Genomic DNA, 72,089 nt, shown 5'->3' on the forward strand with positions numbered 1-72,089 from the left:
AAACCAAGCAAAAAAAAATCATCTGTACACAGCATTAGCACCTGCCACAAACTCTCCCCACAACTTTACATTAAAGGTCTCTTCTTTACACCTTGTCTTTAACAATGTGTTTTAACAGCATGGCCATCGAACATGTACCAGGAAGCCTTGTAACATAAAGCCCACACTGTTCAGAAGCCTTGAAACATGTTTTTAGTAACTAGTATAGCGGGCTCTGTGGGACTGGTGTTGACTGGGGCTGGGAACTCAGTTTTCCTTTGTCTTGATCTAACATAGAATTTTCTTGCCTGGCTGGGTTTTCTCTTCTTAGAAATTTTGGAAAGAGAGTACCTCTCAAAACATTTCCTTAAAATTTTTTTGTTCCAAACACTTCTTAAAAATTCTTTTCTATCTGATACTTTGTTGATATAATGATGTTGTATATAAATAGCATGACAACTATACTTTCAAACTTGGAAGGATCTGAGAAAGCTTTGGAGCAAGGCTCCTCACCCAACCCACAGATGTACATACAAAACTGGACACATGGAAGATACTGGCTAAATATTCATCAAATTTATTAAGGCTCTTTCCTTAGAATCAGAGAAGGAGAAAGCAAAAGTCTTGATGCCCTATTGCCAGAAGGAAACTGAATTTGAAACCCTTTAACACACAAGACTTTAAAAGAGTGATAACACTATTGTATCTGATGAAAATGAATCTTTGAGTATATGTTTCTAAAATACATGATGTATGAGTTTCATTGGAGAGCTCTTACCTGCCAGAGAAATAAGAATTTTTATATCATGGTTATTTATTCAGTTATTGGTTCCTTTATTCATGTTTACTGAGGTCAATGTGCCAACCTGGTGTACATGTAAGCAATGGGACCCCGTGGGAAATGAGGACCTGCCCTGTGGGGCTTCCAGTCTATGGGAAAGACAGTCACTGAAACAGGAAATTAACAGTGAAGTGTTAGAGGCTGTCAAAGTCACACTAGATAAATTCAGAGCACGTAGCAGGGTAACAGAACCACATGGGGGTGAGGGGCAGAAAAGCCATAATGAGAAACAGGAGACTGGAATCCTTGGAACTTGGAGGTTTCCTCAAAGCAAGGTGGATAAAACCACCCAAACTGCACCGGGCATGGGACAGAAAGGGGTGAGTGGGGGAAGCATCTGTGTGGTCAGCAGGCACGTCACTGCCTTGACTTTGAGATCATGGAGATGATGGCGAAGGTCAAGAAGATCACGCCGGCAGTGCCTCCGATCACCAGGCCCAGGATGCTGCCGTGCACTTGCACGGCCTGGCAGCGCTCGCCCGTGTAGAAGAAGGCATGGCTGGAGACGCACCTGGGGAAAGACACAGGGGGAGGTGGAAGTCACCTGAGCCTCGAGGAGTTTCTAATGACAAATACCCACATGGCAGTAATGGCAGCTGATACTTCCTGAGCAGGTCCACGTGCCTGGCCCCATGGGAAGTGCTTTGTATGAGTCCATTCATTTAATAATCCTGTAACAACCCATGAGCTGGTGCTCATTCTCATCATCCTCACTTTACTGGAAGGCTGAATAACTACCTTGCTCAAGGTCACATGGATAGTGTTTCACACTTGAGGTCTAACACTGGGTGCTCTCTCTCCAAACCCGGGTCTCTTGATCACCATAAGCAAAGTTCGGGGGTGGGGGGGAAGGTATGGGAACAATTAAGGAATATGTTGCTGAGAATGTAAGCCAGATAGAGTCTGGCTTAAAAGTTTCTAGACAATGTCAATTCAAATGTTTCTGTAGGGCACATATAGCACCACCTAGCTCTAAGGTTGCCCTGAAGTTCACATAAGGTAGCAAGCACTTGTGTCTATCACTCTAGGGTAAGCACACAGCAGGCACATCATGGCCACACTTTGTTCTTGTTCCTTTTTTTTTTTTTTTTTTTTTTTTAGCGATTTCTTTATTTATTTATACAAGCACTGGGTACAGTCAGAAGCGCGGGAGGGTGAGAGGATTCACCAGAGCCAGAGCAGGGAACAGAACAGGCAGACTGACGAAATACACTGTTGAGGAGAGCAGTGGGCATGGCAGGAGAGGTCTGCGCGCCATGTGGGACCCTCTTCGGGGGCCGGGGATCTAACCAGCGCTGCAAAGGCTGCGGGCATCTTCGCAGCCCAGCGCTCAACCGCTGCGCCACCAGGGGAGGCCCAGTTCTTGTTCCTTTTAATGCTATTTGGTATAAAGATCAACTAATCTCAGAACCAGAGCCTTAAAAGCAGTGTTTAGTCCCTTCTATCAATAACAATCCTACAATCCTAGTCTTTATTTCAGAGAACATTTCTGTCACAAAGTCTACTCACAGAGCAGAACAAGGTGATGAGAAATCAAGGCCTCCTTTGATTAATCCTGGAACAATTTTACCTGTAGGGCCACATCTCTAGCCTAGGAATTAGATTAGCTGTGGTTGCTGCTACAGGACCCACTGCTGGGTGCTGTGATCAGTGGGTAAGGATTTGAGGCAAGCCGGAAGTCCCAGCAGCTCTTCACTAAAAAGGGCCGGTGGACACTGCCTTGTCTAGGACATCAGGGCTAGCGTCACCGGCAATAACTCACACTGACACCAGCTCCCCCTTCATGCTACTCTGACAAGGGCCTGTCCCTCCTTTGCTAGTCTTACCAAAAAATGCACAACCTTGACATAATCATGAGAAAACATCAGATAAACCCAAATTGAGGAACAATTTACAAAATAACTGACTCTTCAAAAGCATATAGGTAATAAAAGGCAAGAAAAGACTGAGAAATTGTCCCAGATGGAAAGCAGCTAAGAAGACACAAAAGCTAAGTATTACTGTGAGGTCCTGAATTGCATCTCGGGGCAGGAAAAAGACATTGGGCAAAACTGAAAAATATGAACAAGGTCTGCTTTTAATTAACACTAACAAAATGGTGGTTACCAAAGGGGGAAGGGGACCAATTGTATAGTGATAGATAGAAACTAGACTTTCGGGGGTGATCATAATGTAATATAGACACTTATTGAATTATAATGCTACACATCCAAAACCCATATAATATAATCTTTTAAAACTATATATACATTTATATATAAAAACTATATAAATATATATTTCAATAAAAATTTAAATAGCATTGACTTTCCTTATGTTTATTTCTTGGCTTCCCTAATTATATTATAGTTATCTAAGATTAGGGCATGGAATACTACAGAGTAGTATTCCATGCCCTAATATTACAGAGTATTCCATACCCTAATACTACAGAGTAGTATTTTTGCAATGGATCGGAAAATGCAAATTTATTTTACAATGAAAGCTAGAAAGGAAAAAAAGTGGAAATGGGAGGGGACTCAGAGGAAACAAAATAATAAATACTTTGAGGCAAGCAGACTGCTTCATACATCTGCTATTATTGTGGCAAATAAACAGAAGTCTCTGTTCTCTCATACATCCTTTAACAAAATATTTATGCAAATAACAAACATTCTAAAAAAGGAACAATTAAATATAATGAACTATGCAGATGGGCAAATCCGGATATAGGTACTATACCCTGACAGCATAAGCCCACCAATTCAGGGCACAGCTTTGTAGGGTCAAGACAGGAAGGTCCAGCTGAGAGTCTGCGGCCTCCATTGCCCTGAGAACAGGGTGACACAAACCCTTGCCTCCCTCTGACCCACCACTGCCTCCCTCTGGCCGCAGAGCCTACCTGCAACTCGCCATGCCCTTCACATTCACACAGAGGCCTTCATTTTGACAAGGGTTCGGGTCACATGGGTCTCTGAAATACTGTGGCCAGTTGTGGTCTTCCATGGGGCCTGTATTCTCCACTGACCGCTTCTTTCGGCTGGGCTGCTGTTGGTCCAGGCTTCCTGGCAGGGCTTTCCCTAACACAGCATTTTCTGGATTTTCAGAGGTCTCTTGCTCTTGGTCTTGGAGAATGAGGCCTTGTGGGGTCAACCTTGTGTTTTTAACAGGAACTTCAGTCTTGTTTAGGTGGGTGATATCTTGAGGAAATAGACAAAAGGTAGTGAGGAAAATCTACAATGAATGTTTGACTGCAATTAACTTCCATTCCCAGAGAACGTTACCTAGATGACCACTATCCTTCATGGACTTCACCTTTAGTCACTTAAAAAAGTGGCTTAGAATAAAGCATCTACAATGCTGGCCATTTCATAGTAGTTAAAATAGCCATTTTAACTACAACAATGGCTACAAAAAATAAAATAACTACAAAATAAAAATGACTACAAAAAATGGCTATTTTGACTACAATATAACTATGTGGAGAGAATAAGCTATTTTAAAGTTCATTTTTATTTATTGAACTTAAAAAAATAAGTATAAAGTTAGCATGGGCAAACCAGTTAAAACTAAATTGAAGTCAGTAAACAGCCATATTTGATAAATTATTTTAAAAAAACGCAAAAATATTAGATTTTCCTAAGGATAGTTATAACAAAAATGTGAATCCTTGATTTGTAAAGCACGTTTCTGTTAGAATACACTTTTTTAAAAAAACCTAGTCTTCAAAAAAGATTCACCATCCTCTATGAATCGCTAAAAGAGGGGGAGAGAGAGGGGTCAAAACAAGAGAAGGAAGAGCACAATGGACAGGGGAAATGGATCACAGTGGTGGTGGGAGAACTATAGGAACTACACCTGAAGGGAGCAATCAAATACTGTCCAAAAATTAACAAGGAGGTAAGAAGATAAATTTATTTGAAAAAATTAGTAGAGTAACCAGAACATAGGGTTATTTATTCAGGAAATCAGCAAAAAATACCTTCCATGTCCACAAAAAGGATGAGGTCATCATTTTTAAGGAAACTTCTCCTTTTCAACATTTCGTGGGAGATGAAATTACTCCAGCCCCAGTCGATGCTTCTAAAACAACTACAGTTCTGATCAAAGGTTCCCTTAATGGACGGCCTATCCCAGAGGAAGGAACCATCTGAAGCTGCAAAGTTAAAGGTAGCACAAAAAATTACATTGCCTTGTTATACTTCTAGTTCCAATTTGTCTTAAATGATTATAAAGAGTTTATTAACCAGAAAAAGAATTTGCTGAAAAATTAACTATTTTTTCATTATCTGTTCCTTCCAGGAGAATTAAAACTCACAACTGGGGAGAGAGGGTGGTGGGAAGCCCCAGCGCTGAATGGTTGACTGTCTACTATTGAATAACTTCCTCAATGAGGATGTAGGGACAGCTTCTTCCTTTAATGACTGAAGGCTCATCTTTTGAACAAATAGTTCGCTAATTACTGCTGCAAGTTTGTTTCATGAACACAATGACATTAGTAATATCTTAGGAGTCAGTGCATTAGCTCTATACAGAGCATAGCAAATTCTGCTTGACTAATAATTGATAGTCTTAGTTTTCTCAATTAGACTGAGCTCAAGGAGGCAGGATCTGCCTGATTTGCTAGTGTTCTAAGGATCTAGTACAGAGGTTTTCCCTGGTGGCACAGGGGTTAAAGTCCCAGCACTATCAAGCTATCACCGCTGCAGCATGAGTTCGATCCCTGGCCAGGGAGCTAACCATGGCTCAGCAGACCTCTCCTGTCTCACCCACTGCTCCCCTCAGCAATGCATTTCAGTAGCTCTACCTGTTCTCCCCACTCTGTCTCTGGTAAATCCTCTCACTCCCAGTACCTCTGGCCTACACCCCAGTTCTTGTATGCATAAATAAATAAAATAAATCTTGAAAAGACACCAAAAGAATCCAGCACAGAGTTTGGCACTTTGAAAGCCCTCAATAGAATTTTGATGAATGGCTTTAGAAAAGAGAAGAAAGATAAGAGGATTGCAATTTCAACATAGCACTCCAATGAGTTCGTCTTGTCCATAAGTTGAGAATAACATCTGTGGCCCTTCCAGGCTCAGGGACGTTCTCATAACCACCTACCTGTCTGGGAGTTAGAAGTAGTGAACACCATACTCGGGGACATTCTGTTCATGACATTGGGCTCCTGGTCCAGCATTGTCATGATCACCTGCCTGTGTTGTACTGGCCACTCCAGGATCGCGTCATTCTCCCCACTGCACAGGTGAAAAGCAACTCCTACATAGCCAGAGCCAGCAAAGCTGGCTCTGCCGTGGGGGTACAACGTCAAGCCAAAAGCATATCCCTCGGAATTGTAGAATCGAGGGCTCAGGAGGCTGTCCCCTTTATTCGTGACCTGAAGGATGTGGGAAAAATTTCGTATTGTCCAAACCCCTGTGGGACATGGGGTTTCTGTTAGTGTGATGTCATCTAGGTAAATTCCTCCATCTGAGTTTTGTGGGTCACCTTTCGTGCCCTGGAAAAGGTAGCGAAACTTCTTTTCCTCTCTGAGTGTCACATGGGCAATTTTCCAGTCTTTGACCCCGTCTCCTGAGGACAGAGAATAAGGTTGGTGACAACTGTGGCCAACATGTATTGAGCATTTGTGATGAGCCTGACTGCGCCATGTGCTTTCCATGAATTATCTCAGGTAATCCCACCACAACCCTACAACTTAGGCACTGTCATAAACGGGTTAAGAGACTTTCCAAAGTCACATATCTAATAAGGGAAACTTCTTAACAAAGAAAATACATACTATGATTTATTTTAAAAATTTACATTCAGGACCTCCCTGGTGGCACAGGGGTTAAAGACAGAGCTATCAAGCTATTGGCCCCCACAGCAGCACTTCCATTCCAGGCAGCCAGGGAGCTAATCACAGGACACAGCAGACCTCTCCTGTCTCACCTGCTGCTCCCCTCAGCAGTGTATTTCAATAGATCTGTCTGTTCTGTTCCCCACTCTGTCTCTGGTGAATCCTCTCACACCCCCACATCTCTGACCTGTACCCCAGTTCTTGTATGCATAAATAAAATAAATCTTTAAAAAATTCACATTCAAATCTTAATAATAAATTTGTTTTTCATTATTCTTATTATTCAGCTCCACAGGTTCTGGGTTTCCCCTGGGTTTGGTGGTACAACTGTACCCCAAGCCTAATGTTAGCAGTGAATAGCTAACAGCTAATTTAGAAACCAAAAGTCAAATAATACCAATTTAATATGATTCAACCTCTGATTTCAGAGAACTATAAGGTTCTAGGGGAGCTAAAAACTTCTAAGGAAGCTCCTACTCTCAAAACAGCAGCTTCTTCTAGAAGTACACAGAGAATACCTCCACATCTTGACCCATTTTAATTGAGATACTTCTGTTGAATGGAAAATAGGAAAACTTACCTCTATTCCTAATTATGAATGGACCATCACCACAACAAAAACCCTATGTATCTTGATTTACCACCCAGTTACCCTCATATCCAACTGCCTACCTTAGAATTTTAAGGTTCTAAAGTCAATGTTGACTTTCATAGAAATACATAAAGCAAATCTTAAAATATGTAAATTATTATAATGGTTTACTATATGCAAATGACTATTTCCCATCAACTTCAAATGTAGTCTTCAATTACTTCCCCATATTGAATAATGGAGAAGTTTACTGAAATAGCTGCAAAAACACTTAAGGTCCGGGCCTCCCCGGGGGCGCAGCAGTGGAGCGCTGGGTTTGCAAAGCTGCCCGCAGCCTCTGCAGCACCAGTTCTATCCCCAGCTGCTCCCCGGCCACTGGGGGAGGGTCCCACATGGCGCACAGACCTCTCCTGCCGCCCGCTGCTCCCCTCAGCAGTGTGCTTCAGTCCTTCTGCCTGCTCTGCTCCCCGCTCTGGCTCTGGTGAATTCCCTCACCCTCCCGCGCTTCTGACTGTACCCAGTGCTTGAATGAATGAATGAATAAATAAATAAATAAAAACTTAAAAAAAAACAAACACTTAAGGTCAATTATTAACCACTCATTCTCCTGCAGCATCAATTCCTGATTTCTTTTTCTCTCCTTATTTCCATCCCTGAATCACTAATTTTCTGTCCTTGTTTTCTCCAAAGTTCTAGTGATAATTGGATTTAAGCACTTTGATTGGAATCTGACAAAATTACATTTCAGTTTCACCTAAATCCTTGAGGCTGCTTCTAATATCTGATTCATTAAACCACTCATTGAGTGGTTAAAATAAGCCAAGCCTTTATTAAAATTAGTCTTTTTCCTGGTCCCTTATTTAGGTTTTCTAGATTCCTGCTATGAGTGAGACCATCCGGTATTTTTCTTTTTCTTTCTGGCTTATTTCGCTGAGCATGATCCCTTCCAGTGCCATTCATGTTGCTGCAAATTGCATGAGTTTATCGTTTTTGATTGCTGAGTAATAGACCATTGTGTATATGTACCACATCTTGGACTAATTATAATAAAGTAAAAATCAAAATCAACAAGCAACTATAAACCAGAGACACACTGCGGGGTGGGGGGAGGAGGGAGTAGGATCAAAACAAGAGGGGTGAGAATTGTATGGGGATGATACCCAAGACGAAAATGCACACATTGTGCAAAAATGAAAAATGATGTAAAAATATATAAAATAAAAAAATAAAAATAAATAAAAAATTTTTAAAAAGGCAAAAAAAAAAAAAAAAAAGCCAAGCCTTGTGTGAGGCTTTTAGAAGAAGGAGAGGAAGTGGAGAAAGAGGGAGGAAGAATGGAGGAGGATAAAAAGGAGAGGAGGAAAGAAGAGAGGGAAGGAAGTGTGAAAGGGAGAATAGGGAAGTTGGATCCCAGATTTTAAGCCAAATCAGTCCTTGCCTCTCTGTACCTTGAAATGTCTGGACCTTGAACAGCTTGCGAACATTGCCTGTGCCGTCATCCCTCCTGACCCAGACGACGAGTCTATCTGCAGGATCTCCCGTCATTTTGTAGAAAAACTGCAGGCACTGCTGCTTCCGCTTTGGGTACAGAATCCGAGACTCCAGCAGGGCTGCCTCTTCCTTGTTCCCCGGGCTGGTGCCGAAGTACATGGAGTAGCCAGATCCTAGGAAGAGAGGGTCCCAACATCTCATCTCCAGCAGCCCACACCCCAGGCCCCCCTCAGCCCAGGCAAAGTGAAACAGTGAATAGTCATCATCCAGGCAACAAGAGCTAGAACTCGTCTGGGGAAAAGAAAAAGGAGGTTCCCAGTAATTTGTCAATGTGAAGCCCACTGGCTAAAGCCACAGTTTGTCACTGCCTTTTTTGAGTGACCACGATTCCAAAGACTTAAAGAAATATAGGCTTTAAGTCAAGTTGAAGGGAAGTTAGTGTCTGTGACAGGAATTCTCTTCCTCATTGACTTTACTGTTTTAAGTTAGAGCTCATTCCCAGGGCAAGCGTTGAACAGCTAGCTGTATAAGAAATTGTCAAGTTCAAAGGTCCAAGAGTTGGATTTAAATATTCATGATAGGGCCTCCCCAGTGGCGCAGTGGTTGAGCGCTGGGCTACGAACCTGCCCGCAGCCTCTGCAGCGCCAGTTCGATCCCTAGCCGCCAGCGAGGGTCCCATATGTCGCGCAGGCCTTTCCTGGCACCCGCTGCTCCCCTCAGCAGTGTATTTCATCAGTCTGCCTGCTCTGCTCCCAGCTCTGGTTCTGGTGAATTCTCTCACCCTCTTGCACTTCTGACTGTACCCAGTGCTTGTATAAATAAATAAATAAATCTTTAAAAATAAATAAATAAATATTCGTGATAATAAGATTCAGTTTCACCTGCTTCTAGCCTGACAACTGGGTGTTTTTCAGGGGTAACAATAGTCTTTATTGTGTTATGAGAAGGGGCATTCAAGCCATAGGAAGGACTAATTAAGGGTTTCTCTGGAATAAAGGAAAGTTTTGAAAGAAAAAGAGGACCAGAGAGTCTCTCCATTTATGTGAGAGCTAGAGGTTGCTCAAAGCAGGTATCTCAAAACACTTTCCCAAACAAGCAGGTGACTGACCAAATCCCTTAGAAAATCTGTGCATTTTTCAAAGTCAAGCACAATGAACAATTTGCCTATCATGCATAATTGAAGCTAACTCAGGTATTCAGCCTCTCACCAAATGCTCTACCAAAACAGCAGCTAGTTTTGTTCTAGGTGCTTTGGCATTGATTCTGTTTTGCTTCATCCTGCCTTACACATGGAGCATGTTCCCTCTGTATTGGCAGCAAACAATAATATTTAAGTAAGCTTCCCACAAAGCTTAATAATATTGCAATGGATCTAATATCACATCAGGGAAACATATATTTTCTTGCATTTTTTTCTCAGCACTTGAACTAGTAGCCTGAGCTCTCTACATGATGAATTACTGAGTGCTTGAGTTAAAGAAAAAAAGAGCTTATGATCTCTAGGTGGTCCTTACTCAGGAATTCCCACGTAGGTATACCAAGAAGTGAGAAATGAAAGTCCAATAAATAACTCAGGCCAGGGGGTTAGGAAATCTAGCTTTTTTTGTCCCTGATTCACCACTGGGTGTTCATTCACTTCTCTGGATTTTAAATGGGAGGTGGCTTCTGCCTCCAGGGCATGCTTTGAGCTCCTAAAGCCTATGCATCTCCCCAACATTGCCTTGCTCTTGAGCAGAAGAAACACACCTCCACTCTATGCTCCCTATAATAGAAGCATAGTGGCTCTTCAAAAAAGAAAAATAGCTGACCAATAAAGATTTTCTAGAAATTTCTTCTGGGGTGTGGTCGTTTCCTTTCTTATTGAAGTGCCAGGACATTCTTGCAGTAGGCACCTCTCACATGACGAACAGCTTTCTATTTAGCTGAAAATTATATCTTAGCCTAGCTAGCAACAATCTCACAAGAGAGTTTGGATAAGAGGTTATGACAGAAATTTACTGAGAACTTCAGACTTAGATCATCCTTTGGACACTTGAGATTATATGTTTATTATTCTATTATGTGACTTTCACATTTTGCCAAGGCTGGAGGAAGAGGTTGATGACCTCCAACATTCTACCTGGCAGCCTGGAGCCTGGTTCCTTCTGGGAAGGAAATTTAACCAACTCCCACACAGCCTTGGACTGAGGAACTTCACAATAGTCCAATCTTTAAAAAACTATTAAAATCTATAATTCCATTTCCTCTAAGTAGTGTTGAGATGACTGCCATGACAGGTGCATTATAAAAGTTTGCTGAAGCATAAATAGAGAATAAAGGAAACCTCTGGCAAAAAAAGAAAGATAAATTGGAAATAAAGCTGCTGATTTGCAGTAGAAACTCTGAATTTGCTTCCTTGTTTCATCTCCACTATGACGTATCAATATTTTGATGGTCAGAAAGGCTTACAAAAGCATAAACTTAAAAAGCAACCATAAAGACAACTTCCCATGGCCAGATTTAGTAAGTGGTAGAAGCATGCTTCAAACCTAGTTCTCTTTGACTGCATAGCTTTTTGCAGGGTACAAAATACTTTCAAACTTATGATCTATCTTCAGTTTTACAGTGATTCACATTTCAAAAAAATGCAGAATTTAGTGGATTACAGCTCCCTATATAGGAACTATCTGAAGTTGTGCTATATCAATATGGCAGCTACCAAATGCAAGTGACTTCACTTGTGACTGGTCCAAACCATGACATGCTTTAAGGGTAATATATACACTGGATTTCAAATATGTAGTTTGCAAAAGTGTGGCATATTTCAGTGATCATTTTTGTATTGATTACATCTTAAAATGCTAATATTTTAGACATGTTGGGTTAAATTATTAAGGAGAATATCCCTTGTTTCCTTTTTTATGTAACTATGAAAAATTTTATACTGCATATATGGCTTGCATTCTAGTTCTATTGGAGGGCACCACTGTTGAGACTTTACCTTATTTACAAAGTCATATCTTATCAACTTTATGTCCTATCAACCATATGTCCATATAACTCTAGTTGTAGCTTAAGCGAAACTTTCTTTTGCATGCCTGGAATTTGGATGTTATTTATTGTGTTCATAAATAAGATATGAGAGATGACCTTTGCCCTTGTTCAGATTGGCACATTTGATCCCTAACATTCTGATCAAAGCAGAACATGCTGACTCTCATTTCTAATTGAACCCGGTAAATTACCTCCACATGATGACTTTCTACTTCACCAACCTGTGCACTTTCCGGATAAGGTGTGATCCTCCTGTCCCGGAACGGTGCTGTCCTTATGGACCCAGTCAGCATCATCTCTCGTACCCTGAATCATTCCACAGATGTTTGTCTTCTCAAAAGCACAGTGGTCCAAAAAGGTATGAGTTGATGCTGCAAAAAATATTTTTGCCATCTGGGTAAAATTTTAAGTCATTTCCTTTCAAATACCAAATGTCTCAGGCTACTAAAACTTTATTATTCAGAGATAGCAGGACGATGGACGTTTCATTTCCTTGACTTTTTCTCAAATACAAATCCTACTGTCATCTCTTAGATTTTAGAATTTGCCAACATAAATGCAGCCCTATCCACTTTACAGAGTCAAATGATAGAAAGTTCTATCACCATATTGTGCTATGTAAATGCAGTCATCAACTCCTTTTGATTAAGAACAACATACTGGGCCTCCCCTAGTGGCGCAGGCAGTTGAGCACCGTGCTGTGAAGCTGTCTGCAGCCTCTGCAGTACCAGTTCGATGCCAGGCAGACAGCGAGGGTCCCACATGGTGCAGCAGACCTCTCCTGCTGCTCCCCTCAGCAGTGTATTTTGTCAGTCTGCCTGTTCTATTCCCCTCTCTGTCTCTGGTGAATCCCCTCACCCTCCCGCACATCTGGCCTGTACCCCGGTTCTTGTATAAAATGAATTAAAAAAAAAGAACAATATACTTATAATACTGGACTCTGTACTTAGTTTGTCTTCTGTACATACCCTTGAACAGAGTGAAAGCAAGAGTCTCTGAAGATTAGTGGGGTCATCATAGAAAACACCCCATCCTCCCAGAGCATTAGATTATTCTAGGAACAGTTAACTTGGGTAAATAATTTTGCAGGGTACAAAATACTTTCAAGCCTATCATCTATCTTGAGTTTTACAGTGATGCACCTTTCAAAAAAAGCAGAAGTTAGACAAATACAGCTCCTTACATTGGTCCAATACTTTGACTTTACAAACACAACCACATCATTGATTTTCATAACCATCCTGTGAGACAGAACTATATTTTTTTCTAGAAATAGAGAAACTAAGATAGTTTGTGCATTTCTGTGGACTAGAACATGAAAGAGTAAAGGAAAATAAGCAGAAAATTTACAGGGTGAGAAAATGTCCCCTAGGACTCTTTCACCCAAACCTCAGCCCCAGAGGTACTCACTGCAATTGTACATTCGGTTCAGTCTCTCCAAGTCAGTAGCACTGAAGTCCAGACGCTGCCCAATGATGGAGTTAAACTCAGGGATCTTGGTCGTGATGGTAGGGGCACTGTCATTCTTATTAAATGAGAAAGGCTCATAGTGCATTACAGATTCATAATCATAGGGTGTGTTGAGGTCGGTGATGAAGTTGTCATCATAGACGTTAAAATTGTGTTCGAAACCTGTCAGGGAGAGAATCACAGACCCTGTTCAATCATATATTTTTCTCCTCTCCTACCCTCTTTGATTAGCTACTCAAGCAGAAACCAAAAAAGTGGAGAGAATTATGTGTGTATATATAATTAGTAAACTATATGTAAGATTAACATATCATGAATACTAATATTTCATTATCAATATGACATTAATATAACGAATAATTCTGTATAAACTTATAAGGAATATAAAAAGCATGTTCAATACATATACATATAATATGTAAAGATATACATAGCACAAATTATAATTTATTGAATGAAAGATTCATTATACATTAGTTTGAATGTATATGTATGAGGCTTTAAGAAAAAAAAGATTAAGTATGAAAGTAGATGGAGCCTCCCTAGTGGCGTAAGGGTAAGTCTCAGAGCTATCACTGCTACTGCTTGAGTTCAATCCCTGGCCAGGGAGCTAACTCACATATGGCACAGCAGACCTCTCCTGTTTTACCCGTTGCTCCCCTCAGCAGTGTATTTCAGCAGATCCTCCTGTTCTAAACAAAGATAGTAGATTCTGTCTCTGGTGAATCCTCTCACCAACCTGCACCTCTGGCCCACACCCCAGTTCTTCTATGCAAAAATATTTAAAAATATTAAAATAAATAAATATCAAAATGGAGGCCTGTATTCCAAATGGCAGAACAGGATTTTTGAAATCAGGAAAGTATTCAGTTTTGATACATCTTGCTAGTAGTCAAGTATGTCAGCCATCAAGAGATGACCTGACCAGCTCTTATACAGATTAGGGAGCAGAAATCTGAGTCTCAGAAAGAAAAGTAAGCAGTTGACAAGGGGGCCTGCCAACTAAGGCTCACATAGAAACATAAAAATAAATCACAGCAGAAAATTTATTTTTCCATCAAAATAGAAAATATTTTTATGAGGTTAGTGCAAATGAGATAATATATACTGCAAAGGGAAATCTTGAGAAATCAATCAAATGTTCTTTCAATCCACTAGGTCTCAGCAATTGTCTGTTTCCGTGACAGTAATGAGAAGGTGGCAGGAATGGTCGGAAAGCTGAATGAGAATACTCCTCAGTCTCCTAATCCCTAGTACCCATCCTTTTGTTTTCCTCAGTCTCTAGCTCCCCATCCAGTTGTTTTTAACAGTTAGAGAAAAGAAAGTATAACTGCCATTCAGAGACATCGACATGGCAACATCCAGCAGGTGTTGGGGGAGTTTCCAAATGCCTTTGGAAAAGCCAGTGAACCCCTTTGAGCAAGACCTTGTTTTAGCTATAAAATGAGAATGCAGATGTTTTATCTTCCCAACTCACAAAGATTTTAAGGACTTAAGAGAGATCAAAGCATTTTCAAAGGTAGGACAGGACTGTAAGAAATAATGACCTAAACTGGGAAGAGGGAAAGTAACTCCTTCCAGAACACTTGGGCCTATGATGGCATTTGATGGAGTGGAATTGTGAAGAGCATGTGAAGACTAGGGCTTGACCCTGGGATCTCCTGGAGTTTTTTTTTTTTTAAAGATTTATTTATTTATGCATATAAGAGCTAGGGTACAGGCCAGAGTTGCAGGAGGGTAAGGGGATTCACCAGAGTGGGCCGGCCAGGGATCAAACTCGGCTGTAGAGGCTGCGCATTGCTTCATAGTGCGGTGCTTAACCCCTTGCGCCACCAGGCAGGTCCTCTCCTGGAGATTCTTGGTGGCATTTTAAACAAGCCACCTGCAACTTACTGGATGTGTTTGCCTGAACTTTGCATAAATTCACTGTGTTATCCCCTTTTGTGTAAAGGATGAGATGGAAAATATTTTTGAGTTTGCAAGCCACATGGTCCCTGTCTCAATCACTCAACTCTCCTGCTGTAGCACAAAAGCAGCCACAGACAATATGGAAACCGATGGTCATGGTCATTCCCATAATACTTTATTTACAAAAGCAAATGGCTATGACCACTGGCTGCAGTTTTCAGACTCCTGTTAGGCCTCTAAATTTGAATTTAGAGAACAGATCCAGAACACGTAACACTTAAGATATAGAGATGGATTTGAGGAAAGAACTGTACTAATGGTACAATATATTCTTAGGTTATACAATAAATTGTTATCAACTGAAGAAGAGATGCAATAAAAGTCATAAATGCCCTTCTTTACAATCCACTGGATTTGATGTTTTATAGCAGGCAAGTTAGATATGTGAGTTATAGCAGATGAAAGTAGAGCTAGTACCAGGTTAACAAAGAGAGAGAGAGAGAGAGAGAGAGAGAGAGAGAGAGAGAGAGAATGAAAGGAAAAAGAAAAGAAAACAAAGATAGTAGATGGACAAACATACTGAATAATCTGTATTTGAGCAAGAGCTGAGCAAGTTTGCAAATTACCCTGGCAAATGTGTTGACTCCCTCAAAGAAAGGGGACCTCAATGGACCTAAAACAGTGCTCAAGACACTAAGCATTCTGTTGTTTAAGACTTAAAAATGTGGACTTCTCTCCTCTCAGGACTGCTCACGTCTCTATGTGGGCATCTCTTTTAACAAACATGTCCCTTTCAGAGGCAGCTCTCCTGCCCATCTGTGGCTTTTCCCCCCCTCCTTTTCCAAATAAATCTACCCTTTTGAATATTAAAAAAGATACTTAAATATGTGAATGTTTTCCACTTCCTCACTTCCTTTTCAGCAGAATTAAATACATGTCCAGAAAGGCAAAAGATGAAGACCTCTGGGCAAAGATAGACAAAGTCTAATAGTATACAAGTCTCACAACCAGAGATACGTTCTTTGACCTATGACCCCTCTACACAGACCCACTTCGAATGTAATTACCCCTGAAAGACAGGTATCACAAATTTGATCCTTGTTATTTCATCTCTGGGGGAATAATCTCTAACGCTTGTCTAGATGGAACCAGGAAGCAAAGAAGAATATTATCTGGCTTCTAGCTCAGTGGTTGGATGGTAGGATGGGTGACAGTGTGTGGAGGGGTGTCCAATCATGGTAAAGTATTAGACTTTTACAAACCATAATTAACCTTCTTTTCTTAGCACCTCCACCTCCATAGATATATCAGAATATGAGGTACTGGGAGGAACAGAGATTGTGAACCCCACAGTGACTTCGATGTGATTAGCCATTCCTAACCCTACCTCACATGAGTACCACTGATGTAGCTTACTCCAAAATGAGCAAGTTGAGTGTGAAGTCTTTTGGGAATTCATGGTTAATGTCAAAAGATGATTAGCTCTTTTAAGTGCCCCCCAAAGCAAAATTATTATAGATGGACTGCATTATATGAACGAAATATAAAATTGAGTTCAAACTAAAACAGATCATTATAGGCAATTATTTGCTTCATGAAACCTGTGAATAGTAAAAGCCAAGGTATTTCCAACAATTGATGGTTCTGCTGAAAAACTGCTTTTCTACTCCTTGAACTAATTCCTAATTAAAAACTAGGTATTCCAGAAACATAGCTTTATTTTATTTTTTTTGCACATCAGGAAACAGTTTGATAAATAATATTTTAGTATACGTATAAGCACTTTACTTAAGTGTCCCAAACATTAAGGATGGTAAAATCATTTTCTATTTGGATGGAAGTTTAACAAAAATAAAAACCATCAAATTTGTGAAGATAACAGACTGCATCATAACATGTGAAATAAAACTGTGGTGTCCTTTGTAGAGGATGAGCTGATGCAGAAAAGGAGAGGTACTTAGAAAGGAAAAAGACCAGTACATTTTGATTAACCAGAACTCAGACAATTAGGTAGAACTAATACAAGAGAGAGTATAATTTCAGAGTAAAGAACACACATTTTCAGTTTTCTTAAAACAACCATTATTAATTTGGTCAAGTACAAAAAAATTCTTGAGTGTATTTTAGAGTTAGTCAATTAAACTTCATGTACTCTCCTAGGATGACATGAAATAGCACATCCAGAAAAATAACTCTAATATCTTCAGACATCTATTTTAATTTACTCACTAAGATAGGAAAATAGCATTTTAGAAGGTTTTGAACAAAAGCACTGAGATAAAGCAAAAGCTTCTAATTAATTTTCAGTTAACCCCATGTTGAGCCACTCCACTTATATCACCCCTACAACCTTTTTCTGGACTAGATTATGATCACATCAGCAAAGTCCACGGTTGACCACAGGAGAGGCCAGCAAATCCTACCCTCTACATGTTTTGTGTTTCCATGGGAGTGGCTGAAGTGAACACATAGATTTGTCCTGTTCAGTCCAGAGCTGGTCTCAGCAAATGATAAAGATAATAGGATATTCCACCCAATCCCCTTGGGGACATACACACCTGGAAGAACTTCATTCCACCAAATGTTCACATAGTCGTCCCGGTCAGTCCTTGACTGCTCATGGTAAAATCCCAAGGCATGCAGGAGCTCATGTTCTACAATGGCCTTATAGTCACACCCCCGGCCAATGGACAGGTTCTGTCCTACATGGTGGTCACCAACCTCAGACCAGCACCTTTAAAGAGGAAAAGAGGGAAATTTTCTCCGAGAGAACTCTGAAATGGCTGTAATTCATAAAATTCTAGAACACAAAATAAGTTACTTAATGTTTATTTAAATAGCCATCAGCATTTTTTTTTCTTTTCACTGCTATTTTTTGTGCACTTTTTCTTAAGAGGCTTAATCATATGGCTAATCCTTTTTATTTCTGGCTGAACTCGAGGACCATCAGAACTCGAGGACTCAATCTATTCAATAGGTACCACCTGAGGTGGGACTGGGACCTCATAAGGTGAAAACCTTCAGGCAGAGCCAGAACTGGAGTCACAAACATAGTCAAGCCAGGTGGTAGCTTTAGTTTCCAGGATCTTCTAAGCAACTTAGTTAACATAAACATCCCTGAAGAAAAAAATCCTTCTTTTTTGATATACCATATGTTTCTTCTTTGGATTAGCTATAAAAGAGCAAATCTATATCTAGAGCTTTTCAAATAAATCTAGTCAACAGAGTACTACAATTTAAAACAGCACCAGAAAACAGGTTGCAATTTAAATTTAATTTAACAAATCTGAGCTTATATAAAAAAAAAAAAAGGAATCTAATTGAAAACATCCAATACTGAGGAAAAGAATTGAGATAAATCTCCTTGGGGTGCAGAGGTACCGAAACAGCTCATTCTCTACATAACTTGTTAAAAATGCTATGTGACTTAAAAATTCACAGTGAAAGATTTGATTTTTCCTTTAATTTCATTCCAATTTTTTCTTTAAGCCTTTGAAATAGATGCTACTTTTTATAAACCAAAGGATGCATGATTTTCACACTGAAAATTTCCATACTAACCCATCAAACTGCTGGAAGATGATATATGTGCGCTCTCCTTCATAGGGCTTGAAATCCACACAGGACTTAAGGCGGAACATTTCAAAGGCATAGAGAATGGCTCCTTTAGCATTCAGTGCTGCAGAAATCAGTAAAAACATCAATAAGCATTACTTGGATCTTGCATATGATACATGACTTAAAGATTAGAGAAATCCTCAGGGGTCCATTATAGATTTTTTTGGTAGTAAGCAGATTCTTTGAAAACTAAAAGTAAAAAAAAAAAAAAAATAGTTGTTGATATAAATACTAAGTGCATACTTTAAATATATAATATAAATATAACAACATAATGAGAATATACCTATGTGGCTCGACAAAATCATAACCCCCTCATTTTCTAACTTCCCCTTTCGCCCATTCAAACGGAGACTGAATGCATTGCCCAGGGAGAGTCACACAGCGAAGCAAAAGACAGAAGTGACAGCAAGTCATGGCTGTCTTCTGTGAATGAGAAAACCATGAATAAAGCAACTTGGAGAGAAGTAGTGAAAATGATGTCCCTTACCCCATCTAAACAGACACCCCCACTCATTGGAGGAAGAGAGCAGAGTTTAGGGAGCCCTCTTGGTTCTGAAAACATAAGAAGTGCATATGACATTTTATTCTCTTCCCTGTCAGACCCTTGGGTAAATGGCAAGTTAGACAGCTAGCACAGCAGACAGCTTTGGAATAGATTTCTGTAACCCAACTTTGGAACCAATGCAGCAGAAGCCTAATGAATCTGAAGGAGCAAGAAAAACAGATGCCTACTAAGGGGGCCAGGGGCCAAAGATTAAATGTCTTTCCTTCCACTCAACATGCACACACCTTGGCACTGCTTAAGATAAGTAGGGGGCAGGGAGAAAAGATACACCAGAGGAATGGAGATTATGTTTTACTGTGGGTGTGGGTGTGTGCTCACATGTATGTTTGTGGGTGCTCATGGACGCATGTGCAGAGCTTTAAGTTAAAAATTAAGCTGTCATAAAACATTAAATTACATTTCTAGTATATTTGCTTTTGTGCATTCTCTCAAAGAGTTCATAATTCTTGACAGTTTGCCAAGTACTTATCTCATGTTTTTCTGGCCCTTGTTTTTATTTAATAAACTTCCTAGTTGGAGATTCCACAGTTCAGATGTCAGAAGATCAGCAAATTAAATGTAGAAACAACACAAATGACAATGACAAGAGTGCACATTAAGCTGGCTAGAGGATTTTCATGGACTTTTACCTATTCTTACCGAGTGACGTCTCTAGCATGGAGACATGTTCCCAGCACAGCTTGGTTGTCACAAAAGCGTAAGGAAAATTATACTAACATCAAACTGTCTATAAGGTTATGTTGCTTTTGGTCTCTTTCAAGCCAAATAGTAGGAGTTATAAGAGTGGGTAATTTAAAAATCACATCTCTGCTGCCTCTCTCACAGCTGAATAATTTGTGAAAATGGAGCTAAACAACTCTAATAATTTAAGATTCTACCAATCTCATTTAAAAAGGAAAAAGGAAATGATGCATTCTTTAGTCTCCTTCTTCACCATTAAGCAACCCCTCAGTGTGTGTCCTATGTATGTGTGAGCTGTGTTGGATTCCTTTATGTTTATGCAAGTGGTTTCCACCCAGGACACCATTAGGTCCTTGAGAGGAAGAATCTCTTTTGCCTCATTTATGCTTAGTTCCTAGGTCTTTCCTATGTCCTGACATAGTAAGTACTACTTAGTTGTGTCTTGAACAATCACACTAGTTTTGAAAACCATTAGCCCTCCTTGGTCCTGGGCAAAATACTAAGAGTCATGCACAATAACTCTGCCTAGTGGATGAGCATAGGAGAGCTAACTATATTCAGTTTAAGAAACTTTGAGAGAGTTTTGATTCTGATAATGGTGCGAGAGCTTCAATCTTACTAATCCTTCCACAGATAGCAATAATAAACTTTGGGAAAAAATAAGAAAACAAACTCTTTCAGTTGCTGAAAAAATGACTAAAATGGGTAGAAACTAGGGGATCGTTTATCCTAGAAAAAAGGAAATTTCACTGATTAAAGTTTACATTTATAAACCTCTTCCATGAGGGTTCTCCTAATTCTTTCAGCACATTTGTGTTTTCTTGACACATCAGGAAAAGTAATTGGGATTACTTGAGTGACTCAAAATCAAGGGAGGGAATCCTGAAAGCAAAGAGTCAAGATTGATCGGGGAAGAGGAACTGGTGGTTTCAAAATCTGTGTATAAACGCCTCTCCAAGATTTGTCTGACTAGGATCTTTGCATAAATGGGAAAAACTCAAAGGATCTTAATGAAAAGTAGCAGGTAAAAGGTTAAATTGAATTTAACAGGTATCTCAATTGTTGTGCACTATAGTGGAAAATAAACTTAGAGTTTGAGTTGAGTCTGTTAAAGGAACAGTGGAAATCTCAGGCATTCCATTGAAATTCCAGAGACAACAGTTTAAAAGTAAAGACATGTCCCAGCATTAAAGGGTTTGCTTTGAACTAAAACAAAACCTAAATAAAACCTCTAGGAGTGCTAGATAAGCAGCCAATAATCTAACTAATCTAACCGCTTTAACAAAAATTGGCATTATTCAGACAAAATACACAATCTTAGGTCCCCACCTTGAAGTACTTTGCATTTTGACAAGTTCCTGAGGGGATTCTTATACACATTAAAATTTGAAAGCACTGACTTACACCTTGCAGAGGCATGGTGAAGGTTAAATAAAATATAAAGTGAATACACCTGCCTGGCACACAAAGATTCAATAAGTGTGTCTGTGTCAAGATGGGCAGGGAGTGGCACAGGGTGACGAACAGGGAGAATATTGTAATGGAAAAACAAACTTTTAAAACATTGGTGTTTCTTAACTCAGGTTCCTATAAATGTGGATGTATATAAATTTGTAAGTGAGATGGCAAACACTGAAGGAAAATAATTCAACTCAGTTTTCTAAAAAATAACTGAGAATAACATGTGTTGATCTCTAGTTCTTCTCTGGAAAAAGGATGGGCCGTAGCACTGATGACAGTGATGGAAATAGCCCTCTCCTGAGAGTGGGAGCAGCCCAGCAGCAGAGCAAGAGGCAGCAACCTTATCCTGGCTGCCCCCTCCCCCCAATCTCTTCCTCTCCTCCCTAGCCTTCCCTTCTCCCCAAGTCCCCCCTCCAGTCTTCCCCTTCCCTGTCTCCCCCTCACTCCCAGTCTCCTTTGCCCCCTAGTCTCCCCTGTTTCCCCCAGTCTCTCCCTTTGCCCTCCAGGCTCCCTCTCCCCTCTGAAGGTTGGCCCCCTGAGCATTGCATCACCGAGCTCCTCAGTCCTCAGTCAGTCGCCTGAAGTCAGCCAGTGTCCACATGTGACTTCTATTATTTCTTTATTTCCATCAATTATTATTTCTAATAATAAGCAAAGTAAAACTCATGTAGTCTTACATCATAAGAGAGATAAGTATGAAATTATTAATTCTAAGGAACAAGGACTGTGAACATGTGAAAGATAGACCTTTCCATTTGCCCAAAATGCCCACATGTCTGAGAATTTCATTTCCCACAAACTTCCTGGCTATGCTGCCAGCCAGGAGTCTCCCACTGAGATCCACTTTTGTCAAGGAATAGCTATCACTTTAGGGCAGCAGGAGAGCTCCAGTAATATACTGGGAATTCTATCCCTTGGTCATAGCCAGATTAACTGAAACAAACTGTTGTTTAACGTAGAAATTTTTCATTATTATGATGCCAAATTACATTTTACTGTGTTTTTGTCTGTTATGGTGCTACTGATTTTATCAACATGTGTCTATGCTTTTTAAATTATTTTTTTGGTACTCTGTGATCTCAGAGTAGTTAAGCAGCACTGGTTTCCTTCCATGTGAAGTCAAACCTTTCCGGTTGTGTGATTAAGAATGGTCAGGGGTGAACGCCCTCTTCTGCCTTGGTGGTTACTCCCACCTGAAGCTGATGGACAGGAGGAGGAGGGATGGAGCAGGGGTAAACCCAAGCCCCTAATTAAGAACAATGGCCTCCCGGGTGGCGCAGTGGTTGAGCGCTGGGTTGCAAAGCTGCCCAAGGCCTCTGCAACGCTGGTTCCATCCCTGGCCCACCGGAGGAGGGTCCCACATGGCGCGCAGACCTCTCCTGCCACCCGCTGCTCCCCTCAGCAGTGTACTTTGTCAATCTGCCTGTTCTGCTCCCTGCTCTGGCTCTGGTGAATTCTCTCACCCTCCCGTGCTTCTGACTGTGCCCAGTGCTTGTATAAATAATAAATAAATAAATAAATCTTTTAAAAAAAAAAAAAAGAACAATGAACATTACCCAGATTGTCAGCCAGAATGTAAGGAATGGGGAACTTCCATCTGGTGCTGGGGTCCCTCAGGCCATTTCTGGAGTTCTGTGAAAACAGAGGGGAAGGTGACTTGGGAGGCTAATCCTCGCCCACTTTGACCTCCTCCTTCACTAAACTCTCACACCACAATCTGGCAGGCAATTAAAACAATTCAGTTACAATTATCTTCTGATTATACAAGTTGTAGAAATTCATTATAAATGATTTGGAAAATTAGAGAAAATAAAAACAAAATAAGGAAACCTGCAATTGCTGCTTCTGATTCATTTCCTTCTTACTCATTCTTCATTTACTAGGAAAATCGGGTGGGCAAGCAACATAATAATTATAGACTTTGTACTGTTTGCTAATTTTTTTCATCTGTTCTTGCTATCACCAACCACAGTGGATGTGCTTGTGGGTTATGGATTAGGTTCATCTCCATGGTGTCCACCCAGGGCTAGACACTGAGCAGAAACCCACAATCCCAGGGCACAGCCTCTGGAGGAACACTTTTGTGTCACTGGCAGGTACTCACCCTCAAGAGGATGTCCCCTTGAAAGAGGTTCAAACCCGCAGCTAAAAGTAGATTGAAGAAAAAGAAATATGGTGATGGTGCACAGGTGAATTAGGGGGAATTTTATGGGGGCTATACCTGAGAGGAGAAAGCAAACATTGTACAATATATAAACATAAATAAATTTTAAAAATACTCAACTCACAAAAAAAAGAAAAAGAAATATTTGAATGTCCATTACTCATAATGAAATTGACATTTCTCATAATGAAATTGACATTTTCTATTATAAAGCTTTAATTGCTTATCTTTATGCAGTGAAGCTTTTGAAACAATGCAAAAAATCCCTGTAATTGAGCAAATGTAAATAGCCAATAAGTTTAATATATTGTCATGGAATTTGTTTTCATTTTTGGAACAAGAAGCTTTGTTCAAGGATTTAGGATAAGGAAAAGTTAGAAGAGAGCTCATTGATCAAAAGCTCCAAACCTCTAATGCTTCTGGGGGAGAAGATGGAGTCCTGAGACAGGAAGTGATGTATCAGTCAGGGACTGAATGAGCCTCAGAACTCCTGATTTCCCACCCAGGATCCTTTCTGCTGTTACAACATCTTGCCTCCTGATCCTGGGTAAATGGATAGATTTTGTTCTTTCCTATGATAAACCAATGGTAGTCTGCAAAGTTAAGTTCAGGTTGGTTCCCTTGTAATTAAGATCAGGAAAATATGAATAGATGCATTCAAATTTTATCTTGAAATATCTGCTGTCAGGATCGTAGCAGAATAAACTTTCTCCACTATGGTATTCCATAATTCTGGCCTCATACACTTTCTGAAAATAAGATCTGTTTAAAATAGGTACTTGTAGGAATGCCCTTACAAACATGTAAAAGAATGTCATTTCTTATCATGACCCTCATGTGACAAGAAACCTCCTTCATAAAACACAACTATTTCAGACAAGCTCATTGGATTGTATTTTATTCTGAGGATAGCCTCTGACTTCTAAGTGGGAAATCAAGCCACTGAATAATTACCTCAACCTCATACAGCAGCCAAGGTCCCATTTGACAAAACCTATGGTTCATTCGAGAAAAGATTTGGACTTTGAATGATGTCAGGAGATATTAGGTAATAAGATTTATGGTTTTACCTGCCAATGACAAACTAAAGCTGTCCCTGCATCATTACTTTCTGAATGCACAAATTTCCCAGATTGGTTAACTTGGATAACCCTAAACTAATATATGGTAAGGGCACAATTCAACAGCAAGCAGCAATGATAACACTGCCCCACTATTAATAGAACCCAAGTTTTGAGTTGCCTTTTAGTAGGGCTTCAATAGTCTGTCTGTTCACACACTTGCCTAAGCTTGATCTGAGCAAATGCATGGACTTCTTGACACCTGGACTGGATTAGTGATTGATAATGGGAGGAGGGTTCTTCAAAGTGATGTGAAACAAACTCACTCGGACCTTGACCTCAATGTCAGCTCACCATGAATGGAATCATGAGAGGTAAAGGAATGCCCTAAGAAGAATGCTTCCCAAAGAAATGCATATCCATTTAAAGCAAGTGTTGACCTAGTCACTGCCCAGTTATTCTTGTAGTATATTCTTAATAAGTACCTAATATGCCCAAGGCATTGTTTTAGATTCTGAGGATATAGTAGAGAATAAAACAATGCCTTTAGGAGATGTCAATCTTGAATGGGGAGAGAGGGGAAACAAAGAATAAACAAATAAATGCAGAGTATGACAAATGGTGAAAAGCACAATAAAAAAAATTAGTGTGGGAGAAAATAGTTCTGAGATGGGAGTGTTGCTGTTTTACAAAGTGTGGTCAGGGAAGGCATCTTTGAGGAGGTGACATTTAAGCAGACATCTGATGAAGTAAGTGTATAAAGAAGAGTATGGAAGACAAAGGAAAAGTAATTATAGTAAAGTAAATATCAAAATCAACAGGCAACTATAAACCAGAGACATTCTACAGGGTGGGGGGGTAGAGGGGAGTAGAATCAAAACAGGGGAGAGAAGAGCACAAGGGACAATGGTGATGGTACATGGGTGAATTGGTGGTGGAAATTTTGCAGGAATTATAAACAAGATGAGAAAGCATACATTGTACAAAAATGAAGAATGATGTAAAAATATATAAAATTAAAAAAAAAAGAGTATGGAAGACAGAAACGGCAGCAAATGGAAAGTTTCTGAGCAGGAAAGTTTTGATGTCTTCAAACGGTGCTTCCCAAGCTTGGGCATCAGAATCTCTGGGAGGGCTTGTTAAACATACTGCTGAGCTCCACCCCCAGGGTTTCTGGTTCAGTAAGTCTGGGGTGGGGTCTGAGAATTTTCATCTCTCGCAACCTCCCTGATGCTGCTGATGCTGCTAGGTGGGGGACCACACATTGAGACCCACTTTTGTAGAGGAATAGTTATGACATCAGGGTGCCTGAAGAGCTCAAGTAAGGGGGAAAGTATTGAAAAACGTGGCGCTTTTCAAACTTTAATGTACATAGGGATCATCTGGGGTGTCAAAGTGCAGATGAGATTCTATAGATGTGGGATGGTGGCCAACAAGCTGCCTTTCTAACATAAATGTTAGGTTGTACAAGTGATATTATTAGCCCATGGACCATATTTTGAGAATCAAGGCCCTTTATTATCTGTTGGATGAGATATTAAAATATAGGATCAGAGAAGGGGCTGATTGGTATTGGAAAGAGAGCTCCACCTACTTTGTGAACAGCCTAAAGGGGGTGAGGGTGGAAAAGGAAGAGCAGTTATGAGCCCCTACAAGGGTCAGGCCAGGGACAAGGAGTTGCACCAGGTTAGGAGAAGAGAAAGCTCTAAAAGGTTGTAGCTTGTGATATAATCTGATTAGCAGCACAGATAGCATTTGCTGACAGGTTTTGTGTGAGGTATGAGAAAGGTCAGAGTTCAGGGCAACTTTGAAGTTCTGAGCTTAAAGACCTAGAAGGATGGACCTTCACTTGCTGACATGAAAATGATTAAAAGTAGCAGGTCTTGGGGTTGAAAATCAAGAAGATTAAATCAGCATTGTGAGGCATGAACAGAGGAGAAAAAAGATGGCCACTTTCTCTGTAAAGTTTTTCCAATCCCATTGTGATTAAAATCTAATGAAGTGGCTAACCTATTCAATCCTGCTGGTTGGTAGGAATTACCCCAAAAGAGATAAGACCCACATGATATAAATTCTTCATTGGGGTCACAGTTCAGAGGTGGTGGTGGAGCTGGAGAGTAAGAAATGGCTCTATGATAAAAGAATTATCTTTATTAAGGACACAGAAACATTAATTCCAAAGAGCACCTGCACCCCTATGTTTATAGCAGCACCATTTACAATAGCTAAGCTTTGGAAACAACCCAAATGCCCAAAAATAGATGACTGGATCAAGAAGATGTGGTACAGATACACCATGGAATATTACTCAGCATTCAAAAAAGATAAACACATGCAATTTGCAGCAACATGGATGGAGCTAGAAGGGATCATGCTCAGCGAAATAAGCCAGAAAGAAAAAGAAAAATACCGGATGGTCTCACTCATAACAGGAATCTAGAAAACCTAAATAAGGGATCAGGAAAAAGAATAGCTATAAGAAAGAAAAAATCAAAATCAACAAACAACTATGAAGCAGAGACACACTATGGAAGGGCGGGGAAAGGCGGGATTGGGGTCAAAATAAGGGGGTTGCAATTGTATGGGAAATATAAAAATAAAATTAAAAAAGAATTATCTTTATTAGATAAATACATAGGAGATTAGGAAAACTCTAATTCTAACCACAACCCTGTCTTAAAATACTCAGAAATGTACACACCTTGGTTGTCTCATTCTGAAAGAAAGAATGTGATGCCTTGGGTGGGAACCTGAGGGCTTGGAACCCATTCACCCACTTACTTTTCTAAAATATTTCTACTTTGCCAAGGAGTGATTTGCAAGATTTTCCAATTAAATATCAATTAGTCTGCCTTCCCTGTAAATGGAACAAGGTCAGAGAAATTGAACCTTTTGCTGTGGGTTTGTTAAATTTTGTGTTCTCTAGATGGCACTGAGCTTTTGAGCCCTCCTTCAGAACACCTGGAGGTGAACCCCGCCACAGTGATCTGCAGAAGCCCCTTACTCACAGGTAATCTGCCCTTCCTGCAAAATGGAAACAGTACTTACCTCACAACAGGACTTGACAGATAAATAAGCAAATGGACATTAAAGCTTTTTAAAATTAGAAGGTGTTTATAATCTTGAAACAAAATTCTAACCAAACAAAATTCTTGAAACAAAATTCTAACCAAAATTCTGACCACAATGTATAGGCTTCTCCCTTGTTTCAAAAGCAGGATAAGTGAAAGAGATGATAATTCAGCTTGTTTCTCCTTTTAACACATGAGGCTGATGGATATCTTCAAGAAATGCATTTGCAGACAAGATATCAAAATGGAAATCTCTTTACCTCTAAGTCCTGAGCAAACAATTTTTACTGAATACACAGGCCAGTGGAAGGGCTGGCTATTTTTCCCACACTAAATGCAGCCATGTTACTCTGTATGTTTTTCTTTAGCAGGCATTTTTTTTTTCAAAATAGAAACTAGAAAAATGAAAATTTCCCATTTTCCATATTTGCATTTTTTTTATAAACTCTGCAAATTCTATTGGTGCATCAGTAAGTATTTCTCCCCAAAAGTTACCCAGTACCATACTATGAAGGTAGGAACTTTTCAGAAATTATATTTTAAATTATTTCAAGGCATCAATAAAGCAAAAGTTGAACTCACCTAAATTGATTTCTGAAATATCCTTCTGTTCATAGAGATTTGCATCGCGTACTGTTAAAAGTAGGAGGAAAATATTAGTCTTGCTGAATAAAAGAGAGAAAGCTCAGAAACACCTTTTGTGTAATCCCATTAATTCTTACCATTTTCTTCAGAAAAGTGCTTAATCTGAAAGGAAATAAATAAACAGAAAAATGGATAACTTATACTACATAGAATTAATTTTTCTAAAAACCCAGAAAAGCAGAACTATACTTACCGATACTGCTGCAATATGGGCAAAAAATAAGATGAATGAGAGAATGCAAGTGGATCGAGCCGAAACCATTGTTGCAAATGAACAGATGTTAGCAGAGACACCTTGTGATTAAAACCTTTTGGACCTTGCCCTGCTGTCATATTAGAAACTTTAACCCTAGTATAGATAGTGCTGCATATATTTGCACATCCTCCTATCTTTGCACACACACAAGACATACAAATCTTTAGTTTTAGAGCAATCCTCTAGGTTTGGGGCTTGCATGTCTCCACTTCAAATGGATCAGGCAGGAAGGACAGACCTGGAGACAGACAGTGGGGCTTCCTGAGCTATAACTAAAGAGCCATTAAAAGTGGAGGCAGCGCCTGATGGGTCAGGGAGGACTGTGGATTTGTGAGTGATGCTGTTTATATGCAGCCATTGATGGTGAGGCTGTAAAAGAGAGAGGACCAAGACTCAATTCCCACCCTCCTAAACACTGGAAGTGTCTTCAAAAAAAAAAAATAAAACAACTCACTCAATGGTTAAATGGCTTAAGTCATTAAGATTAAAAATTTTAAAAATGGGTGATTTAAAAAATGGGTATTTTAATTATTTTCATTTTAATGAAAAGAAGCGGCTGGAGGAAAAGACAGAGGAAAGTTATTTCTTAAATGTATTTTTAATTTTTATCAGATCCTGAAACAAGTATGATAAAGTGAATATTTGTGATTTCTGGAGGTCCAGAAGTAGGACTTCAGTATTCTATTTTAGTTTTTCAGAAAAGGTCAATAGCCTTGCTTTGGTATTGCTCGCTACTAAATCCTTGTGATTAGGGTTTCAAGGAGACAGCTATAGGATTGTTTAATTCTCTCCATCTTGTCCTGCCACCTGCTACATGTACTTTTATCTTTCTCTTCCTCCCTAAACTGATCTGAACAACATGCTGTCATGATGGCTTTGGTGTCAGATGGACGGGGATTTGCCATTGATCAGCTGTGGCATTTTGGGTATCTGCTTTCCATGAACAAAATGGATGGTGGTAGCTTGTTCGTGGGGCTTGGGCAAGGAGTCATTGAGATAGTCTCTGTAAACCACAAACACCAGAAATATAAGAAAGCACTCAATGACCTAGAACTCTTCTAACGAACACTCTGCCTTCTGGCAAATGTCAGGCAGGCAGAACACAGAGCTCAGCACTCTCCTTGCTCAGCAGCACCTTCGTGAAGGGAGCATAGGTCTTTAACAAACACAGCTTGGCCCTGATGGTTCTTTCTTTATGATCTTGGTTAGGGTTGTTAATCAGTTAATCAGTCATCAGTTATTTGCAACCCTAGACACTTCTTCATGTCGCATAGTGTCAAGTGAGCAAGGTTAAAGCCTTAAGTCCTAGGTTTGAAGGTTTTATGACTTTGCAGTTAAAAATATAGACCATGTACTTTGCTGGGCAAAGTACTTTTCTGTCTCTGCCCAGTGTAAAATATAGTAAGCAAGGCAATTAATGATCATATTAGGTGAAATACAGTAAAATATAATTTTCTTTAAAGGTATTGGGTCCGGTAACTTGGTTTGGTCTGTGTAAGAATTTTTATAAACTGACCCGTTGCAGAAGCCTTGTAAAGAAAGAGGCAACTGATAGGTGGGAAAGGGAAACTCTTCTCTAACCAGTGTCATTCTGCCCAAACCAGGACCTACTCTGGACTGAACTAAGATGACAATGTCTTCTTGTCCTAAGTCCTTCTCAGGAATGTTCCCTGCCCTCTACTTTCTCCACCCTCTACCATTGTTGGAGACCGCAGTCCCCTCTGCTTCATTCACAAGGCTCTGCCATTTGCCTGTCAGTTAATGTCTGACACAACTGCCTTTGCTGACTCTCCAGGCCATCAACATATTCATGGAGTTCAAAGGTATTTACAATAAGAGTTGGCAAACTTTTTCTAGAAAGGGTCAAAATGAAACAACCTTGGAAAAAGGAACATGCTAAAAGATAGCAGACAGACAGGATCCAATAAAACTGTTACTACTTTTTTCAGGGATTCCAAAGAAAAGCATGCCCAGGGAGTAGCCACATCTAGAATGGAGCTGGGAAAATGAGGACCACTGTATTAGCCAGGAGGAGTGCCAATAGGCCTATGAAAAAATGTTTGTCGTCACTAATCATCAGGGAAATGAAAATCAACACCACAAAGAGATACAATCTCATACTTGTGAGGATAACCCATATCAAAAAAACAAAACAAAACAAGATCAACAAAATCACAGAAACAAGTGTCAGTGAGGATGTGGAGAAAAAAAGAAACTTGTACACTCTTGGTGGGAATGTTGATTTGTCCAGCCCCTATGAAAACAATATGGAGGTTTCTCAAAACATAAAAAATCTATCTACCCAGGAATTCTACTTCTAGGTATCTTCCCAAAGAATGCAAAAACACTAATTTGAAAGGATATATGTACTCCTCTGTTCATTACAGCCCATATGGAAACAACCTAAGTGCTCAAGGACAGAGGAGAAAAATGTGGTACACACACACACACACACACACACACACACACAATGGAATACTACCCAGCTATAAAAAACGAACTCCTGCCATTCACAAAAATGTGGATGGAACTTAAGAGGATAATGCTAAGCAAATAAGTCAGAAGGAGAAAGAAAAATAAGTCAGATGTGGAAAGAAAGGGAGGCAAAACAAAGGATCAAACCAAACCAAACCAAAAACAAACCTTTGACATCTGACTGCAACACTGAGGCAAACCGAAGGGGAGGATAGGAAACAGGAGCTGGGGAGGGAGAATACCCAGTGGAGCACAGTCAAGGATTATTGGGGCTTTAGTGGTACACATGATGTGAAAACATACACTTGTAGAGGTTTTAACCTATAACCCCCAAAACAAATACAGTGATGCAACCTAACTTTACCTCAATGAACATAATTGGAAAAACAAAATAATGGGTGAAAGAGTAAGTATTTCAGGCTTTGTGGGCCACATTGTTCCTTTTGCAGCTACTTAACTCTGCTGATCATAGGACAGCAGCCAAAAACAATAACTTAAGGTGTGAGTGTGGCTGCATTCCAATAAAACTGTTACAAAAACAGGTAAAGGGTTATAGTTTGTTAACCCCTGGGTTTTAGATAATTGACTCTCTAGAGGGTGGAGATTGAGATAATGATAACAATTTTAACTGAAGTGGCAGTAATAATTGACATGTACAAAGTTCTTCTTGTGCACCCTTCTAAGGGCCTAAAGTGTGACTACTCCGCTAAACCTTGTAACAATTCTAGGAAATAAGCTCCACTATTTTCTCCATTTACAGATGAAGAAATTGAGACTCAGAAATATTAAGAAACCTGCCAGTGTCTCACAGCTCCTCGCCAATGCTCCTAAAGCATCATCTGAGAATCAGTGACTTTACCCAGGGCTGGCCCCAGCACCCCGAGGACGGCCTCCATCAGCAACTGCAGACTACAGGCCGGTGTGTGCCTAGGGCTCTACCTCCAACAGTCTAAGTAGGGTAAGTGATTATCAGGCTTTTCTGCCCTCCTGCCATTAGGACTGATAATGGATCCCAGTGGTCCTGAATGCATGCCTGATGGTGGGCACCTGGAGTGGGGTGTGGGCATATGTAGGTGGGTACACCTGGGCTGAGACTGGGCTTATAAGGGCAGCATCACGGAGAACCAAGAGAATAAAAGAAAAGCAGAAGAGAGAGAATGAGATCATGAGAGAAAGCCGGAGAGCCCAGAAAGAGAGAAGACTAACAGAGGGCTGGGAGGCCTGCCAGCCTCTTGGCCCCCTCCCCCGGACCCAGCACCCCTGCCCACCTTGTACCTGGTAAAATCTCAGAAAAAGCCTGAAAAAGCCACCGAGGGCTCCAGGACTCTCCTTCTTTACCCGTCTGCATAGGATCATAGAGATCCTGCTCTGTGCCTTCCTGCCGTAACAGTCTACTGAGGATATTTAAATTTTAGAGAAACAGTTCCCAACTAGAGAGTCTCTCAAAATCCCCTGGAAAGCTTGTACAGATTCCTGGGCCTGGACCTAGGAAATTCTGATTCAAGTCAGGGGGGAGGTGCCAGGAATCTACATTTCTAATAAGCACCCCATGCTTCTGATACAGGTAATCTGTGCAACACACTTTGATATGCAGGGTGCTATAGAATTTAGTTAATTAGATGTTTTCACTGTGAATGAAGCTATTATTCCCAAGCTATTATTCAATAGCTTCCCCCAGGTTTCCTTTTTATATTAAAAAAAAAACAAAAACAAAAAAACCCAGAAGATCATAGCAGCTTCAGATTCCTCATGGGGACATACCAGATGTTAAGAATTACATCTTAGGGGTTGTAAGAATAACTTCAAGACCAGCCTCCCTAGGGTGTGGCTTGAAAACTTGCATTTTAATGAGCATGGGGCAGGGCCGTGAATCTTATGTGGAAAAATGTGGGATTCACTGACTTTTGCAGGCAACTTATTTTGGGCTGTATCACGACCAATCCCAGAGGTCCCACTGGAGAGCCAAGTGGAGACTTCTTATTCCCTTGGGCACTGAGGTCCTTGATAAACTACTCCCCATGTTCAGGTATGGATTCCGTGGGTTTGGTTTTCTCCCCTAAAGAACACATTATTGTAACAGAGACATCTCCACAGAAGGGCAGCCATGTTCCCCACTTACATGCAGCCATCTTGGACTAGCTACTGGAAACTAGGAGAGGAGCTGAGCAGCCAGGGGCAGCTGTGCAACACAGAAGGCAGGTGGGCTCCAGAAGAGACACGTGGACAAGAAGGGCACTTACTTCTCAACTTTAGACTTGCTCCAGGGACTTGGGGGACTTGGAGCAGGGACGTGGAGGAGAAATATAGAGACACTTGGAAGAGACATGGGTGAGAGATACTTGGGGAGGCTGACAATAGCAGTCATTACCTCTATTTGTATTTTGATTTTGCTCCTTTCATCCCAGACTTGCTTGGCCCCTTACACCCCTCTCCTATTGTTTCCCACCAGAAGGTGCCTTAGACTTGTGGCAGCCTTTCAGGTTTCCACGGCCCTACTTTGGGCCAATCCAGTTTGGCTGGACCATTGAGGGGATGGGTAACTTTTTGGTGTTTTGTTGGGAAACTATTATCCTTTCCTCTTTCTCTATACTTTAATCCTATTGGAATTCTTTTCGCATAAGTATGTTTTGTCTTGGTGCATATGGATGACTGTACCCCTTTAGAGTATGCAAGTATGAAGGTTGCAGAGTGTCCCTCAGTCTGCATACTAACATTATCATCCATCTTTCATGCTGTGGAGAAGGATCAGACAAGAGGCTTACTTCCTTTTTGTCCATTCTCTTTCTATTTATTGAGTCATCCCGGAGTACTTAAAATTGAAACAGACTTGGACTTCAAAGCTAAAATTAAAGCAGACTTGTAGCTGTGAGGCGTAAGATTGTCCCCTGATTTCAGGAAAATTCTGTACACTACGTTAATTACAAGGGTTATCACTCCCAAAGGACCAAGGTGGACCATAGTATCTGGAGGGAAAACGAAACACTTGGGAACCATTGAGGAAAGGGAAGGGAAGACAAGTGGAATGGGCACTTCTCTGAAAGGAAATGTGACGCTAAAGATTTTTTTTTTTAATTACTGTCAAAGGACAAAACTAAAACAATATGGAAATGACTTTGATGTCCTTATTTAATACCATCCATGGATTGGGGGACCACAGAGCTTTCCAAGAAGTGGAACACTCTTCCTGAGGGATTTTGGAGAAAAGTCAGAAATGGTGATAAAGAACAAGACATGGTTGGCTAGGGTTGCATAACTGACCTTATTTAGAAAGATCACGGAACAAAATAATTAGTGAAGAGCCCAGAATTGGCCTGGAAGTTTGGGAATAGGTTGACTGGATAATACTGAGCTTCTGATCAAACAGACCACTTACAGGAACATGAAATTTCATTGGGTGACATGGGATTCCAGGCAGGATGGGTTCCATCTGGGGCCTAGAAATTTATCTCAACACTATTATCCTCGATATTAGAGTATCAGGAAACATTAAATTGCAAAGAGGACACTTCATTGTTAGATACAAAGACCTTCCTGGTCATCTGAGGATTGTTGGAACCTAAGGTTTGTTTTTTTTTTTTTTTAAGATTTATTTATTTATGCATACAAGAGCTGGGGTACAGGTCAGAGGCATGGGGAATGGGAGGATCCACCAGAGACACAGTGAGGAACAGAACAGGCAGATTGATTGAAATACACCGCTGAGGGGAGCAGCAGGCAAGTGAGGAGAGGTCTGCTGCACCATGTAGGTAGCTCCCTGACTGGGGCTCGAACTCGTGCTGCAGTGGCTGCGGATTGCTTCATAGATTGCGTCTTAACCCCTTGCGGCAACAGGGAGGCCCAGAACCTAAAGCATTTTAAGGAGGGAAACAGTGTTAGAGAGAATAATTCCAAGCAGGAATTGAGGCAAACATAGACAGATGCAATTCTTCAGAAAGAGCTGATGCTGGAGTTGGAAAGGGTGGGACTTGGTTTGAAGATATTTCTTTGTCCTTGAGAATCATTCATTCTGAGGTCATTTAATGGAAGCAAGATGATGGTAAGTCACACATGTAACTCAATCCAGAAGTAAGAGGCTCAACTGTCTTAGAAAACAACTGAGAATTGTATTCCCGTTTTCTTTTTTTAATTTAATTTTATTTATGCAGCCAAGAGCTGGGATATAGGCCAGAGGTGGGGGGTCATTGAGAGGAGTCACCAGAGACAGAGTAGGGAGCAGAACAGGCAGATTGACTGAAATACACTGCTGAGGGGAGCCGCAGGGGTGTGGGGGTGGACAGGAGAGGTCTGCTGCACCATGTGGGTTAACTGCCTGGCCGGGGATTGAACTCATGCTGCAGTGGCTGCCAATAGCTTCATTGTGCTGAGACTTAACCCCTTGTGCCACCAGGGAGGACCTGTAATCCCATTTTCTTTGAAAATCAAAAAATAGGCACCTCTGTTCAGAGTCATTTACATTATCTGACACTTGAACAGGAATGCCAGTTAGCACCAGGAGAAGGTAATGGAGGGCCTTGCAGGGGCACTGTTGGAAATTCTAGGGGTAATTGGTCAAAGTAAATAGACTAGCTAAGAAATATTTCTGAATTGGCAACAGGTCTATGGTCAATCAAATTTTTAAGCGTAAGTTCATCTGTTACTGATGGTGGCATTGGAAAGATTACAGTGGCAGCCACTTTCCAAAGCAATACCACTTACCCCACACAAATGAGTGCAAGCTTCGCACAATTGTACACAACAAAATCAGTCACTGAGGACCTGTGAAGGGTTGGACTGGATCATTCAACATAACAGGAAAGGAAGAAAACTAGCCACATGTTGTTTTCTCAGTTGAATTTCTAGAATAGTTTGCTAATCCTCTAAGTTCCACACCTTGAATGGCATTTCTTCCCACTCAAATAGTAGCAGTTATTGTGATAACAACCAGATGACTTATTAGGTCAACTTATCTGACAGACACTTTGTAAAATGTTTTACATAAGCTATTTCATTTCATTATCTCATAACAATCCCATAAGTTGGGATTGTTGCCCTTACCGTCTAAAAGAATTAGCTCAGAGGGGTTATATATAGTACCCAGAATCTGAGAGATAAACAGAGAGAGAGAGTGAAATTTGTTTAATGACATGGTTCTCTTTCCAGGACAATCTCCATTCTCAGTTGATTAGCTAGACCTATATATTGTGTTCACTCATTCACTTTTCTTCCATACATTCATCTATAAAATTTTTATTGAGTGAATCCTCTGTGCCAGGTATGGCAGTAGATTTTGGGGAAACAGCCAAGAAATGTACAGACACTGTCCTTGTCTTCATGCATCTCAGACAGAGGTAAACATCATGGGGAGGTAGCGCTCACCAGCCTTTTATTGGACTGTGAAGCAGAAATGGGTGAACAGGCAAAATAGATCAACAAATTATGATATGTTCACAGGTCACAATAGATGTTTAGTGTAATATCTCAAAATACAAGATTCTATGATGTAAACTTACGACCCACTTGTAAGGTTTTATTTGCTTTCATAAATCAGTGCTAGGGTTTAGTATGTACTTTTGAGTACAGCTGTGCACATTGTGGTTGGAATCTGCCTTTCGTAGGTATTTTTATTGACCACCAGAGGGCGCTCACTTTCTAGCAAATTGGACATGACAGCTTTGGGTTTTATAGAAATCTTTCTTAAAGTTCAGGGAAATTCCTGCAAACACAGGATAAAAATCAATGTAACCTGCACTTGTAACTTACTAGACATTTCAAAAGATAATTAGCACAAATTTATTTCAATTTTTAAAGAGTATCTCCGCAAATAGGGTGAACTTGAGATTTACCCATGCTGTTGGGTGATGAACTAGGTGAAATTTGTCTACCTCTAGGCTTGCGATTCTATTAAACACCATAGAGAATCCCCAGCTTCTTAAATTACCAAGATCCCACTTAAAAGGCCATTTTTTTTCTAGTTACTTCTGCTTGATTTACCTCAGAGAGTTTTAATATTAACTTAAAATATGTGGAAATAATTTGAAATACTACCAAAATGTAGTCTATTTTTATTAGACAGAATTTTATTGTTGAAAAATCAAGACTCAGAATGCTAATTATCTTAATTGCTAATTATCTTAATTAGAATGATATATTTGTAGGAGAAAATAAGGTGAAGTGGAGTCATAAAAGATCCAGTTTTTCTTGAAATATTTATCAAATAGAAGAAAGGAACCCAAATTAACCACATGTCTGCACTCAACAGCATTCTATTTTATGGTATGTGATGACTGTTGCCTCACAGGTCTGCAGCATTGGGATCAGCACAGGATGAGAGAAATTACTCAAAGTCCATATGAAGAAATGAGAAGCCTAGAGGGGCTACGCAGGAAGTCATGGGCAGCCCCCACCCAAAGGCAGTCTCACATTTATTAGCATCAAGTATAAAGGTAGGGCAAATATGTAGGGAGTGTACATGTCTGGGGAAGCAGTTATTGGGGATGTAAGCTATGGTGGAGTGACCAGGAGCTATTGCCTGGGGGGAGGGGGGTTCCACTCTCCGTGCCATTCTGAGTGTATTATCTTTATTCTAATAACTGCCTGCTGTTTTCAGCAGATGCTGGTTTTCCAGTATGATCCTCACACCAGGACTTCTGCCCTTGGTGAGAGGTCCCCTGCATGACCTAGCTAACAAGCAGGAACTCTGGGCACCACATGGTACAACAGACCTCTCCTGACTTGCCCGCTGCTCCCCTCAGCAGTGTATTTCAGTACATCTGCCTGTTATGTTCCCCACTCTATCTCTGATGAATCCTCTCACCACCCTCCACCTCACCTCTGAACTGTATCCCAGTTCTTCTATGCATAAATAAATAAAGCTTTTTTTTAAAAAAAGTCTCACAACAGATCAAGCAGCTCCCCAGAAAACTGGTCAAGACATCATAAGAAAGATGTGAGAAGTGATATATCCACAATGACTTCCTCTATGAGGTTATCCGATTAGTGGAAAGAGCATGAGCTTTATTAACATGGGCCGGAGTGAACTTGAGTAAGTTAATTAATGTCTCTGATGCTCAGTTTCTTCAAGTCTAAAATGAGGATAATAATACCTACTTCTCATTGATAGTGTAAAGGATTTTTTTTTAAGTTTTTTTTTTTTAATAGAGGCATGTTTTATTTATTTATTTGTTTGTTTGTTTTGTTTATACATACACTGGGTACAGTCAGAAGCGCAGGAGGGTGAGAGAATTCACCAGAGCCAGAGCGGGGAGCAGAGCAGGCAGAAGGACCGAAGTACACTGCTGAGGGGAGCAGCGGGCGGCAGGAGAGGTCTGCGCGCCATGCGGGACCCTCCTCTGGTGGCCGGGGAGCAGCTGGGGATCGAACCGGCGCCGCAGAGGCTGTGGGCAGCTTCGCAACCCAGTGCTCAACCGCTGCAACACTGGGGAGGCCCGATAGTGTAAGGATTTAATAAGTACACATAAAGCTGCACTCCCCATCACCATGCTGTTCTTCTCCTCCTCTTAATCATCATTCTTATCCTCATCCTGTTACCATGTGTTGTTTTCCTTCTCAGTTCTGATGATGAAGTTTGGAATTAGATGTATTTAGCTAAACGCTCGTGTGTTTTCCCATACATGAGAACTAAATGAAAACAAAACTCTTATGAAGTTTAACAGACACCTGCCCTGTGACCAAGCAATCTTCACTCCTTGGTATTTACTAAAGAGAAATGAAAATATGTGTAAATTAAAAGTTATGTACCCAATTTTTATTGCAGTTTTTTTATAATAATAAGGACAACTTAACATTTTTAACACTAAATTTACCCTTTGCACAAATTTTAAGAGTACAATACAGTATTAACCTTAGACATGATATATAGCAAATCTCTAGACTTTGTCAATCTTGCATAACTGAAGCTTTAATCCTATTGAACAGCAGTTCTCCTGCTTCCCCTCACCCTAAGCCGTGTAACCACTGTTTTACCGTACTTCTATGAAGGAATGAAGGAAGTCAGTCACAAAATAACTTATAGTAATGATTTTCTTGTATGACGTTTAAGAATAGGCCAAGTTAATTTACGGTGACAGAGATCAGAGCAGAGGTTAGAGAGTATGGGGATAGTAGAGCATGATTACAGGGGGAGGAGAGGAGGAAATTTCTTGGGCCCTGGGAATGTCCTAATCCTAACTAGGGTATAGATTTTATGGCTATACATGTCGTTAAAATGTTCACATAAGCTTTGTACTTTGGACGCATGTGATTATACCCCACTGGTATTAAATTAGGTTGAACAAAATAAACTAGCTGAACCAGATAAAGCTCACTAAGCAAAGCCCAGCTAACAAGATAGAGCAAAGGTAGCATGTACAGAGATGGCTTCTCTGCAAAAGGACAGAAGAATATAGTGACGAATAAAGCAAGAGTGTGTTTCCAGAAGAGCAGGCACTTTCACAGTCTTTCAGAGAAACAATCAGATGACAGAGTTCACCCAACAAAGGTTGCCCGCTATGAGACTGAAGTGTCATCAGTTAGTGGAGGACTGTGCAAAGGGGTGGTGGGGCACACCCTGAGTACCTGCCTCTTTACTCCTAATGTGCCCATTAATTTGTCTGTCCCCCTAACAGCTGGGACTGCTGCTGTCCCTCCACAGTATGTCAAATCTGGCCACTTCTCTGCCTTCATTGCAACCACTGCAGCCTAAGTTTCCTCTCCAGCCAGGACATGGCCGGAAGCCGTGTTCTTAACACAGTAAGAGAGTTGTGGTTAGAACTCTCCAGTTTGGTTTTCCATGATCCTTAAAATAAATGTCCGGTTCTCACCTTGGCCAGCAAGTTCTGCCTGAACGAATGTCCACTTCTCCAATCTCACCTCCTTCCCTGAGCTACCACCTACCCATTTTGTGCTACAGCCATACAGGCTGCCAGGTAGAGGGTTTTGTATTTGCTCTTCATTCCACCTGGAATGTTCCATGTCCACAGTTTTTGTTTTGACTTCATTTAGGCTGCTGTTCAGAGGGCCTCTCCTTGGAAATCCTCCCCTAATCCCCCTTTTAAAAATAGCACTCCCAGATATCACCCTTCCTATTAACCCAGGTGATAGTTAAATTTCTATGTCAGTTTGACTATGCAACAGATTGGGCAACTGTTGGTCAAACATTATTCCGGATATTTCTATGAGTGTGTTTTTGAATGAGATTAACATTTAAATCAATACACTGCTCTAAAGCAAATTGCCCCCTGTAATGTCAGTGGGCCTCATGCAATGAGTAGAAGTCCTGACTAGAACAAAGTCGGAGAGAATTAGTCTGCCTGGTGACCTTTGGACTAAGACAATGATTGTTCCTGGTAGCGCAGCTCCCTGCCAGCTTTTGACCTTGAACAGGACATTAGGTTAGATAAATTTTAATGTTCTTTTGATTTATAATAACACTAGTAATACCTTTAATTTCCTAATCATGGGTGCCAAGTACTTTTACATTTAGCCGTAAAAGGCAGGCATCATTATCACTGTTTACAAACAACGAAACTGAGAAGGCAGACTAATGAAATTGATCAAGTTCGAGCTGCACAATTGCTTGTACTGATCCAGCTCTATTCCACACTGGGTCCTGATCCCCGAGTACACAGCAGAGTGTGAGGGAACCATTCTTCATTTTCTGGGCTTGCATGCATGATAACATTTATCTTTTGAATAGAGGAAGTTCTTATTTATCATCTTCCATTATAAATCATGCTTTTAATATTGTACCTAAGGCATTTTTGCCTCACCCAAAGTCACAGAGTTTCTCTTTTTCTTTGCAAGAGAAATGGAAAACTTTTGTGTTTTATTTTCAAATCTATCATTCATTCATTCATTCATTCGTTTTGCATTAATGTTTGTATTTATGCAAATCTCAAGGCGTAAATTGAGATTTTTTTTTTGGATATACAAGTACCATTTATGTATTTCCTTCAATGAATTCTTTTGACACATTTATCACAAATCTATTCATTACATGTCTGTGATTTTATTTTTCATTTCTCTACTTACTATTTTGTTCCATTCTTCTATATGCCTGTTTTTGTTTGTTTGTTTCTTTTTTTACAAACATGTGACCCCTGTCTTGATTACTACAAGCCTTGAAACTAGGTAGAGTGAATCCTTCAACGTTGTTCTTTTTCTAAATTGTTTGCCTTTCCTTCCAAGTTTTAGAATCAGTTGTCACTTTCTACCAAATAAAAGTTGATGGGATTGCTTTGAATTTAATAGCACAGTTTGGAAATAACTGAATATCCCAACCAGTAAACATTTTCATCTCTTCATTTGTTTAGATCATCTTTGATTTCCTTAAGTAGTTTAATAGTTTTCAGCCATAGATCTTGTTAATATTATTGTTAGATTTATCTGTAAGTATTTCATGTGATTTGGGTTATTAAAAATATTTTCATATCTTCCAATTACTAAGTAGTTCATTGCTAGTGTATAGAAATAAGATTGATTTTTATATTGATTTTGTATCCTACACCTGACTTAAACTCCCTTATTTTTCCTAATAGTGTGCTTTGCAGATTGTTTTGAATTTTATAAATAGACACTCATGTCATCTGAACAGAAATAGTTTTATTTCTTTTTTTCTAATATGCATTCATTTTTTCTAGTCTTATTTCATATGCTAGAACTTACAGTATAATGTAGAATAGGAATGGTTAGATATCTTTGCCTTGTTCCCAGTATTAGGGATGAAATACTCAACCTTTCCCCATTAATGGTAATGCTAGCTATAGCTATTTTAATAGGTGATGTTTATCAAGTAGGTTTTCCAAGTTTTATTGCATATTTCAAATGCTACTTCTGCATCTTTTATGATGACCATATGGTGTAACTTTCTGTAGTCTGTTGATATTGGCTAATTATATCAAGTGATTTTTGAATATAAGATCAGTCTGGCATTACTGGGGGCAAACGATTAGCCATGATGGATTTCCTTTTTATACATTTAATATATTGCTGGATTTAAATTGATTGTGATTTGTTAAAGACTTCTGCATTTAAGAGCCAAGATATAGTTTCCCAAGTCAAAGTTGCAATAATAAAAGAAAAGGAATTTAAAAATCACTTTAAATAATATAGGATAATTCAACATGAAATATGGGGTTTAGTTGGCTTATTTTTTTTGGTTAGAGGCTTTTATTTTTCTCCACCCAAGTGTCTCTTACCAGGGCTTTTTGGGGAACATTGCCTACCAATGACATATACAAAACAGAAACAGAAAACAAAATCTTGGCCTTAATTCATAAGATCAAGGATGAAAGTCAGACACTGGTAAGAAAAATCTCAACAATGTTTTTGGCTGCAACCAAACTATTTGGAACTTTCTCTCTTAAGCAATGCCAAGTAATTTGTGCTGTTAAAAAATAAATTCCACCAACTTCTTTGATATAAATACAAAACAGTAAGATTGTTCGCTGAAATTTTCATGTTTCTAACTTGTTGCTTTTGTTTCATGGAGACACACCCTGAATGCTCTGCTCTGTGGTATAGTTCTTACAATCTGTTCTGATTTTTTAAAATAAGATATAAATATTTTCAATGGCCAAGACGAGTCATTGGGCAAAATAAAATGAACAATTATGATGAAGGACAATGAAAATACACAATGTTGTTTATCCTCTTGATATAGTGGAAGTACCTCTGAAATAAGAGTCAATAGCTTTGGGTTATAATCTTAATTCTGCCTTTCAAAAGCCATGGAGTTCAACAGTGCCATTCAGAAACATTTGTTAAACCTTTCCAATAGGCTAGTAGTTAATCTCAAAAGCTTGATGAATAACCAGAGAATTTTCTGATTCTCATTCTGTGATCAGCACTATATTAGGGTTCTCCAGGGAAACATCTGTGTGTATGCATGAGGAAATGGCTCGCGCATTTGTGGAGGCCATGATCTGTTGAATGCAAGTGGAGACCCAGGAAAGCTGGTATGCAATTCAAGTGGTGCAAAGACCTACAAATCAGGAGAGACCTGAGAAGCAGAGAGTCAGTGGTGAAAATTATAGCCCAAGGGCAGGAGAAAATCAATATCCCAGATGAATCAGGCAACTAGGATGTTAAAAAAAAAAGTGCATTCTTCCTTCCATCACCTTTTTATCCACTCAATGGATTGGATGATAACCACCATATCAGGGAGGACAAGCTACTTTACTGAGTCCACTGATTCAGGAACACCTTAATACACACCCAGAAATATGTATTCAGATATCTGGACATCTTAATACAGTTGAGTTGGCATATTAAATTAACTCACAAAAATATTTATTAGATTTCATTTATCTGATTGCTTATTAGTTTACTGAGGTTGTCATAACAAATTACCAGTTGCTGGATGGCTTAAATAACAGAAATATAGAAATGCATGGTTTCACTGTTTTGAAGGATAGAAGACTGAAATCAAGGCATCAGCAGAGTTGGTTCCTTCTGAGGGTCATGAGGGAAAGATCTGTTCTGTCCCTCCTTCTTTAGCTCAGAAGAGATGATTGTCACCAACTACACCCCTCACCCCCCTATCTCTCTTATTGTCTTCCCTGAGTGTGTCTCTTTATAGAAGGACACCAGTGGTAATGGATTAGAGGCCCTCTTTACCCCAGGTGACCTTATCTAAGTCAATTATATCTGTAACAATCCTATTTGCAAATAAGATCACATTCTGAGGTGCTGGGGTAAGGACTTTAACACATGAATTTTGAGGGTGCACAGTTCACTCCATAACAACTTCCATTTTCATCTATAAAACCAAGACAACTTCATTTGCCAATATTTTATTTTTATTTTTTTTTTTTAAAAAGATTTATTTATTTATTTATTATTTATACAAGCACTGGGTACAGTCATAAGTGCGGGAGGGTGAGAGAATTCACCAGAGCCAGAGCAGGGAGCAGAACAGGTAGAAGGACGGAAGTACACTGCTGAGGGGAGCAGCGGGCGGCAGGAGAGGTCTGCGTGCCATGTGGGACCCTCCTCCAGTGGCCGGGGAGCAGCCGGGGATTGAACTGGCACTGCAGAGGCTGCGGGCAGCTTCGCAACCCAGTGCTCAACCGCTGCGCCACCAGGGAGGCCCATGCCAATATTTTAATTGTGACTTGCTTCATTTTTTCTCGGCAAACATTTATAATTATGCTTTTGGGCAACAGGGATTCAAAATGGAGTAAAATACTCTCAGAAACATATAACATACTCAGACCTTATTCATCTTTTGATTCTCAGAACTAAGCATAGTGTTCGGTGTTCGGCACAAAATAAAAGACTATAAATATTTGATGAATGACAAAAAGAAAGACGGGGAAAAGGGAAGAGTTTGTGTGTTTTAGATCTTTCCAGTGGCAAAAAAAAAAAAAAAGAAAAAGTCATTGCTTGTCATTTCCTTAGTGAGTTCAAGGATTTGTGTGTGTCCAAAACATATAGTTCTAATAAATGTGAGCATCTAAATTTAAATTTCCACATCAGATGCCTGGTGTGAATTCCCCAGGGACAGCATTCTGTTTTATTCTGGTTTTTTAGCCAACCAAGGTGTAAGGGTCTCACTCTCTCATGTGTAATTAGATCTGATCTTAAAGATCAAAATTCTAACCACTTGCTTTACAGTAAAGGATCCTGTCCCAGAATCAATGCTCACATTAACTCAATTCTCTGATAAATCAGTCCTAGAATGATCTTCCCCCTTTACCACTGACCTGTGCATAACATGACATGCCCCTAATGTTTGTACAATAAAATAAATATCTAATTTCTCCCTAGGGATAAGGATGGGAGAAGTAAACAAATAGCCCAAATATCAGACCCTCAAGCTATCATAAGTCGCACATAGACCTTTGAAATGAACATGGTATTGCCCCAGAGTGAAGACAGGCCTGGGAAGTCCATCCAGGATCCTTGGGAGGCAGGAACCCATGTTGCCATGAAATGATCTCAGCCATAAGGCTGGGTTGAAAGTTCAAGCTCAGGGGCAGGAAAATAGGTGGAGACTTTTATTCAGGGATGTGATGGCTTTCAGAGGAAATGCTGTCTTCATACTCTCACTCTGGAACCGTGCTAGTCCTTGTGAGCAAGTCATTCATTCTTCTTCGTTAACATCTGGAAGGCTGTTACATACTGAAGAATATGAAAATAATAAACACTACAACAATTGATATTTAAATGACCCTGATTGTTGAGGGCATTGTACTAAATGTTTGACATACATTATCTCATATAGTCCTCACCACAGTCCTATGGCCTAGCCACCTGGCATTCTCCCCAGTTCACAGACAGAGAACTAGAGAACTAAGCAACCTATCCAAGGCATCATTGTCTGAAGGGCTGAGCACCACCCAGTCCTGGCAGACTTTCAAGACTGTACACACATCAGTCAGAAGCCCAGGGCAAGTCACTCTACAGCTCAGAAGTTGACCTTTGAACTCAGAAGTTCATGATGTCAGTCAGGGATAATGATACTGGCCTTGTAGGTGTGTCATGCAATGAACTACAATTCCCATAAGTTTCTTTTCTTTTTGTTTTTTTAAAGATTTATTTTTATTTATTAATATAAGCACTGGGTACAGTCAGAAGCACGGGAGGGTGAGAGAATTCACCAGAGCCAGAGTGGGGAGCAGAGCAGGCAGAAGGACCGAAGTACACTGCTGAGGGGAGCAGCGGGCGACAAGAGAGGTCTGTGCGCCATGTGGGACCCTCCTCTGGTGGCCGAGGAGCAGCCGGGGATCGAACCAGCGCTGCAGAGGCTGCGGGCAGCTTCGCAACCCAGCGCTCCACCGCTGCGCCACTGGGGAGGCCCCCCATAAGTTTCTTAATACAGAGTCTACATTACAACACATTCTTCATACAAAGAAACATTTTAGTTTCTATTATGTAGTCATTTACTATACAAAACTTGTGGGAGTGGAGATATATTCCTTCTCCTAAAGCCTGGATGAGATTATGTATAAAACAGCTGAAGGAGGATGCGGAAACCCTAAGGTTGTGGATATGGTAATGGACTCCAAGCACACTTCACTAATCGCAGTTTGGTACGGATTTCTCTGGTCAGTAGAAGACAGGCAATTATCCATGCTGTGGAACTAGACAGGGGATACTGACCAACTGGCCAGTGGAGACCCTCACTTGATCTATAAAAGGCATTATACCTAGACCACTTTGGGTTCATAGAGAAAAACTAGCTCATTTCTGTAATAATACAGTAGGTGTTACATTGACCAGCTATGGTATGCTAATGCCAATATTTTATATACATCATCTCATATCATCCTCACAGCAACCCCAGCATGTAAGGATCATTTTGCCTACCTTACAGAGGAAGATACAAACCAGAGCCAACTTGACTCAAAAACCCATGATTGTCAAATACTTGTTGAAAAAGACTTTTTGCAGGCCTCCCTGGTGGCACAGCGGTTGAGCGCTGGGCTGCGTAGCTGCCCACAGCCTCTGCAGCGCCAGTTCAATCCCTGGCCACAGGAGGAGGGTCCCACATGGCGTGCAGACCTCTCCTGCCGCCCGCTGCTCCCCTCAGCAATGTACTTCGGTCCTTCTGCCTGCTCTGCTCCCCATTCTGGCTCTGGTGAATTCTCTCACCCTTCCGCGCTTCTGACTGTACCCAGTGCTTGTATAAATAAATAAATAAATAAATCTTAAAAAAAAAAAAAAAAGACTTCTTGCGAGGGGAAAACATAAGCAAAAGAGGAAATATTATTTTGAAAGTAGTATTTCATAGATTTCTGAATAAGAAACCAGAATTGGAAATTAGAAGTTGTCCTATCTCTTTCTTTCTTTCTTTTTCTTTCTTTCTTTCTTTCTTTCTTTCTTTCTTTCTTTCTTTCTTTCTTTCTTTCTTTCTTTCTTTCTTTCTTTCTTTCTTTCTTTCTTTCTTTCTTTCTTTCTTTCTTTCTTTCTTTCTTTCTTTCTTTCCTTTCTTTTTTCCTTTCTTTCTTTCTTTCTTTCTTTCTTTCTTTCTTTCTTTCTTTCTTTCTTTCTTTCTTTCTTTCTTTCTTTCTTTCTCTCTCTCTCTCTCTCTCTCTCTCTCTCTCTCTCTCTCTCTCTCTCTCTCTCTCTCTCTTTCTTTCTTTCTTTCTTTCTTTCTTTCTTTCTTTCTTTCTTTTGCCTCAGCCTCCTCTTTCTCTTTAGAACGCCTGACTGTACTTTCTCATTCATACCATAGTACTTGCTACTCCATAGTTCTGATATTACATGCTACTGATTCATCCTCTCATGAGACTTCAGGTTTGCAGAAGAATTACATTGACCCAACTGGTGTCAAGTATCTTGCAATGTCCATACTGGTTGAGGAGAAGTACAAACTTGGCAAGCAAGCACCACACCCATAAAAGAAAAAGGATTGATGCTTGGGGTGGATAACACTGAAAAATATCCTCTAAAACTACTCTAATTCCTATAAGATGTTCAAACATTCAATTTAAACATGGCCCGTATTAATATAAGCATTACTTGAAGTAGAGTGTGTAATAAAGATGTTAGGTGCCTAAAGATATTGATTTAGGCAGAAAAATTAGTAACCCTAGAATGTGGAGTAGACAGAGTATACCAGGAGATCTACCTACTGAGAGCTCTAAATATTTTTTGGTTTCTATTGCAATGCTTTGTGACAAGGAGAAAAAAGCAAGCTAGTCAAATATGTAATTATAAACATTCTAGTAACTACATTTCTTGAAAAATGAAAGAGGAAAATTCATGTTAATAATTTTTTATTTAACCCAATATCCAAAATATTATTATTTTAGCAGGTAATCAACATTAAATATTAATGCCCTTTTGACATGTTTTATGCCATCTTTAAAAATCCAATATAATTTACATTTACAACACCTCTCAATTGATTTGCAATATTTTCATTGGAAAGAGCTGATTTGACTTTAGATTTCCTAAAACAAATAGTTGAAAAGTTTGAGCTGTAATCACATGCTCCTTTATTTTATGCTGTCTCTCATTAGTTATGAGGGATGAAATTAACAGATAATTAGGGTTTCCAGTTATTTCTCCCTCTATGGTCTATTGCCCAGATGCTTCCTCTTATGCAGAAGTGATCATTGACAAAATGGTCATGTTAAGCTTGAGACTTTTTACCCCACAAAGGAAAAACTAACTGGAAACTACGAGATAACATTTGTTTTCCGTTTTGCTTGGTCTATCATTGCATTTATGGGGTCAGGAGCTGGTGACAGTGCTCATCACTGAGGTCAAAATGCAGGCCATTGACATTTGTGTCTCCTGATAAATTCTGTGGACAGCAGCTACCAGAGGGAGGCAACAGCTGGGCCTGCAGGGCATCTAGGCAATACTTCCAGAGCAAAAGACAGGTCATGAGCTGCCACTGGAAGCGCCTGGGTAATGGTCTATGAGTAAAGAGATCTCAAAACAGCATTCCCTGACCACCTCTGCTCTGGTGCCAAAGCCAGTCCTCCTGGAAATCACAGGTCCCAAGGTCTCCAGCTCCAACCAGTTCACTTTCTTCTCTCCTTGGTATTACTAAACCTGGTGGGGCCTCGACTTTTCTTGTTCTTTTTCTTATTAGAACTTTGATTCGAAGAAGGAAGAGACAGCTCCAGCTCCCTTTTCTTGGTATCCCAGTCTTCATCCCGCTGATCCAGCAGCAGCCCCTTCTTCTGGGCAGTGAGTCGATGATCCCTGCACTCTGGCTCTGCCCTAGGCAGGAGAGAGAGCAGCCCTCAACACCCAGGCAGGAGAGCAGCCTGGGCTCTCTTCCTGCCCTCTACACACAGTGAGGGCATTTCAGCTAGTGGAGAGAGAAGGAGGCCAAGTCCATGTGTTTCCAGGTGTATGTTTAGGGAGGTCTTATACACTATAGCAACTAATTTCAGAAACATGGTCTACCTAGAGTGAGATGTTAATATGATTCTATTAACAGGCTCACAGTTTGAATAAGGCACTGCTAATTCTTAAATTGCTCCCATTTAGCGAGCAACAATTGTATTACTGGGAAGCTGCTTTTCTTCCTTTATTTTTGATTGCATTTTTCCTAATCATAAAAGCAGTATCTGTTCATTGTATGACATTAAATAGTACAGAAATATAAAGGAAACAAATTATAGTTGCACATAGTTATGTGAGTGTATCAATGCATTTATGTAATGAATAGGTATCGATGATAGAGAGGTACGTTGATAGGTAAATACCATCATACACACATGGACTTAAGGAAGCATGCGTGTTTACAGAAAATTATACAGGGTCAAAGGTGCATGTGTTACATACTTAAAGACATTGATGAAAGCTACTCCCAGAAATAAAATATGAGCCAGGGTCAGGATAAATGGAATTTGAGAGGACAGATGATGGTCAGGAAGGGCAAACAGTATTTTAAGTGCAAAGCATCAAAAAAAGCAGTCAATTCAGAGGATGAACAACCTGCTTATCCTGCAGCCTCCATTCTCTCAACAAACTAAAATTGACCTCTTAATATTCAGAGCACGTTCAGTGTCCCTGTCAGTATTCAGTGTCCCTCCTCTGCCCTGCTCTTTTGACCCTATCACTTTCAATCTTGTATTAGTGTGATTTACATAAAATACTTCCTTTCTTAAACAGGGAACTGCTTGATGTCCAGCATTGTATCTGATTTCCTTTTAAATCATTTTTTTAGCATCTATTTTAATTCATGCCCATAGTATGGCTCAACAATATTTGTTGAATGAGAGGTTTTTTGCTTTGAGAGGCTGAATTAAAATTTGAATTGTTCCATCAGATCCCTGGAACATTCAGAAAATTGACAAATACTGTTCTTTTGAATTTTTTTCTGTATCTTTTCTCTTTTCAGCCTAGCGCAGGGGCTCACCTACTTGCAACATGAATCATTAAGAAATTCCATAGGTGATCTCCTTGTCTCTAGTCTAAGTGCCTCTAGTCCTACATGCACAGCACCATTGCCAGCCCTTTCAATACGGGAGGTATATTGCTGGAGCAATAATTTCATCTTGCTAAGTCCCTGATATCAAGCTCATCTGCTTGTCCAGTTCACTATAGTCATCCACCCACCCACCCAAACTTATTCTCCACTTCTTTCTTTTTCTTTTTTCTTTTTTCTTTTTTAAAGATGTATTTATTTATACAAGCATTGGGTACAGTCAGAAGCGCAGGAGGGTGAGAGAATTCACCAGAGCCAGAGCAGAGAACAGGCAGACTGATGAAATACACTGCTGAGGGGAGCAGCGGGCGTGGCAGGAGAGGTCTGCACGCTATGTGGGACCCTCGCCAGCAGCTGGGGATCGAACCAGCTCTGCAAAGGCTGCAGGCAGCTTCGCAGCCCAGGGCTCAACTGCTGTGCCACCAGGGGAGGCCCTCTTTTTCTTTTTTTAAAAAAATATTTATTTATGCATGCATGCAAGAACTGGGGTGTAAGCTAGAGGTGCAGGGAGGCAGGATGTGGGAGGATTCACCAGAAAAAGTGGGAACAGAACTGGCAGATCTACTGAAATACCTTGCTAAGGGGAGCAGCAGGCAAGGCAGGAGAGGCCTGCTGCACAATATGGGTTGCTCCCTAGCGGGCTGGGGATCAAATTTGAGCTTGATAGCACTATGTCTTTAACCCCTGTGCCATCAGGGAGGCCCTCCACTTCTTTCTAATGTAAATGCTTATCTAGGTCATTCATTCTTGGACTAATATCCCTACCCCCTCACATGGATATTTCTTTTTCTTTTCTTTTTTTTAATGAGAAAAATATTTGAACAAATACTTCAACAAAGAAGATACAAGAATGGCAGATAAACATATGAAATGGTGTTCACCAACATTAGTCATTAAGGAAATGCAAATTTGGGGCCTTCCCTGGTGGCTCAGGCAGTTGAGCACAGCGCTGTGAGGCTCTCCACAGCCTCTGCAGCACCAGTTCCATCCCGGCCGGCTAGCATGGCAGACCTCTCTTGTCTCGCCTGCTGCTCCCCTCAGCAGTGTATTTCTTCAGTCTGCGTGTTCTGTTCCCCGCTCTGTCTCTGGTGAGTCGTCTCACCCTCCTGCGCATGTGGTCTGTACCCCGGTTCTTGTACAAATAAATAAATAAATAAATAAATAACTCTTGAAAAAGAAAATGTAAATTTGGGTCTCCAGCTTGCTGATTACAAATTTCAGTCACAACTAGACATTGCTAAACATCTATTTAAATGATTTTAAAAACTTTTATCAATAATAGATATTTTATTTGGAGGAAAATTATGTATATTCTATACATTTAATGTTTTCTAAACACAAATGTTATAAAATTATAATTTTTCTATTCATTTCATTTGTTAAGGAACTATTAATATCATTTAGTAACTAGTCACAGTCATTTCTTTTCCTCTCAATGTTTTTTGAAATTATTCAAGGTTTTAAGATGATTTTTTTTAAAAAATCACATAGATATTTCTAACTTGACATCTTCCCTCCACATTAAGAATCTTTTCCACTCCTCCATTAGCCATGTCTTAGCTGTCTTTCAAGATTCAGGTTAATTTCCCCTAGCCCAGCATTTCTTTTTTTCTAAACCCTGTGACTGCCAGAAGGGAAGTTTCTTGTGGGAGATGATGATAAGCAAAAATGACTTACACATGATGTGGATGACCTTTTCTGTTTCTGTCTGCTCAGCACTACCACCCACTTTCCTGGTTAAAAACAAAGTCCACTATTTGGGGAAACTACTCCTTCTTCACTTCAGTTATGCTGGGCTGATAAATCATATATCTCTACCCACTACTTAAATAGGAAGGGTCTGAGATTACTCAGAGAAAGTCAATAGATGAAAACCAAGGACAGGACCCTGAGGAGTTTCAGCATCTAAAAGGCATGCAGAAACAGGAAACAGGAGCTCAGAAAAGATTATGATGAGAAATGGTCAGATAGGTATAAAGAGAACTGGAATAGAGTAGCAATGGATAAAGCAAGAAAGAAGAGTTGCCAGTAAGACATGAGTTGAGAAGAGATCATTGATTTAGCAACAAGTATCTCCTTGCATATGAGAACTGAATTGATCCAATTATGGAGGTAGGCTTTGAAGAATACGTGAGGAGTAGAGATAATACCACAGAATAACTTCCAAATATCTTACAAATAATAAGGAAGAAGACAGCAGATATTAGAAAGGTCTCTAACTATTTGCTTGTTTGTTTAATATAATTTATTTAATGTGTTCATAGGCCAAAGAGGAGTGACTAGAAGAACTAGAAAAAAAAAATAATTCAGAAGAAAGAGTGAGAGATGCAATAAAGAGTAAAGGAATGGTCTTGTAGGAAATGAAGGACTGGATCAAGGGTCTATGTGGAAGGATAATCGCTTCACAGAATGATGGACAAAAAGGCAAGATTGAACAGACAGGTCATATGTAGGTGATGAAATAGGAATCATGATCTCTGAGGGACATGATAAGGTATGATGGGGACTGGAAATTGTTACAGAGAGAGTGGGATAGGTAGAGATAGGCTGTTGTGAAGGCTCGGTTGAAGGTAGAAATCCTAGAAATTCTGGTATCACCCTTGTACATATTAGTGGAACTTTCTCTAGTAGCCCAAGCACAGTCATGGAGAAGACTGGACTGATTCAAGATTATGAATCCTGTGTTATAGTTATAGAAGGACAAAGTGTTGGAAAGTTATGAACAGTAGAAGAGAGTAAAAGAAGCAGCAATGTAATTTTCAGGCAAGTGATAGATTGGAATGGGAAGAAGATGTGGAATAAGGAGATGTCTCAGTATCCTCTAATACCTGTGACCAAGCAGGAACAGGCAAAATGAACAAAGGAAGGAATGTCACACAGTGGTCTAAAAGAGTTTTTAAAAGTTCAAAGAACAATGTCTGCTGATGCGAAAGTCTACAATGAAGGGAGAGCATGAAATGTAGGGGATAATGACAGGATTGGGAAGAAAGAAGTTCAAGTCAGGATTCAGGGTTTTCCCTTTTAACTTTTCAAATCATCTCAACTGTGATTTTGAATGTTTGCAATAAATGACACTACTTCTAAAAATAGATCTCCTGGGCCTCCCTGGTGGTGCAGTGGGTTGAGCACAGCTCTGTGAAGCTGTCTGCAGCCTCTGTAGCGCCGGTTCAATAGCTGGCAGGCCATGGCATGGCAGGCCTCTCCTGCCTTGCCTGCTGCTCCCCTCAGCAGTGTACTTTGGTCCTTCTGTCTGTTCTGCTCCCTGCTCTGTCTCTGGTGAATTCTCTCACCCTCCCACGCCTCTGGCCTGTACCCCAGAGCTTGTATAAATAAATAAATCTTAAAAAAAAAAACACGTAAAAAACAAACAAACAAAAAGAATAGTTCTCCTGAGTTATTTCTACAAATAACCAATTTCCATTCCTTTCAGCCATAATAGTTAAGTACGTAATTGATATTTAAGTCTATTTGAATGCTTGATTGACAGGAAAAAAATGGCAAATGTTAAAAAGCTTATCTTTAGTGTGTATCTGAAAATGAGATTTATAGAAGAATGGAAAGTTTAAAAGATAGAAGGATCTTGTGGATGATAATCTAATTTACCTACTTCACTTTTAAATATGAGGAAACTGATGGTCTGAAAGGAAATTTAATTTGGCATAGTTAATTTGAAGACCTCAGAAATCTGAATGAAGTCTTGTGAATCTTATACCATGTCATATTTTTAAACTTGATGCCCCGTCTCTCTTACCTGAGGTCATTTTTGCATAATATAAAATAATATTACAATAATTATGTATTATTGAAACTATATGTAATTATAATAAATATATTTTATATAATCTAAAAACAATAGATTTGATATATCTAAACTAGTCAGTTCAGTTAAAAAAAAAAGTTTATTCAAACACAATTGGCTGGATTTCCTTATTTCATCTTCACTGGCCTGAGACCGCTGTGTCAACAGAAACCTTGATCACAGGTTCCTTTTTCTCTATTGATAAAAATATATGAGCCTTACTTTTCCAGGAATGCCACACAGGCTTTCTGCCCGTAGATCTGTGCAATCCTCTTTGGTGTATCTCCAAAGAAGTCAGGGGCATCAATGGCGGCGTGCAGCGCATGGAGAGTTCTGAGCACATTCAGATGGCCTGACTCTGCTGCAAAATGAGCCGGGGTCCAGCCCACATCAGTTACCAGGCAGGGCCTAGCTCCATATTCTATGAGGAGGTGCATGACCTCCATATGCCCTTAGATGGAATAAGACAAAAAAATGAGGTTAGGATAAAAGTGTTTCTGCAGCCTGAGGCTAGCCTATATACTACAAAGGAGGGGAAGACATTACTAGCCATTGGGGTGCCTCCAGTTTCCAAGCAACTTCACCTTCTCCCTTCTCTCTCTTCTTACCAGGGACTCCCTGATACACCATTGAACACTAAACATTGCTCCAACTCAGAGCCAGAGGCCCTCGAATATTCCTTGTAGAACATTCTTGTTCTCAAATATTCCTTGTAGAACACCTTCCAGAACATTCTCCTCCCCTGGTGATTCAATTGATATTCCCCTTCCTGTCCATTCCCTCAGGACACCGTAGAACTTTACTTCTTCTCCCAAGTCACACTACCCCTGTTATGTCTGCACTGGTAAGGCCCACTCAGTTTTCAGTTGTCTTAGTGCTGATTTCAAAAACAAGTGTTTCAAGTCCTGCTGACTTTATAGTTTTCTAGCCAGATAGATGTAGATTCATAAATACCACTTGCTGAACTATGGCACCTCAGACAAGAAACAAACATCTGAGGCTCAGTTTCCTCAGTCATAAATTAAGGATATTACCACTTACCTCACCGAATTCCTGTGAAGTACAAATGAAATTCTGATACAACTCACACAGCACAGTGCCCAGCATGTAGTAAACGTTCCCTTAAAGGTGCTTTCACAAAGCTGCCATCACTTCACACTTCAATTTCTGCAAAATATCCCAACTAATTTCTCTGCAGCTGGTCTTACTTCCCACCAACCAGTCCCCATACAGGAATCAAAACAAATTATTAAAAAGCAAAGTTGGCCATAGCACTTTCTGAATGTTCCTCAATGGTGTTCTGCTGCCATCGGTCTCAGCAAGCCTATTGACTGTGTTTTTGCCAGTATCCTCCTCCAATTCTCTGACTCAGCAAGTGGGAAAGGAGTGTTCTGTGTCCTGCTGCAGGAATAACACCCCATTGTTGTTAGAGGTCAAGAGAGCAGAGAACTAGTATTAATTGAGAGCAGACTGTACCAGACATTACACCTATTATCTTGCTGAATCCTCACCACAAGAACCCAAGGCAGCATTATTTACCCCCAATACAGTGAGTGATGGATAAAGTAAGGTCCAGGGATGTTATATAACTGGCTTAAAGTGCTATAGCTAGTAAGTGCCAGTACCAGCTGGTTCCCAAGACTGCACTTTCTCCTGCCACACAGATGACTGCCTGGTGACTTGATCTCCAGGCGTTACCCCCTCACCCTTGATTGCAGCCCAATGAAGTGGAGTCCGGTCATTCCAGTCCACGTCCTTATAGTTTGGGTCGCAGAAACCTTTCTTCAAAATCTTTTTCACTGACTTGCAGTCCCCTGCAGCCACAGCTTGGTGGAGCTTTGTCATATCTGACATTTTGGTCAATTCCATGACAGAAAACAACTGCAGAAGAAGACACATCAAATAGGAAACTCTATAATCCTTTATCCCCAGTGAGTGATTCCATCGGATTCTTTATATTTTAGTCTTTACCTATATATCTATAGAAATAAACACATATTTACAGCAATTGATTTTCAAAAAAGATGCCAGGAAAATTCAATGTGGAATAAATTGTCTTTTTAAATGTTACTGAGACAATGGTATATCCACAAGCAAAAGAATGACATTTGTTGCCTATCTCATGCCATCTACAAAACTTAAAATGGATCACCGACCTAAATATAAGATCTTTAAAAACTAAAACTCATAGAGGAAAACATGGGAGTAAATCTTCATCACCTTGGGTTAAGCCAATACTGAATACTGAAAATAAAACAGCAAAAGAAAAAATTAGATAAAAATGCACTTCACCAAAATTGAAACTACTGTTCTGTAAATAATACCTTCAATAAAGTACAAAATCATTACAATTGGAGAAAATATTTACAAAGCATCTATCGCATCAGAATCTTGTATCCAGAACAAATAAAGAACTCTAATAGGTCAACAATAAAAAATTTCAAGTAAGAATGATCAAAGAATATAAATAGAAATTTCTCAAAAAAAGTGTATGTATACTTTTGTATGTATAGATATAAATATATATATAGATATAAATATTTTATATAGAGAGACATAAATATATATACAATGTGTATACATGTATGTGTATATAAATGCATATATACACATATATAATAAATGCATGAAAAGATGATCAACATCATTATTCATTGAGGAAATGTTAGGTCACAACCACAATGAGATGCCACTTCACACCCAATAGGCTAACTAGAGTCAAAAGACAAACAATAACAAAAGTTGCTGAAGGTGTGGAAAATACACTGTTGTGGGAATATAAAATGATGCAACTACTTTGAAAAGCAGTTTGGCAGTTCTTTAAAAGATTAAAAATAGAGTTATCATATGACCAGTAACTCTAGTGTTAGGGATATACCTAAGAGAAGTGAAATCTTATGTTCACACAAAAACTTGTACATTAATGTTTATGGCAGCATTAATCATAAGAGTCAAAAAGTAGAAACAGCCTAAGTGTCCACTAATGGATAAATCTATAATCAAAATGTGGAAATCATACACTGAAATATTATTTGACAATAAGGAATAAAATATTTATATATGCTATGACAGGAAAGAACCTTAAAAACAAGTTGAGTGAAAGAAGCCAGTAACAAAGACCACATATTGTATAATTCCATTTATGTATAACATCAGAGGAGACAAATCAAATCAGATTCAATGTAGATTATTGATTTTCCTAGGACTGGGATAAGGCGATGCTGCTAATGACTACAGGATTTCTTTTTGGGGTGACGAAATGTTTTAAAATTAGAATGTGGAGGGGGATAGCTTCACAACTTTGATTATATTAAAATCACTGAGTCATGTACATTATGTAGATGGCTTTTATGATATATGAATTATATATCAATACTATTTTTAAAATAAATGATACAATTAATTAGAGGATTTCTCTAAAAAAAACATTTCCAGAAGATATATACAATTTACCAGCTTACCAGTGATAACTAAAATTTAGCAAACTTTAATTTAGATTACTATACTTAAATTTCTATCTTTTTCATACAGGTGTCTCAGTGTAAAAGAATAACCAATACTGGGATGTCCCCGGTGGTGCAAGGGGTCAAGCACGCACTATGAAGCTATCCCGAGCCTCTGCAGCATAAGTTTGACCCCCAGCCGGCCAGGGAGCAACCCACATGCCACAGCAGACCTCTCCTGTCTTACTTGCTGCTCCCTTCAGCAGTGTCTTTCCATCAGTCTGCCTGTTCTGTTCCCCACTCTCTCTGGTGACTCCTCTCATCCCCCACACCTCTGGCCTGTACCCCAGTTCTTCAATGCATAAATAAATAAATTTTTTTAAAAAAAGAACAATACTTTAAATTCTATTAAATATGAATTACCAATAACAACTTCAGCAAACATCTGAATATAGGGGTAATAGAAAAATACTCACTGTCTTGTTTGAAGTCTGTAGCACAGGTTGCTGGCAGGCAGCGTTAGCTACAGTTGTGTTGCGTTCACACCATGGAAACTGACCCCTCCTCTCTTCCTCAAAGCCCACCAACCAGTGGCAGCCTCACTCAGGGGAGACCTCTAGTGGAAGGGGGACTGCTGCTCTGCTGCCCAAAGAAGCTGTTCTGCAATTCCAGTCAGGTTGAAGGTGGGTGATAACACATTCTCTTCAAATAGGATTTGATCAAAAACATGAAAATTGAAAAAAATAAATGCCAGAGAGCGCCTGGTAACTGGTGTGGAGTGGGGGTGGGGGGCGGGGAGGGTCTCAATGAAGCCCAACTGAGAGATCTTGGGCTAAGTCTCTAACTTTGCTAAGCCTCTTTTTTCTTGCCAGTAAAATGAAGTTTTAACCCCTCTCTCATAGAGCTATGCAAGATGATTAGCTGAAATAATTTATTCAGTATCTGTACAGGGTAGATGCCAGAAAAAGAAGAAAGGAGTGAGGAAGGAACAAGGGAAAGTAGGAAAGAAGGGACAGAAAGAGAGAGGGAGGGAAACTTTAGGAGCTTTCTCCTTGCTTCTTTTTACTCCATTACTCTAAGCTTTTATTTTCTTTATGATGGTGCTGAACTAAAGAATTTCTTTTGTCTTCCCCCTCCTATCTGGGCTCTCTCTGGCGTTCTCTCTGCTTCTCTTCTTCTTCTCTCTGCTTCCCTTCATTCTTGGCTTCTGCTGGCGTCCCTGCGACACTGCTCTTGTAAACTCAGTCTCTCAGCCCAGGTGTACCCACTGCAGGTGCCCGCCATCAGGCATGCATTCAGGACCACAGGGGTTCACTCATCTATCCTAATGGCGGGAGGGCAGAAAAGCCTGATACTTTTTACCTTACCCTACACAGATATTCTCCAAAAACTCCAGCTCCCTTGAGGGCAGAAGACTCCCAAAACAGTGTGACTTAAATGAGGAATAAGGAAGAGGAGGAGGCCATCAGTCAGAGGGTATGGGGTGAGGAGAAAAAGATAAGCTTAGTATAGGCAAGGGCTAGATCATTCAAGGTCTTCTTAAATGTGGCAAAGACTTTGGATTTTATCCCAAGTACAAAAAGTCATAGAAGGTTGTAAAATTTTTTTAAGATTTATCTTATTTATATAATAGCTGGGGTACAGGTGTAGGGTCAGGAATGGGCCACTGAGCAGGTTTTCGGATCCAGCAGACCGGGTGAAGGAGGAGTCAGAGTCCTCAGTGGCTTCTGCAGTCTTTTATTGGGATTTACCCGGTACACAGCAGGCAGGGGTGCTGGGGGGCTGGGAGTCTGGCAGGCCTCCCAGCCCCCAGCAAGTCTTCTCTCTATGTGGGCTCTCCGGCCTTCTCTTCTTCTCTCCCGGCTTCTGTTCGTTCTCGGCTTCTTGGCTTTTACTGGCGTCCCCGTGACGCCGCCCTTATTAGCACAGTCTTAGCCCAGGCGTACCCACTTCAGGTGCCCACCATCAGGCATGCATTCTGGATCACAGGGTTCCCTCAGCTATCCTGATGGCGGGAGGGCAGAAAAGCCTGACATTTTTCCTTACCCTACACAGGCCAGAGGCGCAAGAGGGTAAGAGGATTCACCAAAGACAGAGTAGGGAGCAGAACAGGCAGATGGACTGAAATCACTGCTGAGGGGAGCAGCAGGCAAGACAGGAGAGGTCTGCCATGCCATTTGGAAATCTCCCTGGCAGGCCGGGAATCGAACCCGCACTGCAGAGGCTGCTGACAGCTTCACAGTGCTGCGCTCAACCTGCTGCACCACAGGGGAGGCCCCATTTTAAATAATTTGTAAGGTTTTAAGCAAAGGACTAGGTTAAATTTATTTGTTTTTAAAAGGCAGCTTTGGGGCCTCCCCGGTGGCGCAGCGGTTGAGCGCTGGGTTGCGAAACTGCGCGCGGCCTCTGCGGCGCCAGTTCGATCCCCGGCTGCTCCCCGGCCACCGGAGGAGGGTCCCACATGGCGCGCAGACCTCTCCTGCCGCCCGCTGCTCCCCTCAGCAGTGTACTTTGGTCCTTCTGCCTGCTCTGCTCCCCGCTCTGGCTCTGGTGAATTCTCTCACCCTCCCTCCCGCACTTCTGACTGTACCCAGTGCATGTATAAACAAAACAAACAAACAAACCAGCAAACAAATAAATAAAGCATGCCTCTATAAAAAAAAAAAAAATTAAAAAAAAAAAAAGGCAGCTTTGGCCTCCTAATGGAAATTGAACTGAAAGGAAAGCAGACTGAAAGTTGGAAGACCCCTGAGGAGGCTAGTGCCAAACTCAGTATAAGACAGGGTAGTGCCTTGGTGGATTGGCAGTGGAAATGGAGAGAAACAAATGAAATCAATGATTAATTAGAAAGAAGTTTTTAAAAAGACTTGTCAATAGATTAGAAATGAGCAGTAAGGAAAGTGGAGGAATCAAAAATGATCCTCGAGTTTCAGGTTAAATAAATTTGGTGGTTAGAGGAAAGTGATGATATTTGGTGCTGTAGTGCTAACTGGGGAATGGACATGTTTGGGTAACAAAAGCATAGTTTATATATTCTGTTTTGAATGGTTTTGCTGTTGAAATACCTCTAAGACATCCAAATAGCAAATAGGTGTCCAAAGTTCCATTACTTTGGACTAAGGATACACATTTGGGGGTCATGAGCATTTTGGTGACATGTGAAGGTATAGGACTATGTCAGATAAGCTAAGGATAGCAGGCAGAGAGAGGAGACCCAAGCTGTGAGGCTCTCCATCATTCTGAGATCTGGTACAAAGGAAGAAGTACCCAAGGAGATTAAAAAGTATTGCCAGGGAGGTAGACAGGAAACCAGGAGAACATAGCTTCATAGAAGCCAAAGCAGAAGAGTTTGATTCAAAGGAGTAATGGTCAACTATGTCACAGAGAACAAAGTTTAATGAATACCTTTTTTAGAAGCCAGAAATAATGCACATGAGACTCTAGGCCGGTGTACATCAAGCTCAATGTCTCATCAGTCTTTCTAAACTTCTTAACAGTTCCAGTTCAGCTTGATTTCATTCAACAAATATGTATGAACAATTAATCTGTGTTGAACTTACTGAAAGATGCAAGGACAAAGTCCTGCCCTCAAGAACTTATGATCTAATGAGGCATTCTTGATAAGAAGTTCTGCTGTAGCTATCAGCAAACTGCAAGCACCTGGGGTTACACCCCATCCTACGTGTTTTCTCCCACTCAAAATAGATTTCTGACATCTGACTTCTTGACTAACCATGAGCTGGCCAGAGAATGAAGAAGGCAAAGGGAGAGGTCTCCAGAATTTTTTATAATTCAAGAGTGAGGTGAGATATTTCCATTATGTATTTCTATTTATAAAGTGAAGAAATGACTAATATATGTCTGTATATATACATATATAATCTTTTTTTAAGTTGATGCAAATAACATGCAAGGCCATATGAAAGTAAGAGCAAGATAGAGCTTGGTGTTACAAAAGTATTAATTCTTTTTTTTTTTTTAAAGATTTATTTATTTATTTATTTATTTATACAAGCACTGGGTACAGTCAGAAGCACGGGAGGGTGAGCGAATTCACCAGAGACAGAGTGGGGAGCAGAGCAGGCAGAAGGACCGAAGTACACTGCTGAGGGGAGCAGCGGGCGGCAGGAGAGGTCTGCGCGCCATGTGGGACCCTCCTCCGGTGGCCGGGGAGCAGCCGGGGATCGAACCGGCGCTGCAGAGGCTGCGGGCAGCTTCGCAACCCAGCGCTCAACCACTGTGCCACCGGGGAGGCCCACAAAAGTATTAATTCTTTGTGTACTACTCTGTGGGATATTCAATTTGTGATTGAATGAACAACTTCAACTGAGGTTTATGACAAAAATTTATTCTAGAGGGGTTCAGCCAATTCATGATAGCCCTCAAGACCACCTAGCAATATCTTTGGGATAGCTACTGACCTGGCATCATTGGCTCAAGCACTGGGACTAAAATTTCTGATAGAGGTGACCTTCATGAAGTTATTTTTCTCCATAGAGTCAAAGTCATTTTCAGATTGGGAAGGAACTCTAGATTTCATAGGTCAAAAATTTTATAGATGGAAATACTGAGACCCACTGACATAAACTTATTTAAAGTCATATTGCTGGCATGTTTTAATTTATCTCTTATCAACTCCCCAAGCTAACTTCAGCACACAGAGTAGACACACGATGTCTGCAAGTTCAAAGAATGAGTGAGTGGGCTGGGATACTTCCTTGCGTATTTGATCCTTGCTCTGCTTACTGTTGACCCCTGCTCTGAACACTGACTCAATTGTCTTCTAGCTGCCTCCAGTTCTAAAGAGTATGATAATAACAGACCCACTTAGGCTTTGTTCTTGATGTTTTAACAAACATTAACAAGTTTAATCCAGTGAGACAGGTACTATTATTATATCTACTATATTTGCTCTTTACAGAAGAGCAAAATTAGCATATAGCCATCAAGCAACTTGTCTAAGTTTACAAAGGTAGATTTTGGATAATCCAGGTGTTTTGGTTGCAGTTCATATTCTTGTCTACGCTACTTTATTGCCTCCTTAGATGGTAAATCAATATCATGTATAAAAGTTATTAAAGTTTACCGCCTGGGGAATGATGCATTCCAATTTCTAACTAATACTTTGAAAGAGGAAATATAGTGACATGGACAGAATGGTCACTTGTAAACTGGGAGTAGCAGGAAGGAAATGAAATACTTGTTGGATGACTTTGCACATTAGGCATTGTTCTAGGTGTTTTATGAATATTATCATTACTAATAACAAATCTAAAATAGTTTGCAAGTAAGGTTACCCAGGCTTAAAAGCCTTAAGCATACCCACACTAGATCTGTCTACTTCCTTTTGACAGTGGAAGAGTTGACTAAACTCAATGTCTGATGGTGTTACTATCAGAGCCCAAACCTCAGGGAAGGCCCAACGTTCCATGTATCTGGATCAGAATTGGTGTCCTTTTGTGAGTTCAAAATAATTTGTTCCCTTCTGCCTATGTCCACCCTGTAAGAGATTTAACAGGACCCCGCAGTCAGGGAGGAGGACCTTGACAGACATCTTGGACCACTCCTGAGATAATACTGGAGAGAGATATTGCAGGATCGAGGAGTCCAGCATTGCTGCTGCTCAGCATGCCCTGGGGGGATGTGGCAATCTAGCATGAGGCTTATGAAATCTTGTTTTAAGGACTTATTATTTACGAGTTGGCTCTGCTTTCTCTAAGCTGTTGTTTTGCCATCTTGTATCCTCAAAAACCACCTCAAAAGATAGCGGTGGTTCTCCTTCAGCTTCAACTGGGTGCTATACAACCTGAATGTGGGTCTATGTGGCTCCCACATTTGTTGACTTTTGGGGGCGGCTTATATAAGGACCCTGTGTTACTGTCTTCGTACCTGATACCACTACCACCTAGAAGCTCTTGTTTAATATTTCATGTTTTCTACCATCTCCTGTGGACTTATTGCCTCTGGCTCAGCTGTCTTAAGGAAGTCCCTTTGAGGGGGATAAACTCCCAACAAAACTTCCTGATCATCCAATTACACATGTGAAAATGACGCAGCTCTCTTTGAGGAATGAATGACTAATGATAAGATATTGCACAAATAGAATATAATTAAAATTATTTTAGATGTCCTAAGAGAAGCACTAAAACATTCTAAGAGTTAACATGTAGGGACCTTTAGGGGTGCTGGATATCTTTCCTTTGCCCCATCAGGCCAACTCTCCACTCTTTGCCACCCCAGGAGGCTGACTTATATGAGAGAACCCATGACTACAGTGCCTTCTGACATCCAGTTGGGATTGCGCAATTTCCAGGGAATGTGGCTGGGAATAAATTGTTGGAATGTTCAGCCTGTTGACTTCCTTCCTGTCTAGTGGCATGGACTTGTGGCGAAGGTCACAGTGGCTAGCAGGTGGCCCTCTCCATAGAGTTACCCTTGTGTAGGGTAAGGAAAAAAAAAAAAATCAGGCTTTTCTGCCCTCCCGCCATCAGGATAGATGAGGGAACCCTGTGATCCTGAATGCATGCCTGATGGCGGGCACCTGGAGTGGGTACACCTGGGCTAAGACTGTGCTTTTAAGGGTGGTGTCGCGGGGACGCCAGTAGAAGCTGAGTAGAAGCTGAAAGAGAAGAAGCCCGAAGCAGAAGCAGAGAATGCCAGAGTAGAGGCAGGAACAGGCACAGTGCAGGTTTTCTGATCCCATGCAGACCGGGTAAAGGAGGAGTCAGAGTCCTCAGTAGTTTTGCAGGTTTTTTATTTGGGGTTCACCAGGCATATGGCAGGCAAAGGTGCTGGCTGGGGGGCTGGGAGGCCTGCCAGCCTCCCAGCCCCCCAGCATCCCTGTCTGCCACGTACCTGCTGAACCCCAATAAAAACATGCAAAACCACTGAGTCTACACTCTATCTGGGCTCTCTAGCGTTCGTTCTGCTGCTTCTCGGCTTCGGCTTCGGCTTCGGCTTCGGCTTCGGCTTCGGCTTCGGCTTCGGCTTCGGCTTCGGCTTCAGCTTCGGCTTCGGCTTCGGCTTCGGCTTCGGCTTCGGCTTCGGCTTCTACTGCTGCTGCTGCTGCTGCTGCTGCTTCTGCTGCTGCTGGCGTCCCCGTGACGCCACCCTTAAAAGCACAGTCTTAACTCAGCTGAATCCCATCTACCTATGCCCACACCCTATTCCAGGTGCCCGCCATCAGGCATGCATTCAGGACAAGGATCCATCATCTATCCTGATGGCGGAAGGGCAGAAAAGCCTGACATTTTCTTTACCCTACAGCCAGAGAGCCCAGATAGAGTGAAGATTTGCTGGGGGCTGGGGGGCTGGCAGGCCTGCCAGCCTCCCAGCCCCCCAGCATCCCTGTCTGCCACGTACCTGCTGAACCCCAATAAAAACATGCAAAACCACTGAGGACTCTGACTCTTCCTTTACCCGGTCTGCATGGGATCAGAAAACCTGCACCGTGTCCAGTTCTGCCATTACACCTTGTCAGGGCCTAGTCCCTGCTCTTTTCTCTTGCTCCTCCAGGTCTGTGAAGTGGAGAATGGTAAGGGCTCCAATCTATTTGCTGAGAGGCACTGCCCAATGCCTTGTGGGCTTCCTAAATACCATGCTCACCTTTGTTAATAAGTCCTATGCTAAAAATTCATAAAATAATCCAGTTTGAGGACAGCTCATGTTTCCTGTCAGAATCTAGACCAATAAAGTAGGAATTCTACAAAGGGGGTGACCCAACATGGAGCCCAGAGAAGTTGAATATAAAGTAAGTTCAGCATGGGAGACTAAATGAAAAGGAGGCTGAGGCCAGATCCTGGAAGGTCCAAATGTCATGACGGAATGTCTGGATTATATATCTCCCTAAGTACAATGGAAACTTTGACAGTGTAAGTGTAGGACTGGACACGGTGCAGGTTTTCTGATCCAGCAGACCGGGTAAAGGAGGAGTCAGAGTCCTCAGTGGTTTTTGCAGGTCTTTTATTTAGATTTACCAGGCATATGGCAGGCAGGGTGCTGGGGGGCCGGGAGGCTGCCAGTCCTCCCAGCCCCCGGCAAATCCTCACTCTATCTGGGCTCTTTGGTGTTCTCTCTGCTTTTCTTCTCTTGGCTTCTCTGCTCTCCTGCTTCTGTTCGGTCTTGGCTTCTTTTCGGCTTCTGCTGGCGTCCCCGTGACGCCGCCCTTAAAAGCCCAGTCTCAGCCCAGGTGAATCCCATCTACCTAAGCCCACACCCTACTCCAGGTGCCCACCATCAGGCATGCATTCAGGACTGCAAGGATCCATCATCTATCCTGATGGCGGGAGGGCAGAAAAACCTGACATTTTTTCCTTACCCTGCAGAGAGTTTCTGAATAGGGAAGTAAAATGACTATAAGTCCATCATTTTCAGAGAAGTAATTTTGCCACAGAAGATATAATGTATCCTTAGGTGAGGGACACCCATGGAAGAAAGAGAAAGACTTAGAAGACAATAGAAATGCTTATATTTTGACTCAAAAAATCCATTTTTAGAGATTTAGCACAAAGAAGTAATTAAAACATGCCCAAAGATTTAACTGCAAGAATATTTCCTCAAGTGTTATCTCAAATATTAAACAATTTTAAGAACCCAAACATTCTAATAACTCCAATTTCCACTCACAAGAGAAAATATTATATAGCGCTTTGAACTGATATTGTAGATGTGTGTTTATTGGTTTGGAAAATGTTAATGTTATTTTGTTAAATTAAGATAGAATTTTTAAAAATGAGTAATAATTTAGTATATATGCATGTACTTGTTCATGTGGTGAAAGGATGTATATTCATGCATCAGCATGAATTAAACACCATTTTCCCTATAATGAGCCCATATGACTTGTATAAACAAAAGAAAGATTTTGTGATTGTCAAGGGTAGAGCTTTTGAGATTGATTAGTGTAGTAGCAGTTGGAATGGGAAGGAGGGAACTGATGAGTCTGCTTACAGAACCGAATAAGTTGGCAATGAGGTAAAGTTATTAAAATCAGGTGAATGTGAATTAGTGAGAGAAACCTGGAAGCCTTGGGCTGAGCTCAGTGCTTCCTACACCTTTATTGAGGTTAGCAGAGGTGTTATCAATGACTTGAGCAAGGAAAATCATCCTGCAGACTGGTTTAGCTAGCCAGATCATAATGCCCAATTAAGAATGCTGATAAACTGGGCCTCCCTGGTGGTGCAAGGGGTTAAGAGGCAACCTATGAAGAAGTTATCTGCAACCACTGCAGCACGAGTTTGATCCCTGGCCAGGGAGCTACCCACATGGTGCAGCAGACCTCTCCTGACTTAACCCGCTGTTCCCCTCAGCAGTGTTTTTCAGTACATCTGCCTTTTCTGTTCCCCACTGTCTCTGGTGAATCCTTTCACCACCCCCCCACACCTCTGGCCTGTGTAGGGTAAAGAAAAATGTCAGGCTTTTCTGCCCTCCTGCCATCAGGATAGATGATGGATCCTTGCGGTCCTGAATGCATGCCTGATGGCGGGCACCTGGAGTAGGGTGTGGGCATAGGTAGATGGGATTCACCTGGACTAAGACTGTGCTTTTTAAGGGCGGCATCACGGGGATGCCAGCAGCAGCAGAAGCCGAAAAAGAAGCCGAGAGAGAAGCAGAGAAGCAGCAGCAGAAGCAGAGAAGGCCGGAGAGCCCAGATAGAGTGAGGATTTGCTGGGGGCTGGGAGGACTGCCAGCCTCCCGGCCCCCCAGCGCCCCTGCCTGCCATGTGCCTGGTGAACCCCGGTGGAAGACCTGCAGAACCCCTGAGGTCTCCAGAACTCCTCCTTTGCCCAGTCTGCTGGATTAGATAACCTGCTCAGTGGCCATTCCTGACCCTACTCCCAGTTTTTGTATACATAAATAAATAAATCTTTTAAAAAAAGAGTGCAGATAAACAAATGAATTGTGACATCCACAGTTCCAGAGTCTCTATGTAAATCAAGTCTACAAAGGGCATTAAGATACTGCCAATGTGGGTGAAGACTGAGTCTGGAATTGAATCGGGAATGTTGGTTTGGTTAAAAAATGGAATAAACGTTTCTTTATCTTCTCTCCACTTTAGCAACTTATGAGGTATTACCATTTGGGACCTGTTGTCTTATCACATACACACTAGCTCTATCTTTTCCTTCACCCTCCTTGGGGGGAATTGATGTAAGAAGTTACATACCTGAATTCAGGCTCTCCACTACTCTCTCCTCTGTAAATTTACCATATAGCCAGAACTTTCTTTCCTGAGCTACTAACAACATACTTTGCTTTACTTTTGCATTTTGAAAATTAACCTTGGGCCTCCCTGGTGGCGCAAGGGGTTAAGACACAACCTATGAAGCTATCTGCAGCCACTATAGCACGAGTTCGATCCCTGGCAGGCCAGGGAGCTACACCCACACGTCGCAGCAGAGCTCTCCTGACTAGCCCGCTACTTCCCTCAGCAGTATATTTCAGTACATCTGCCTGTTCTGTTCCCCACTCTGTCTGTGGTGAATCCTCTAACCTCCCACACCTCTGGCCTGTACACCAGTTCTTATATGGATAAATAAATAAATCTTTAAAAAAAATTAAACTTACTGAGAGTCTCTTGTATGATTGGTGAGATTTCTCTGACTTGTTTTTGAGATGATTTTACAAGTTGAAAGCAAATAAACAATGCTTCCATTTTTAGACAATATGAATATTGTTCCACAGTGTATAGTGGAACACTCTGATCATATTTTCTTCTGTGGATCATTCAGAGAAGTATATTCTTGGATTTTGGATTTCAATACCCTCTAGTAGCTCTAAATCAATCCATTTTAGGTTGTATCACACTTGTGTCATGCCTTTCTTGGATATTTTCCCCTTTGCAATTTCTAGTTTCACCTTTAATATTTTTATTTTAAATTTAATGAATTAGAGCTTTTTTCTAGTTCCTACATGCTTTCAGTTTGACTTCAGTTGGTCAGGATTGGCGAGTTTCTGGGCCCAAGCATGGCTGTAATTCTGGACATCCTTCCTTTGCATTTCTGAATTGGAACCATTTTTCCTTGGATCCAGTGCAGTAAGGAAAACTTGGGTTCCCATCCCATCTGGGGACAATTAACTCACTTCTCTGAACACCCACAGTCTTGCATTTACCTGTGTTACTATTTTCTTACCCTACTGTGTACTGCATCTTACTCATTCTTGAAATGGTGTCTAACATGCAGCTGGCACTCAATAAACACTTTAAATACACTAACGAGCACATTATTTTTTATTTAATCAGGTATCTTGACTGAGAGGAGAGTCATCATTTTTTGCTCATGAAAGAGGAAAGAAGCCCTGCTATGTTGATGGGAAATGGGAGTAGGAATTAAGAGATTAAAAAAAAGCTTGATAAAGAATCAATTTATAAACCCAAGAGCATTATTTTTTTTCTTCACTACATAAAACTAAAACAAAACCCTTATCAGATCCACCATATAATTTGTATTTTTGTGTCAATTTGTTGTCCCTTTGGAATGTAGACGTGTATACATATCTATGTAAGTATCCCTTTGGAACTTTTTAGTAATTTTGTTGGACTAGGGGTGTCAGGAAAATACAGTGTGTCCATTAAATTTGAATTTCAGATAAAGAACAGATAATTTTTCAGAATAAGTATGTCATTGCATAGGACATAATTAGGCTAAAAAACTTTTGTTGTTTCAAATATGAAATTCAAGTTCAATTGGATGTTCATAGTTTTATTTGCTAAATCTGGCAACCTCATACTGGGTATTTTCTCAAGGCACTAATTGCTAACTACTAGCCACTCTGAGATGCTCAGTGAATATGCACTGATGACCATCAGAGAAGGCCTAGAGCTGACACTTAGAGAAATAAAATATCACATACTTGCCTTCAAGACCTGATTTCAAAGCCCAAAACCTTTCTTAGGTGTGATTCTATCTCCTGTATCTTCATCTGGTCTTCAGGTCAAAAGGAAGTGATTCATAGAGAGTCCTCTGGTTAGAATATAATGTATCTTTTTAGATTAACACTCTGGGACAATTTGTATCACTGGAGATTATTATAATGAGTAGAAATATCAGGTGAGGCTGGAGGCGCAGGGGTGAAAAAATTCACCAGAGACAAAGAGTGGAGAACAGGAGACGTGGGTTTATTGAAATACGCGACTAATAGAAGCAGCTGGTAGGATGGGAGAAGTCTGCACCAGAAGGAGGATTTGAGGGTCTCTTTTATATTCTGTTTTAGTGAACTTTCTAACACGGGGCGCCAGTTTGCACCAGTTATCTGCTTGGATATCTGGGCTCAGGAACAGGCCTTCACCACAGAAACATGTCCTGGCCCTGCTTCTGCCTTCCTGGAGCTGGGCTGACTTTTCTTTTCATGGTGGTCCATCTTATAGCCTTGACCCAAGGCCTTATCCATTCCCTTCTACACTCATGCCTCCCAGGCCTGCCTGCTGGACGAGGAGTGGGGCCTTAGTTTCTAAACTTATTAAATTGTACCCAAACAGTTAGTCCAGGAAGTACAGTCAAATGTCAGTAGGCTGATATACCTTTATTTAAATTGTCATCTATTGTTGAGTTTAAATAAATTAGTGCTCGTTAAAATATATTAAAATTAAATAGCGGTGTGAATATTTCCCATGTGCCAGGCCCTGTCCTAAGCATTTCACATGTGTTGTCATTTCCTTCTCACAATGTTTCTGACTGACATATGCTGATTATCTCCATGTTAAACCCAGCGCAGAAAAAATAAAGAATTTGCTCAAGGCAATTCCACCAGTAAGTGTGTGAAATGAGCTAAAACTCCTGCTCCTTTATTACAAAGTTCTCAGAATAAAAATAAAATAAATTTCACCTACCATTCCCTTCCCTTCCCCCAAAACAAAAACCACTATTGTAAAAAGACACTTTAATAATACCACATGTAAGTATCAAATTATTTTCCCTGAGTCTCTAGCTGAAGCTTTAGATGAATATGTTCTTATCAGAATTGTTTTGATCAGAAAGCATTGGAATATAAAGAAAGGAATAGCATTTAAACCCCAAACAACTGGGTTCAGATGAATAATGAGTTGGCCCCTTCTTACACCATTTACCCTAAGTTATAAACGCTCTTTCTGATGATCCCTCAATGCATTTCTATGTAGAAATGAAATGACCACAGTTGGCAGGCCTTCTGGTATGGAGCAGAGTTTCTTAATTTCTGAGTTGGCGTCTAAAGTACAAGGTAAATGCAAAACGCACAGGGCATTTCCGATGGAAGTAGAGTAACTTGGAATTCAGTGAGGCTGAAGGAAGCAGAGCTCAGATCTGATCACAATCGAACGGGGAACAGGACATGGGGAGGGTAGGGGTCGGTCACAGCACCCGCTCTGGCACCGTCTGGGCGCATCCTGCGGCGAGTAAGTTAGCCCTGGGGTGGTACGGACGAGGTTCCAGCCCTGGTGAGCGCGCTGGCTGCGCCTGAGCATGCTCGGGTCCCGAGCTGCAGCACTACTGGGAGGCCGCGGGCCCCACGCTCCACCCCGTCCCTCCTCCCGCATCGCTGGGGGAGGAGAAGGTCATGCGATAAAGCCGCGCTGGATGAGGAGCACAGCCCGCCGACTGGCGCTCGAGGCAGCTGCCAGGTCGATCTGCGGCCTGAAGCCCCCGGGGCCGCAGCGTCCAGATCGGTGCGCGGCGAGACGCGCCCCGGGACTCCGGTTCCCGCAAGCAGCTCACTCAGCGCGCTGGTGAGGAGGGACCCCCCGGGACGAGGCGGAAGCCGGAGGAGGGGTGCGGGGCGTGGGGAGGGCGTGGGGTGGCGACCTCGGTCTTGGCTGCACTGGAGCGTCGCTGGAGGGCAGGCACTGACATGGAAGGACGAGTTTAGGGAAGGAGTAGATGGAAACGCATCAGCCTCCAGGTCTGTGCTGGGCTGGGGTCCCTGCAGCCCCAGGGAACAGCGCAAGGATCTCTGCGGAGGCCAGGGTGGAATCCCATTTATTGGAACTGGAAACCTTTATCAGAGAGGAAGCAACCCCAGGAATTCGGTGCGGGAGAGGTGGAATAAGGTCAAGACAAGAGGGACTATGGAGAGCTTTCTTATCCATAGAGCTTCCGCTGGGACAAAACAAACACTTCCACTGGAGAGTAATGCTTCTTGGGCGCTCAGTTCTGAGTAGCTGTTGTAGGACCAACATTAGAAAGGCAAAGCAATATTCCCTCCCCTCGCACTCCAGTCATCCAGCCACCCCACCCCGCCCCACTTGCAGGGCAGATAAGATCAAGTCTGCTCAGGCCTGAGTCAAGGGGAGGCTTGTTTTTAGAGTCAAACAGAACCAATAAACAGAACATTCTTTCTCCTCATCATCCCCTGGAGCTTCTAGTAGAAGTTGCTATCTCCAAAAAACTCCTCAAGTTCTGGCTTTCATTTAGACCTGTGGTCCCTGGGGCTGCTGCAGAGAGGATAAGGAAGGAGAAGGTAGAACTGCTGGTGGGTGGAAGGTGAGTGATAAACTGGAGCTTGTCACTTTTAAAGGATCCAGTTCAGTTTTGATACATAAATCATTCAGCATGAATTACCTTTACCCAAATGAGAATGCTGAGCTAGGGGACATATATGAGTAGGAGCTGGAAAATGAAGCCCCAAAAGTGCCCAGGCCCAATGCCAAAAGGCTCAGGACCAAATCTTGGGCTAACACTGAACTCAGAGACCAGAGCATTAAGTAATGGCCTGATCCGTAAGAAAGTGATGGCGTTCTGGCCACAAGCCATTGGTGAGCTGCCAGCACTGACTTGGACATCCTCACAGAGTGAATTCTGGTAGCCCTGCAGAAGCCAGTGAGAGAGTCCACCAACTTGACATTTTCCTATCTGCTGGTTCCTG

At 40.9% G+C, this 72,089-nt stretch overlaps 2 protein-coding genes across 2 annotated transcripts; both read right to left on the reverse strand.

Annotated features, from left to right (window-relative positions):
- Positions 1–1,177: 1,177 nt before the first annotated feature.
- Positions 1,178–28,666, reverse strand: MEP1A (meprin A subunit alpha; the record flags this gene model as incomplete). Its single annotated transcript, XM_084227917.1, has 14 exons — positions 1,178–1,331; positions 3,702–3,999; positions 4,782–4,955; positions 5,906–6,373; positions 8,682–8,897; positions 11,979–12,128; positions 13,168–13,389; positions 17,694–17,869; positions 18,697–18,814; positions 23,020–23,095; positions 23,568–23,608; positions 28,342–28,392; positions 28,482–28,506; positions 28,598–28,666. 14 exons carry the CDS (start codon positions 28,664–28,666, stop codon positions 1,178–1,180), a joined length of 2,238 nt encoding a protein of 745 aa, XP_084084043.1.
- A 19,925-nt stretch (positions 28,667–48,591) lies between these two features.
- On the reverse strand, positions 48,592–55,677 carry ANKRD66 (ankyrin repeat domain 66; the record flags this gene model as incomplete). Its single annotated transcript, XM_084258948.1, has 3 exons — positions 48,592–48,793; positions 54,031–54,259; positions 55,515–55,677. 3 exons carry the CDS (start codon positions 55,675–55,677, stop codon positions 48,592–48,594), a joined length of 594 nt encoding a protein of 197 aa, XP_084115074.1.
- Between the last annotated feature and the right edge of the window lie 16,412 nt (positions 55,678–72,089).

This window comes from Talpa europaea (assembly GCF_964194135.1).
Source record: "Talpa europaea genome assembly, chromosome: 2".
NCBI classification, from domain to species: Eukaryota; Metazoa; Chordata; class Mammalia; order Eulipotyphla; family Talpidae; genus Talpa; species Talpa europaea.